The sequence below is a fragment of the Styela clava genome, chromosome 4, assembly GCF_964204865.1.
Source record: "Styela clava chromosome 4, kaStyClav1.hap1.2, whole genome shotgun sequence".
Classification (NCBI taxonomy): domain Eukaryota; kingdom Metazoa; phylum Chordata; class Ascidiacea; order Stolidobranchia; family Styelidae; genus Styela; species Styela clava.
The window spans coordinates 475173-544056 of NC_135253.1; the positions used below are offsets into that span (position 1 = coordinate 475173).

Sequence of the window (68884 nt, forward strand, 5' to 3'; positions counted from 1 at the left end):
AAATTTCTTATGTTTAATGATTGAATTATATGAACCGAACCCCCATAAAATGACTACTCCTCAAGTATAAGCACAATGTGTATCCTGGTTCGTTGATACAAAATCATATGTTCCGCAAAACTACAGTAAGTATGGAAGAGACCCATCATTACGTCCTTCAATTCGTTTATGGTAATTTAATTAAACAAACACAATGTGAGAATTTGGGAATCAGAAACCCCCCATGCGGATAGATAAGTTCAGCAAAAGTGAATGTTTGGCGTGGAATCATGTGCAATCGAATAGTTGGGCCATTTTTCTTCAACGAGGCATCAATTACTTCGAATGTTTACCTCAACGTACTGACCGAATATGCGGCACGACAACTGATTGACTTTCAACCAACCATCATATTCCAGCAAGATGGCGCACCATCTTTTTCCGACCGATGGATTGGAAGGGATGGGCCGATTCCATGGCCACCAAGTTCACCGGACATGACTACTCTGGATTTTTTTTTAGGTTTACGTACAATATATTGTGTGTCGAACAAAAGTATGGGACATGACTAGGCTTACCATACGTCCCGCTTTAGGCGGGACAGTCCCGCTTTTCAGCGTTCTGTCCCGCCGTCCCGATAAGTCAGCCAAAAGTCCCGCTTTTCCAGCATAATACACAAACATGTTCTCGTTACTGTTGTTTATGTGTAGCGCAGCGCTAGCCTACCTACTGAAGGTGAATGCGTTCGTTTCCCGCTGATTCCCATTGATGGCAGACGTATCGCATGTAAAACCAATACTAATTCGTCTAAATTCGAATTATTTGTACCGGTATCGTTAACGTCAATTCCTTCCTATTTTTCGAACTGAACGCGATATTTGGAAGAGAATATGCGCATGAAATTTCGATAACAATATGGCCAATAAAGACAGCCGCGACAGCTTTAAATGTAGGAATGTAGGCCTATGTAGTAAAATCGGAAAATGTGAAGTTACAAAATCACAGCTAAGGGGTCGTTGTCTTCCGAGGCGTCCCGATTTGAAGTCACAAAAATATGGTAACCCTAGACATGACTAACCTTAAACAAAGAATATTCGATGCTATTGCAACCATTGATGAGGCTATGCTACAACGAACATGACAGGAAAATGAGTACCGTTTAGATGTGCTTCGTGCAACTAATGGTGCACATATAGAAGCGTATTGAATAGAACAATGGTATTTTTAAGTAAACGTTTAGAAGCGTATTGACTGTGCCAATAAAAACTTTACGAAACACTGATTAACATAGAACAACCATCATTGCGATATCTCATCGTTTCACTTTGTAAGATTTTTTTTCAAATTGCATTCAAATTTTTTTTTTTCAAATTGACTTTATGGACACCCTGGCTGAAATTAGTGTAGAAATACAGCGCCACCGCCGTATGCAGGTAGGTTGAATGGACTGCTGCAATTTATTTTGTGTATGATCCACTTCTGTAGCAATCTGGATATTCAGCCACCGGGAATATATCAATTCTTGGACCTCCTGAAGTATGCGCACCAAGATGGCACGACCTGAACTAAGGTTGTGTACCAGGTTAGGGTTCAGGTTATGCGACATCTTAGTGCGCATACATTACGTACTTAGTACCCAATTCTAATTGTTTGGAATAATTGATCATAACGATATTCATTCGCTGCGATATCGATATTCTTGAATGTAATCAATTAGCGGCGTTGGCCAGGTATAAGACCCCTTGGTGGAGCATGAAATTTTCAAGCAACCTACGGATTTCAGCCAATGACCTAACCCGGATTAGTTTTTGACAAGTAATACAACACGCTCTGCTCGTCTAGATGTGTTCCATCATTCCTTAATGTTGATCAGGTTCGTTCAGTTCTCCTTTGGTCGCTGTTTAATAACGAAATCCTTGCACTGGAACCGCAGGCCCGACCCGACAGGGGCCCGTATGGGTATTAAACCCGACCCGACTCGAGCCCGCCTATTTAACTAGATTTGCAGGCCCGACCCAAGCCGGGTATGGTGAGGTATAGGAAAAATATTTTCGGGTGTCAAAGGTCGGGGGAAGGTCCATTACAGCTTCTTCTCTGTTTCATTCAAATTATTTCTTTTATAACAAGTATTCCTATGTTTAGTATCCACGCATAGTTTAAGTATTTATTTCAAACAAAGTCAGCGATAGAAAAGCCCGACCCGACCCGAACGTGATGATTGACATTTCAGGCCCGACCCGAACGTAATGATTGGCATTTCAGGCCCGACCCGACCCGAACGTAATGATTAATATTTCAGGCTCGACTCGACTCGGGCTTCAGATCTTAGCACTACTTCATGCTGTAATCAGTATCACTGATTATGTCTAGCGACAAATGGACTGCATCCGTCTGCCTGCATTAGTTTCTGGTTGTCACAAGTATTAGATGGTGGTCCGGTAAGATTGGTTAAATTCAGTGACTCAACCTAAATATGTTGCATTTTCTTGTGTTTAGGATAAGATGTGTTTTAGTGTTTTAGCCATAATTTTGGTTATAATAATTAAATGTCACACAACATGACGCTATTTTTCCTAAAAAGTGACGAGACGAGTGTGTCCTTTTTGAAGAAGTTTTCAAATCGCTTGCCAACGCAATCCAGATCGGGAGAAGTTAAATGAAATGCTTGAAGCATGCATTTTCCAACATCAATATATATATCATTCAGGCAGAGCTACAAAACATTTTCTTTCCTTTTAATACTTACTGTTAATACATAACTGCCAAATAGGATAGCATAGCCATATAGTTTACAATAAAGCATCAATTATCTCGTTGTCTGGTTGGTCGCAGGTGTTGACCAAAGGAAAAAAGTGTAGTATACTTTACTATATATACATATACAAATATAAACTGCGGTGTAAATAAAAGTATGTTGTTATGACATCCGAGTTATATTTCGAAATATGATGCGTACGATAAAATAGTAATCTTGTATAATATGTATTTCTTCCTAGAATATAGATATGAAGTCCAGTCCCTTCTGAATTTATTTCATACCGCCTCACCTATGCTCATGAGGCAGTCGCCAGTCACATGATGAGAAGTAGTTATACTTTTCGTTCCATAGAACTTGCGAACAAACAACAAGCTTGTTGGGCAAGACGGACGTTCTAGCAACATTAATGCTGCAATTTGCCACCGAATCTTAAACAAACTTACATCCCATGCAGCCATCTTGAAATACAAAACGTTTACAGGCACCCATGGTAGATGAAATAATGCCATGGTATGGACATAATTATGGCTTTTGGAAGCGCGGGAGAGTAGACTGGTTTTGGTGTTAAGGACTAACTTAAAAAAACGTACTGTATTATTACTTTTATATTTGAATTTCAAGATGTGATAGCAGTTTTTAACTGATCAGAAACGACTGACCATAATAAAACGTCGTGGCGCACTGTCAACGAGTTATCAAGTAAAACGAGTTATCAAACCAGTTATCGGCACAATGAATTTGATGGCAATAATACATGCTGTAACAATTTGAAAACTTAATAACATGCTATTTATATTTGACGACAATTAAAAAATACCTCAACATAATGAGACTTATAGGTTCATTGAAGTAAAGTTAGTGACTATTAGAAGATAACAATATGGATGGCAATCCATTGTACTATTTCTTTTCACGTTGATACTTAATAACTATTTTTTCGTGATAGCTGGTCTTTTTTGCTTCATATGATCCCAGTGTTTTGATACAAACAAATCCTGAGACTTCAGTGTTTTTGATATTAGGTCACCAACAACAATACCAGCCAGTTGACCGACCCCAGCATCTCTTCCAACGGGAACAATCATCATAAATTTACCGGGCTTATAAGGAGTCTTCTTCCAACCTTGGGTTTCGGCAAAAAGATTTTTGACCAGAAGATATCCATGAGCTTCAGCGGTTATCAGCATTTTTTCTTCCTCTATATTCGTAATATCTCCTGCCGCGTAAATATTTTCCATTCCCTCAACTTTGAAAAATTCGTCAACTTTTATTTGGCCTTTGTCACTTATGGCATCCCCTAATGCTTCTTTGAATAAATCTGTTGACAACTTACTTCCATTACATTTGAATACCAGATCCACTTTCATTTCTTTACCGTTTTCCGTTTTGAGAACTTGATCTTTCACACATTTATTAATATGCAAATCATCGAGATTGGATACTCGTTCTTCTAAAATCATTTCGATTCCTTTCCGTTTGATAAGAGCTTGCAGCTTCGACTGTGCACTCGAGTTTAGTCGTTTAGAGCAAAGAGTATTATTTGAATGAATTAGAATTACCTTTTTGTCCGGAAAATCTGTTTTTATTTCACCAGATAGCTCCACACCAACTGCTCCGCCACCAACGCACACCACAGTATCAGCTTCTAAAATTTCTTTGTTGATATCCCTGTACAATTGCAAACCTTCTTCTTTTGACATCTTTGGATATTCTGGCATCGATTTTGCTGGGAATGCACCAGCACCGCCAGTGGCCAATATTAAATGTGTGTAAGAAATTTCCTGTCCGTCGTCGATAGTGACCGTGTTGGAATCCTTGTTAATTTTGACCACCTTACCCCGAATGAAAGAATCACCGAAGGTTTCTTTGTAAGGAATAAATATATGATTTGCATAACTCGGTTCTACACATGAACGCAGTGAACCAATATTATAAAACAGGCTGTCCTTTGGGTCGATTAACTTCACTTTTCCTGTATGAAGAAGGTCAATTGCTATGGTTATACCTGCCGAACCTCCACCAACAACCACCACTTTGGCATCTTCCTGGAGTTGTTTCGAATCTCCTGATCCCATTGTACTTTCTAAAGATTGATAGATATGTGTATTTTCTAATGCTACAAAGACGGACAAATTGATTTTTATTAGTTTTTATATGTTGCAACATATTTGGGATATTTTGTACAAAGCCCCCTCCACAAAGGCAAAAATGTGAAAATAACAAATTAGTAATTATCAAGTTGGGGTTAGGAATGGTTTGAAAACTTAAATTTACAGCGCCATCTGCATTCCCAACCCAAACTGGATAATTACTGATTTTCTTATTTTGAGCGTTGGTGAGGGTGTTTTTTGTATGGGCTTTGTACAAAAAATCCCATATTTTGTATATATTTCCACGTAATTCCAATTTCATGAATTTAATCACTGCCTTCGAATCCACCAAAACCTCTCTCATGCATAATTGAATTCACATCGATTCTGATGTTTTGTATATTCATATATATTCCTTATTCATATACCAAAAGTTCATGTTGCTAAGCTCGTTACAAATAATCATGACATATACCATCACTACTGCTTTTTCTGAAAACTAATAAGGCTTTCACCTTTATTCATAGGTATTGTTCATTTCCTATTAAGTAGCCGCCTACTTGCGATCGTGCTTGGGGCAAATACGAGAAATATGATTTAGTTATATTGTAATTAGGAGACGAAGAAATAAAAATCTTAATGGGAACATTCTTCAAAGCAATGATTTAAAAAATCTTGCCGGGTAAATGAAATTGTCACAGCTTGCAATCTTTTCCCTCGGGAAAGCATGTGATGCGTAAAATATTGGATAATGGGTTCTAAATATTTCATCCTATATTTATGACTAACGAACCTTTCACCATCGATACTTCAATGCTGGCAACCTGGCACTATTTCAAAGTGAGGGAACTCGCTCAAGAGCATGGTCCACTAAAAGCACTAATATGAGGAGCGCAACAATGAACAATAAATTACGAGAAATCAACTGCGCTGTATGCATACAACAAGCTGTTTTGCAAAATGTATCCTTTCAATCGATTGGAGGTTTCCTTAAGTCAATCATACCAGTCCCCTCATACTGATACAATTAGACGTTTTACTAATGTACCTCGACGCAAGTGTTTAAACTCGGTTTAAAAATAAAAAATCTTCTCCCGCCTTCTAAGCTAAATCTGAGATTAACCATATATAATTATATACAATTATGCTACTTCTGTTGTTACTTATCGGTTTACAATAACAAACAGTCATCATTGTTGGCACGACTTATATCTATAGCCACGACCGCATTTATCATGTACAAATTATCTCAATGCAACATCGTCGAACCACGCCCCGAGCAAGCAGTTACTATTATATTGCCTGAAAATTATGCGTTTATACAAACAAATCTTCTGAGGCCACAGGCGATATCGAGTTGTGTATAAAATCAACAACCCTAGCGAATTCGCCTACCAATTTGTTGCTGGTAAAGCAGCGTATGTGACCCATTTTATAATCTCAGTTTATAATCTTACTTGCTTCGCTTACGAATGCTTCGCTTGAATATTTCTTGACACGTAGAAGCAATCCATGAATATCTACATCACGACCGTGTTCGATAGCACTAGTTCAGTAAACAAAGCATTACAATAATCGCAACCGGCGTTTGCCCAGACCAAAGCAGCGATTGATCAGCAGCAGGCTTCGCTGAAATGAATTACTTCAGAGGTAAACACACCGATACCTTATGTCCTCATGTCGCAATTATCTGCTGGTAATGCTTGAAAATGCCTTGAATATTGCATTGAATTGTGACTCAGCAAATCATTCTGAGGGAATTGCATGCGTGCAGATACAAATGTTCTGTACTGGCCTAATACTAATGAAGTCGAATCCAGCAAGATTTGTTTATACTTTTATATATACTGCATTCAATGCATTGATACGCCATGGCGTATCTACGTAAAATGGCTTCTATGGCAATGTTTAAAAATATGACCCCTTGACTAACAATTTTTAATGGCCGTTGTTGAAATGAGATACGTTATTATTTGAGTGTAGAATACGAGTTTCAATTGTTTCCTATATGGAATTATTCTAGTGTAACATTTTACGATTAAAACTTTTTGCGCTCTGACCCAAACGGCGACCATGGAACGAGCCATGGTTGTAATACCCTGGATACGCCAATGACTGCACTATGCTGCAAATATTGGTTCTTGTTGGTTATTACTTATGGGCCAAATGGCCACAAATGTTTCTTTTCTTATATTTCACATGAGGAGTTTGTGGCTAACCGCGTAAGTACTGGAAACAAACACGCAAGATCTTGGTAATTTGATTCACCATTGGCTATATCAGAGATGGCGAACCATTGACCTGATGGTCACAAAGTATTTTCCCTGCTATTTAGTGACCCGCCAAGTTACGAATTATTGCATTTTAGTGACAAAAAATTATAATGGAGGCCTTGATTTCAGTTGGGTTAAAAACAGCCACGCTCGCACGAAGATACAGGTGTTGCAGCCTTTATGATATAACAATATGATTGAAACTTTTCTTGTTATACCGGTTCCCTATAGTATAGGTGCATGGTCCAGTGAAGGTCGCAGAATGTGTATGATGGTGTACTGAATACTATGTTGCAGTACTGTATATTCTATTTCCGAATACAATGGCGTTTGGAAAGCAACACATGAACTCAAATTATCGAGTACATAGATCTGAAATAGCAATGAAGCAGGATGGTAGTGACTTTCGTAAAATAAAATTCACTAAGAGTAATATTACCCCACAAACTTCTCTGTAGCCATATGCGGTATATTTAGCATTATAAACGTTTCAAGTAATTCATATGCACGCAGATCGGTGCATTCGTACATGAATTTTGTAAAATTGAGTACCAGAAATCTCCACAGTTTTGATAAAAATACACATGTGTGAAGCTCAAAATCACACAATACGAACCTATAATATAATAAGCGTTGGATCAACGAAAAGGTGCATCGTCAAATTTCTCATTGATGCAAATATATATCGTTTAAATATTTATGACACGCGGTCTTCTTTACCTTATTAAAAATTTATTTTCTGACCAGTTCCTTAAAAAAGAAGTCCATGTCCAAAAGAAGTTATGTTAGTCCATTTAATTCGCATATATATATATAAACATTGATCGTTAGTAAAAAACATCCTTGTTGAAATCTGTATTTCAATTTCAACTTCAACAACACTTTATGAAAGTTATAGCATAAGCTGCGGAGTTTTCATTTAATATACATGGAAACAGAAGGCTAAAATGATAAATTCAGTGAAGTTTGTTTAATTAAGTGCTTATTGTAATTATCCATAATGTGTTTGTCAATGTAATTGTAACATGTGATGAACTGTAAAAAAAATTTAGTGGTCTGGAATCTTTTTGGAATGTTTCGTATAAATATTCAAACAATTACGTGGTTTCAGATTAAATATCGAAATTTGCCAATATATTTATTGAGTACCATTCACAATGGAAAACGGTCGACAATTCTTGACATTTTACACTTTGGTGGTATGCTTCATTCGCCGATTTATGGTATATTAGAAGTCAATAGTCCGGCTGACAAACGAAACAGTTCAAATATTTGTAAGCTTATGTAAGTTTGTTCACTCAACAACGTCAAATGAAAGTGAAAATACGCTAAAATCTGCAGGTCGATTCGCTGATGAATCGAGAATATCTACACAATGGACTTGGGCATTGTCATGAGAATGGTTTGCTTGCGGGAAATTAATTATACTTGACGGCTCTCAAAAATATAATTTACCACAGTAATTTATGCCGTATGAGCGAACAAGATAACCAACACTGTACGCAAACAAATGAAAGATAATCCGCCTAACCAGTGTCGGCAAACTTTAAGTACTTCCGGGTCGAGTATACGCTTTTCGGGTAGCGTGCAGGCCACGTTCATTTCCACCTATAAACGATCGCCACATTACACTTCAAATTATGGCGCACTCGCGACTTCTATTCATGTGTTAAACGTCTCTCGAAATGAAACGTGTACGGGTATATGACGGTTTCTCATTTATAATCAAAATCGATACATTGTTTTCATTTCGTTGTCATCAACGTGGAAGATGTTGCCGTTTTGTGTGGTTACCAAAACGTTAAAATCAAATGGTAACTTGTAGCAATATGTGCTTGCTGATATATACAAATACACATTTTGCATTGTCAAACAGATGAGTATAAGTAGATTTCTGAACATATTCTTTATAACTGAACCATTGTTCATGAATTAAAATGAGCGAAGTTTGAATTGATTGGTTGAGTTTTTCAACGACGTAGCTTTCCATGCATCTGATGACGTAATATAGTCATACATGATTAATAAATTGCCCCTTTCCTTGCAGTTGTAAGTTAAGGTTGTTCATTTAGGACAAGAAATCAGTGAGAAATGCTTAATCTGTTGAGCAATCTGAAGCACCAAGTTTATCAATAGCGAAACTTGCATTTTTTGTTTCAAGAATGTCCCGATTTCGTTTCGAAAATCATAAAACCGTTCGAAGGACACAAAAAAATTTGCTCGCAGACCGCATCTAGCCCTCGGGCCGCAGTCTGCCATCCACCGGTCTAAATCAAAATAGCAAACTTTGCGAACTAAAATGAACCATTTTTTATAAATAAAAGAAAAGTTTAATTTTTTCAAGATTTACACCACGCGATATTCGTGATGTTTAGCAATACTGTCAAACCGTGTCCAACGAGTTTGCCTGACAGATCTTTCTTCCCGTGCATTTACGTTGCTTCAAATAAATTATTATGTCCAAAGTCTCCAACTTATTAACATCACGATCTCACAAATCCACATAATATATAGGTCACACCGGCTAATTATAAACCGATTTTGTCATAAAAAAGTACATCAAATGATTTTTAAAAAGAATTTTTTTTTTGCGCAAACACATTCATCACTTTGGACTGCCCAATAAGGGTTTCACGACACTATCTCATTTTGTCCATTAAAAGAAGATCGTTTGACCCAGAAGACATTTTTAATTTTTTTCTTCGATATTTTTTTGAATCTGAGAAAGAAAGTTCACAGCAGTTGCAAAATCAGCTGTTCAGACAACTAGTATTCATTCAATTATTCTAGAATAATGTAATCAATATGGAAATTGATGACTGAATAGTACTCCTTGTTAAGTTAAGATAGCTTGCCACCTTCCTTAGATGAAAACGCAAAACAAATTAATTATCAAGGACTTTGCGGTATTTATGTGATGCAATTAAGCTCTTTCAATATATCAATCAAAATGTCCAAAAGAAACAAATATAGCTGAGGTATATAATTCTAAGATAATAAGCTTGTCGTTTTTAAGTGGTCTGATGTCATTCTTGATCAATCGAAGACTATTCGGAAACATTCCACTTCATCTCAAATCAGACTTCGAGAAAGACGAAATACGGTCCCGAACCGGTCTTTTATTTAATCTGCTCTTACAACATCTGTTCGAAACAATAATCGTGGAATAAATCCCATATTTCATCTAGTTTTCCCATACCACATACTGAATCCTATAAATTTTTTGTTAAACAAAAAAGTGGAGCGAAGAAAAGTGCTTCTGTTGTGGCGGAAATTCCCATTACCCATCTATGGTGACTGTCAGCAATGTGGTGAGTGTTCCCGAAAAAGTGTTTTCTATTTTAACGTCGCAACATGGTTTCATTTCTGGTTTTATAGGACCAATTGGCTTTATAATGATGGCACGAACCTTTGATTATTTCTCACAGTATCCGGCATATGAGTGAAAATGGTTGATTAATATTTTTTTGTAAGTAAAAAAACATACTCAAAAATGTCAAACGCATTTCTAATAGTAGTTAAATATAATTTTGTCGCTAAAACAGTACCGGGGTCGTTGTGCCACCAATAAATCATTCATTCTGTAACGAGTTTGTGAAATCATCGGACAATCAAATATCAAATTTTTCAGAAAAAAGCACATAAGTAGAGTTGCGACGTGCTCAAATTCATATTAAAGTTTCAGAAGTAGTAGGCCCCCACACCTACCAATTTTTCACGCTTCACCTAAGAATGAGACCCTAACTTTCTAGGCTTTGGCACATTACTCTCTAGCTGTTGGCGCTTTTTTGAATAATTGGAAATTCTGGTTACGACAATGCACAATTACATAACATTTTCCATGTAGTATGGTAGATTTTTAGGTTTTTGACACTTGCAAAATTTATCGAAAGCGAACTTTTACGCGATCAAATAATAAGAGGATAGTTTGGCACACGTGAAGTTGTTTCATTTAGTCTGGTTGCTTTTCCGGTTCACTAAGTCGGTTACGTTTTGTAATTTGTTGATTTCGTTTTTATGCTGATTCGCCTTAGTTTGTGCATAGTCGAGAACGAGGTGATTAGATAGAGCCCAGGTATATGAAATAAGTATACCCAGAAAATTTATGACGATTTTGTCTACCTAATTATATTAAAATTAATTAGAATACATTACGTTATAAATTATGATTCTTTTATATTTTTGAATTTTAATGATCCTTTATTTAGTGATATAGCAACTGTAGATTTGAATGCAATTATTCATTTATTATCAATAGTTCGATATAAAATTTGGATTATGAGAAATTCTATCATATTTCGAAATTAAACACCTGATATTGCCCTTCTTTAAAATCAGATAAAAATGGCCCTTAGGTAAAGAAAAAATATAGAAAATTCGAAAGTAGACAAACCCTTTGAGAGAGAATTACCAAATTTATGTGAAGCATTAAAAAAAATGAAGCATTAATTTAAATAGTAAATTAGGTTAATAAGAGTTTTTTTTGCATTTGCTAATTTCCTTTTTTTCTCTTTTTTTATTGCATTATGTCATTGTAATTATTAAAATAGCATTATCATGGATAGTTATCACTGCTGAAACAAACTGGAAAAACTATGAAACTCAATTTAACAAATGGATTATGAATGCAAAATGAAGTATGGACTTTTTTTTATTTTGTACATTTATTTATTTTTTGCATATTTAATAAAATCCTTCATTGAGTGAACCAATTAAAAAAAATAAGAGTGGGATGTTAATTTGGTTTGATGAAACATACTATCTTTACTTACATGTAGGACATTATTTACCATTAAAACATTTTCCTTCGCTTGTAGCCTCATTGAATGATTGTATAATTATATTTAGGTCAGGTTTTGCGGCGATAACAGTGGAAGCATTTTTATATTATTCTCTATAGAGAAGACGAATGGGTTGCTTCATCAGGCAAGTTGGCTTGGGAATTCTTGATTTGTGTGACTTGTTGAAAAATTGAATATAGCTTAGGCCGGGTTTATTGCAGCTGAGTGATGCTTGTAATCAATCTGTATTGAGTATAAAAATGTCGCATCATAGCGATTTTTTGTGAGGGCATTCATGATAGTGATGAATAATCCTATTTGTCTAGTCACTCCCTGTTATAAAGACATATATATATTCTTTTGGGGTCTTTCATTGTTCACGTCTATGTTTGAAAATACTTCTAAGATCAAAATAGTTTTTGAGTTGACAGTTTAATTTCAATCGTTGCGTAATCGCAGACTTAACTGAAGATTAGCCGTTGAGCAAGAAGGTGAAATCCAGTAAAAACATCAATCACATAATATATCGCGTAAGCAGTGACTTCTCTTCACCTCGGGAAGTTGGTAGTGACAACAATTCAAAATTTCAATTGTGATTGCTATTCATATAACCGGAAATTGATGGCAAATATGTTAGTACGCAATTCTGTTCAAGTACAGTATACCTGTAAGAGTGAATTTGCATATTATATATCCAGGGGAGGTCGCGACTGGGGCGCTATTCGCGAGGGGAAACGTAAGCGAAGGTTTCGAGTAAAGTAGAATGCGATAACTTTTTTGGTACTCCCGTAGTATATATGTGTACCGGGTTAGGATTAGGCCATAATTTTATTCTGATTTCCCTTATTTTAGTTTTATTACGGGTTCGGGGACTGTCTGTGTTAGCCAAGTGAATATACCCCTGCCCATAGGTTTCATTCCTCTTACACAATTTGATGTAAAGTCGGCGAACGAAATTATTTACTTCCATATTGGTACACACACTTCTGGTGCGCCCTTTTTTATATCAAGCAAAAGAAAAAAATGCTTAATCATCAATGCAATATTGCTACAAATAGTTTTAATTTTGAGGGAGGGATTCTGAATGCAAAGTTTACCATTGCTCTGAAACCACTCGAAAAATTTAGGTTTTCTCTTTTTATAACCGACGCAGTTAATCTTTAATCGTGACATACTTAGTTATCAATGTTTTGATTTTTTGCACGATGTAATTCAGCGGTTTTACAGTTATAATATATCATAATATTGCATTTCGTGTCAGGCCTCGCTCTATCCAAAGCTTATGAAATGTACATAGACACTAAAAAAAACTGATTATCAACCAATTCGTTACCCTCCATATCAAGGGGGTAAAACATTTTCAAACTACAGCGACTGAAGAACAATTTTGTTTTCTCAAACCCTATGATCAGGGAGAGAAATCACTTATTAACCTTTTTTTATTTATTACACTGATGATTTATTATTTGCAAAATCTATGCAATAATATCGGTGATGTTTTTTTCCTATTCAGTGATTAGAACCAGGCAGAAAAGTTGATTTCTAGTCGGTACCTCAAGTCCGTATTGCTGAAAGAAGCCAGCTATTTTTAAGACAATAATCAAATGATTTTGTACTGATTAAAACTAACATGTACGCAGATGATGACCGCCAGGTATCATAGACCTTGGCAAGTAACCAACTTTAGTATTGTTGTGCATTAACCTACTGTGTCATAGTTACATTTACTTGGTACGCGCAGCATACCGAATAGTGACTAGCCAAAACGAGGACGTTGTAAGTTGTATAATGTATACGATGCAAGCAGTGGTGGGATTCAAATTTTTTTTCAGCCGGTTCCATCACAAAAGTGATATTTTTCAGCCAATTCTGTTACAAAAAGTCCTTGACAGTAACCAGTAATGCTATGATAGGTAATGTTCGTAATCTCATAAAATTCGGTCAGACGGTTCTATAGAACCGGTGCGAACCGGCTGAATCCCACCACTGGATGCAAGGTTTTCGCCAGAATAATTGTTGATTTACCGCATTACTGGGAGAATATGTTGAAGTTAGGCTACATTTCATTCATGGCACGTGCTTACTCTTGTATTTTTATATGGCGATATTACATAATCTTCATCGACGGTATAGCCTAGGGAAGGTACATATACAAATAGCACCCTCGAACACTTTGTTTGGTGGGAGGGTGACCACTACATTTGGCGGCTGGGATAACCCCCTCTGAAGAATGAAAGCAATCAAGAATAAACTAGAGTTATATCTGTTAAATCACAAATCGCCGTTTGTATATCGCTTGAAGCGAAATCAGCAATACAGATTTCCAAAATTATTCCACTGTCACAGTTTATCTCGCTAGACGATAGGAATGCATTAGAGCAGCGGTTCCCAAGCTATGGGTCGCAAAAGGAATCTTAGTGGGTCGTGAAAAGATGTAGAAAGCTTTGATTAATTATACTAGGTATTATAGGATCGATGGCGACTCGAATACGTAAATTTTCAAAAAAACAAAAGAAAATAAATTGAATTCATGTTCTAATCTGCGAAAGTTTCCTTTTTACGATCTTCTCAAAGGAACAAAAATCTGCTGCACAAAGAATGACCATATGGCTTTTTTACGCACAGCAGTTTTGTACACTGTACAGCACTTCTTACCGTGTTTCCCCGAAATTTAGATTTTATTAATTTATTGTAGTTAAATGTGTCGCCAAGCTGTGGTAACAAAAAGTTTGGGAACCACTGCATTGGAGATTGAAATTATTTTCGACTTTGAAAGGCATTGATATTAATGATCAAGTATTCGCGGTTATGTCGACACAAGGGAGGCCAGAATTCCATTATACATTGGTACCAGAACTGAGAAGGAAACTAACAACGAGAGTGTCAAAATTTCAAATATATAATACTTTTTTCTTAAAAGCAAATCTTTATGGAAATCACACATATTTCGACAATTGAAGCCGAAAACCAACAAAACTGGTAAGAAATTTTTTTGTCGTTTTCGACAATAATCACAAGCCTGTAATTTTCATAATATACAATATACATTACCAAATTTGTGACAAAGTAGTAGTAGATGCAGTTATCCATAGCTGCAAAGAAATAGGACTCACTTGCGTCGAGTTGGACTGTCGACCCAACAAAGGCAAGCAATACAGCCGACAATAATATAGCGTTGATATCTGGCCTGCGAAAGTTGTTTATCTGGATAATTCAATACCATCGGGACCGTATATGTATATTTTCTGTATATATATATATTAAATATATAATCTGCAGTTTTTATCCCGTGTTTAGAATTGTATGTGCGCGTGTGTTCATGCGTATGGCAGTAGTTCGCATGCAAGCGGCGAATAATGTTCAGGTCACTGATCTGCTAATTGGTCTTTTTAGAATTGTGAAATGTGACACGATTATATCTTTCTCTATATAGATGCAACAAATATTGGATCTTCTGCAGAAAGCTTCTGCCACTGATGCAAAAATGTGAGATTTGGATTTATGTTTGGCAGGGCTTCTACAAAAGATCCCAAATTTTTAGGTGAAATTATGTATCACCAGTAAAAAAGGTTGCAGCATAAGACAACCGCGGTCACAAAATAATATTGGATTATGGTTTGTATAAAGTGTTGCCTTGTTCTTCTTTTGATGAGTGTTTTCATATCTTAAATCGATATCAAAGTTATTGTCCAATTATGTATCGTGTGTGTTTATTTTATTGTGTGCTTCAACTGTTTTGGTGGACGAGCGCGAACTTGTATGTTTTCAACTTTGTTCCAAGTTATGCTAGTCTTACAGGTATCTCTGCATTTTGTTTGTATTTGTTGTCGTTTTGTTCTGGGAATTTCACCAAATAGAATTGAGTGAGGAGTCACGTATCACTACCATTGTAACATGCAAAGGCTCATATCGATATAGATTATGTTTTAATTTGTTCAGCCCCAGAAAAGTAAATTGAGATAATAAAATATGGTTAATTCAGAATATCGAATCCGGGTGAAAGAATACCAACATATTCGAATCCGATGGGGTCTGATACCAGAATTCTCGGGAGTTCTTATCAATTGGTTGCGTCTGCTCTAGAAGCATACGAATACGTGGTGGACATCAAACATGGTGTTTACAGTAGGTATGGTATGAAATTCAAAATAAGAGTCGAAAGCCGGCGATGAAGGCTTTATTTTAAATATGGATGTGGCCTAAGCATGGTCTCCAATGCTCAAGAAATTTCATTGAAGCTAGGATTTTTTCAAAGGGAGAAGCCGATGAGGCAGCACAAACACATCACAACACAACGCCCACGACTGGGTTATGCAACAAGCCCTCCCCCAAACTAAATTTGAATCTACTAACCAACGCGGCGTGATATGCTGTAGTATTGGCAGTAGTATTATAGTAGCAAAGCGGACTGTGCAAGGAGTCAGCCCTATAACTCCATTCGAGTTTGCAATGACGTCTTAAACACCGGGGTAGTGCACTTAGCCTGTAATATGAATGTCTCCACGTTAGTATCACGCTGATCTGTGACGAAAAAATTCCAGGAAACACATAAATTATTATTGAAGACGTGGTTGAATATGACGACTTTACGCACATATGTTATTTCCCAGGATACGCTCACAAAAGGCTATTTCTGTTTCTTGAATCAACAATTTATATGATATATAAATATACGATTGATAAATATACATCACCTGATGTATGATTGATAAGTATACATCACCTGACAAACATAACAAGCTATTACGTTCATGAGTGCAAGAACAAGAAAACTTAATTTAACCTCGTTTATAGTGATTTGAGCTCAAATAATATATTGACAAAACGCTTCGATGAATTTTTAGCACCTTGTAATTTATGCAAACAATTAGACTATAACTGGATTGTTTCAGACGCGCAAAATAATTACCTCATATAGTCAAAATAATTCACTTAATGTAGTTTATGATTCGGTATTGCACAGGACATCTCACCCATTTGCCTGGCGCGTATATCCCTGTTCTGAATATGGTGTGCCTTTTTTGACGGTTCACGGGCTCCCAAAATATTTCTTCTGGACCCGTTGGCGGTAAATGAAACCAAGATTGGAAACCCCTGTTTTAGGCATAGATCAATAGTGATAAATATAATTATGCTAGAAAACTTCTGGTTTGTCTTAGTTTCAGCCCCATTTAACGAATAATTTTCATCAAATATCGTTTTAAACGGTATATTGTGTCCCATATCTCAATATCAAAGTACATGAACACATCTATCACTGTTTCCTACAACATCAATAGGTGAGGAATTGTAATGGCATTTTGCTATGAGTTATTTGAAAATCAACAGTTATATTTATCTACCTCGCGATAAAAATTTCAGGGTTGTTTTTTGATGTTTGAAAATATATTATTGATCTACCCGGATTCGTTAGCACATCGCACAATTTTGACAACCACACAAAACGACTAATTTTAGATAGATTGTATACGATTTTCCTCCGTGCTAAAATCAAATATTCATACATTGATCGAGTAATGATTGTATGACGGAATTTTTAATATCATATTAAAGTAAAATATGAATTCTTGAGATATCAAATTGCTTCCAAAATAGGTATATATAGGGAGCAGTATAATAAATACGGCTGGTCAACCATGGCATGGCAATAAAAGTTAGGTTATAATCAAATTTCAACTATACTATGAACTTTGTTTCCCAATTTATATAATATCGAGTATGGCATTAAGTAAATTTTACCTTATTTGTGACAATGCTGCATACAGTTCAAACTTGACACACGGTAACTGAGGTAATTCAGTTATAGAATCGTCATTATTGGGGACGTGGCAGAATTACATGCAAACTCATCCTCAATATGTAGTTTCTCACACTCATGACGCAAGTTACAGTATAGCGTCGTTGAACTAAATATAAAAAGTAGTTAGATGGAACTGCAAACACAATCGGCAATTTTCTCTTTGTCATATTTTAGATTTTTGTATAAGATTTTCAAAATATACAAAACTGTCGCGTATGGAAATTTTGCGTCTCTCAAGCAAACGCCTATTCTCTCAGATTCGTCAAGATCTGAGATTTCCGAACTCGTTGACAATAAACCAATATTCTTGAATACAGATTAGAATTCTGTGAGAAGGAAAAGGATATCCAAACTATATATATGTCTTCACCTGATTTGAATAAAACAATTTGTAGAGCTTAAAAAGTAACAATTTGTATTCTGAATCCAGTCAACAGTGTCAATAAGCGTGGCTTCATAGGAATCATTAAATCATTACACCTAATTGAAAGATCACGAACTTCAACTAACAGCAACTGAACAGTGAACAAATTCCGCATACCATGCTTGTCCGGGACACGACGCCCCGTTAGTATAAGCGGCCCCTTAATGTCTATATTAGAGATGTACAGATATCACTTGTTCAAGTATAGCCTACCCATTTTATAGTAGTGAGAGTCTCAATCAAATCTTATCTGTTTGAGATGTACCGCTACCATAATGTACTGTTAATTTACCATTGATAATGTGAGACAATTAAAAAGCAGCTCATTGGTATTTTTGCAGAACAAGTCGTTTTCGAGCTTGCTAAAAAGTAATCGCTTGCTAAAAAGTAATCGCACAAAAATGGAATTAGCATTCCACTATTCATATAAAACCCAAGCTCATACACAGAAAGTGGACTTCGAGGTTAATGACAACTACCCACCCATGGCTGAGACTTCATAACGAACAATTAACGTTCATACAAAAATTGAAGAATTGAATGCAATGACCAAATAGTACGGGTGCAAATTCGGGAAATATTCTGGCGACAATCACTCTCTTTGCTATAAACTAAACATTAACTGTAAACAGTTTCACGATGCAGTAAATGACGCGTGTATGGTAAAAAATCTTACCATATCCATCTACTAATTTTTATTTTAAAACATCTTTAAAAATATTTAAGGGCCAAACATATTGAAAATTTCGATCAATTATGCCGATACTTATGAAAATTACAAAAAAGGCCAATATCGACACATCTCTAGTCTACAGACGTCACGAATCCAACAGATGAAAGATTCCCAGGCTTATCTGAAATTTAGTCTATTTTGGAACCAACGTAGCAAACACGAACATTATACATTTTAGCATATATAGACCGAGTTTTCGAACTTGAGTATTGTGTTACTTACGAGAACCACAAGAGAGAATCACAAGATGAAATACCTTTTGATTGTACTCCTCGCCGCAGCAGTGTCTGGTAAGCTACTTATGTTGAACTGCTCTGATCACAGAGTTGATAATTAGTAATGATATAATTAGTGCTAGTAATTCATGACAAGTTTAACAACGCAGTCACAATAATGGCTATATTGCCAAATAATGATGGCTCTTTGTGTTTTGCTTTATATTTTTCAATAGTATTTTGTCGAATCTCTCAGGTGCTATTTTATTGAAATGACACCTGAGCTACACATGCTGGAATACAGCAACGCATATAGCTAAATATTTCGCAAATTGGCTTTTTCATGATTTATAAAGAATGTTTGATAGGATTTTGAAGAATATTTATAGCTTTAAGTAAAATATATTTAATTCATTTTTGTTGTTGTTTACTTTAATTTTAGCACGCCCACACGATCGTATCGTCGGGGGAACAAACGCCCCAAGTGGAGCTTACCCATGGCAGGTATTTCATTCACTTATATGTTCGTTCATTGACGCCATATAGCAGAAAAGAGAATGAAGTTCATAAAACGCTTCGAAAAATATGTTGAATTAATATATTTTTCGGGAACATTACATGAAAATATTCTAAAATAATTTGAAGCCAAAAATACAAGCTATAATCATCAATGATTGGCAAGTTACGTTGGTATTTTTATCTCTGACGCATTTTTTCTTCAGGTTTCTCTTCGCAGACCAATCGGAGGTTCCCATTTTTGTGGAGGATCCCTTATCTCCATGGACTGGGTTATGACTGCTGCTCACTGCGTGTATGTTGTTAATTAGTACAGTTTAATTGATCATATTTTATTGACATTTTTTCACAACTGATTGAACATTTCTCGAGACGTCATCAGATAGTGTTCAGCACAAAAATTAAGGTTGTTTCACGTAGTTAATTTCACGTGTCATAAATTCTTTGAAAAATTATTGACAAAACGACAAAAATATGACTAGCCGCAATCGGATATATATGTTCTTGCAGCAAATTTAATATGGCGATTTCCAATAATACGATTTTAATACGGATATATATACATAAATGAAGAGGAAGAACTTCAAATGCCCTCGTACTTAAAAGACGTTTCAATACAAGCTTAATACAGCAAATTTTTACAACTACTACAAGGTACACATATATAAAATGCCATTGTAAGAATGCTTTTTGTTTTACAGTCTCAACGGCGTTAATGTTGCAATCGGTAGCACAACTATTTCTAACCCCTTGGAAATAATTTCTGGAACATTCACAGCCAACCCCAACTACAACTCCAACACCATTAGCAATGACTTCGCCGTAATCAAACTGGCTTTCTCTGCCACACCTGGCGCAACCGTGAGTATAGAAAACACAATCAAAACCATTGAAACATGTTTCTTGAAATCACACTTTATTTAGTGTAAAAATTTGTTTAAATCTATTCATTTCAATTGGTTATAGCATTCATTATATTTTTGAAGTTGATGTTCATCACTTTGCCGAAGCTGAAAAATTATTTTCTTGTGTGGATCAATAAAATCAATTTTTGTCGTGATGACTTGATTTTTTTTTTTTAATAAATAACGAACTTATTCCTTGTTATATCCAATTCAATATTTTACTTGTTGATTGGATGTTCATGTAGCGCAGGCAAGGGTAAAATATGAATCATAATATGTCAATAATCAGTAAATTATGCGATTTCATTTTCAGGTTGCTGCAATTGCCATGGCCAGTTCTGGACAAACTTTTACTGGAACTGCTGTCACCAGCGGATGGGGATACATCAATGGAGGAAGCAGTAAGTCACTTTGACTTGCGAATAAATAAATTATTTGTGCAAAAAAATTGGATCATCCTGCTTTCAGGTTTATAAATATACATTGCTGCATATAATTAAGGGCAGACAACTTTTTGTCTAAAAGTGCAGTTTACACTTTTTTTTATAAACATTTTGTTGCTTAATTAAGATCTTAATTTCTTTTAGACCCCAACACTATCCCGAACAACTTGCAGCACACTGAATTGCCTCTGGTTGACAGCGCCACTTGCAACAGCATGTGGACCGTACTGCCCAACCAACAACGTATTGATGACTCAATGCAGTGCGCCGGGGGAGATGGTGCAACTTCTTGCATGGTCAGTATAAAATTAATTCTCTGTCGTTTATACACGCTAGATAGAAATATAAAATAAATGATGCTTTCTCAATCTAATCATTACAAAGTAAGAGTTTTTGTAAAGTAGTGTGCTGCACGTTAAATATAACATTTCCTACACGAACAATACTTATAATAACATTTTTTGAACAAATGGCTTATTATATTTGCAGGGTGACTCTGGTGGCCCACTCGTCCAACAAGTGAACGGAGTATGGACCCTCGTCGGGGCAGTATCCTGGGGAAGCAGCTCATGCAGCACAACCCAACCAGCTGTTTACGCCAGAATCGCTTACGGCAGAAGCTGGATCAACCAGGTCACAGGATTGTAAATCAACCGATCTACTTCCTTATGTCGCCTGATTAATTCAATTAATATAATTTATTCTAATTTTTGATGAATATGGTTCAAAATATACATTAATCTTAATGAATACAAGATGACTATATTTAATAGTGCGGATGGGGAATAGTAGCCTACAATGCAATATTGAATTAACAATAATATATATTGCTTTAATATATCTGTGTTTATACTTAACGGCGTATGCGCTATTTTTGGAAGTTGAGAATTCTTCACATATAAAAACAAAGTGGAATAAAATATCTATTTCAATCTATGGAACATAAGCCATATATGTCACGATCATAATCCCCCACCCAAAGGTGAACACTTCTAAGCGAATCTACGTGAATCTGCAAACCGTCAAGGAATATCACTAAGACTATTTATAAAACTATTCGCCTTGAAGTCCAAAAAACTACATCTTAATAAGTTTCGGCCATTTTGAATATGCATTTACTACCATTACGAACATTCGTCTACTTTGATAAGGTACTGTGGCCACTACCTGTGTAAAGAAGCTTTTTGAGGGTTTCTTTTGCTGTTTTCGACATCACCACCCTATGTATTTGTCTAGTCCAGCCATCCGAAATAAATCCGGGTTTGTGATTCCTTTCTAACGATTCCAACGGGACCATCATTTAATTCTCGCGACAAATTTGATCCTAATAAGTTTTAGTAATTACTCTTTAACCTCACCTTATCAAACGACAGTTCCACGTTCATGAAAAAAAAATTGTGGCTTGATATTACATTTCTTTGACTTGGATAATGACCATCCACTGTATTTTCGTGAGTCAGTCCCGACAAGCTTGGTTTTCCAACCGATTCGTCATTGGCAAACAACAAATCGCAATACTATTCCCTAAATTTGCCATCGGCTTTGCATCCTTGAGAGTATCGGGGTATCATGTGTTACATTGTTTTTCTCGTTGATTTGAATTCATTAATTTTAAAATGCTAGAAACAAAGCACATGTTATCCATGTTTTGAGGAAAAAAATATTAGCGGGCGATTCAGATTCAAATTGGCGGTTGACGGCAATCAACTGCGAATCTTCTTACGCACCTGCAACAATAAGACTTTTTGACTGCTCAACTAATTGCAAGTGCCCTTTTCCAAAACGGAAAATTCATGAGACATCACCGTGCCCAGACTATAAGCATCACAATCAAGTCAGCAGAACAAACTTATTTACCTAACGCACAATTTTTCCTAACCATGATCATATACATACATTACGCTTCTTTGTGTTAGCTAAAAATTTTCTCAATTATATTCGCAACAACGAATGCATAGAACAATGTATATATTTTTTAGCATATTTATGTATTATTTTAGCGGATATAAGATAAATATGTGTGAACGTTTTTAGAAAGATCTAAAAGCTGACCTTGCATCTAGTTCCATTTATATGTCTAACCACATGATATAAAGAACGGCCCAATGGAGGTATTTTCCATTTAAGTCACTTATATATAAATTACCAGTCACCATGAAGGATGGGTGGTTGATTGCGGTAGGCTACCACTACCTTGTTCTCCCCAACATTTGCGGTCCATGCCTTACCCTCCGCCCTAACTGTTATGGAACACTGCTGTAGTGTCTGATTATTACGTTATTAGCTGTTTTACTTCAGAAAATTGCTGAAAATTCCAGAAAATACCGACCTAGATTTTCGATACTTCTCTCCCAATTCCACTGATATTGCAATTTGAAATGGTGTTTGAAGATCTAATTCACTTCATTTTTCATCGTTAACTTTCTCTAGTGACCTTATAGCGTAAAAAGGAAAATCAAATAGGAATAAAACGTCATTTCTCAATGAATTGAATTTAAATACATCCGATCACTTTCTCACTCTTGCTTCATATTCACACTTCCTGCGAAGAAGTTTAGATCCATTCTGGGAAATGCGACTAGTATTCGATAGGTTTTAGTAGGTAAGTTAGGGAATAAAGTTGATAATTTATTATTATTCATAATAATAAATCGCTTATATCAGTCAGAATAGGCCCTGAACAAAAAGCGTATTCAAAAAATTGATGTTAGGTAACTATACCTCACATCTCCCGTTGCACCTTTCAGCTTCATCTACAACGGAATTTTGAAACTAATCGTAAGAGTTTTACATAAAAGCAAATATAATTGACAAATTTTATACCCATTCCATCAGGCCAGCGTTTCTTAACCTGGGTTCGACGAAGGTTCTCTGAAAGAATTGTATATATATATATCATAGAACCTTCCTATTACCCAGCCTACTAATTACGCAAAATTACCTAAAGTTCATCTCAGATGTACAAACTTACACGTTTAAACAACTCATAATGCTGTGTGTAGCTTCGCACATGTGTACGTTTTAGTGGACCTGTAAATGAATGTTACACCTTAAATTTCATCACTACTCGTCGAACTCATATCATCATAGATGTCTTACGTTTGGATGAATTTTTGGTGCTCCCGAAGTATGTGCATCAAGATGGTGCACAACCTGAAAATCGTATTTGTACCAGGTTAGAGTAAGCAGGCTGTGCGCCATCTGGTGCACATAATTCTGGAGCGCACTTTTTCTATTATAGCGCATTAAGTGCTTTCTGATTATGGACACAAAATATCTTAGGTTATTATGAATTGAGGTTTTAAGCTAAATATTTCCGTGACAGAAACCTTATTCATAGTCTACTTATAAATTGTAACTCCAGTTAACGGACAAGTCGAAGATTGGGAGGAAGGGTAGATAAATATTATGAAATCCTCGAGTGTTTGAGTTTTACTAAGTAATAAATTTGTGGCAAAAAAAACATTTTATTGCATAGCTTTGCTTAAAATTATCGACATTAGTTCTGGACATCCTCAATATAGCGTTGAGTTAGGCTATATGATATCTCTATTTTTGTAAAACAATGGAAAAAAGCTTTTTATCCATATTTCAATTCAGCTTGAAACGTTTGGGAAACGAGTGACTTAAGCTGCCAACGTTTTTGAGGCGGCATAATTATCATCTTTCGGATTTCCAAAGTTGCAATTTTTGCATTATATATATATATTAGTTTTTCGCCTTCCACCCTCATAACCCAACAACAAAAAGCCTATACTACGCCTTGCCACCGACACCATTGTGACACAACAATGACTATTTCCACACACGGAGTATCTTAGGTTACGCCACGATTATTCTTTTCTATAAACTTGCGCAAAAATTAGTTTTCCCTCTATAAAGTTCTAATTGAGATTCAACTGTTCAGTACGATGGGGTACGATGGCAACTGTTCAATACAATTCGAGAAAGAATTGAATATCATATATTAAAGTTTTTAAATATTATGGTCTTCATTTAAATGTTTCAATTGTAGAATTGTATAATAGGCGGAGGTGAATATTTCCTAATTTGAATTTGAAAATAATTCGTAAAATTTGTCGTAACAAACCCAGTTAGGGCGGAGGGTAAGGCATGGACCGCACCCATCCTTCATGGTGACTGGTAATTTATATATAAATAACTTACGGTAAATAGAAGAGCTGTTTTTAATATCATGTGGTTAGAAATATAAACGAAACTAGATGCAAGGTCAGCTTTTATCCTTTCTAAAAACGTTTATACGTTTGATATGTCTGCAAGTTGTGTCGGTGCCAAAAGAAGATCTAAAACGACATGTTATCGATGTTCGGTAGTGCTTCAACTACCAACATAATTGTTGATATAAAAACTTTGATTAATGATAAATAATACTCAAATGTCTTGGGATTAATGTGGCCCGCGAACAACACGGAATTAATATTGTGGCCCCCGACGCCAACAACCTTGTACCTAACTCTTTATTGTCATGTCAAGGTATGACAATATACGGTCATCCGCCGTATTCATTTTACTGCTGCCTATTAGGCTTGCACGTAATTTACGGATTTACGGAATTACGTAATTATTTTGAGTTACGGAAGGGAAGTTACGAATTCCGTAAAGTCGTAATTATTGCATTGAAACGAGCTTTCTTCAAAGCAGTCAATTTCGTCGATTGCGAAAAATGAAAGCTCAACAAGTAGAAGTTAGAGTTCCGGTATTCGCAGCCGTTTTTCTCTCTCTTGTTACGTAGGTGAAGGAGGGCATGACGCGTTGCCATTCACTAACCTATTATCAACTTCTCTGGCATGGCCAATGTAAATTATTAACGTAGTTAAGGGGGAAGAACTGAGTAGGGCCGTTTGACGCCAACACACCTGGTTTTAACTTCTCCCGTAACTTAACCGTAGATAAGAGATAGAATTGCGTTGAGACCGATTGACGCTAACACACCTGGTTTTAACTTCTCCCGTAACTTAACCGTAGATTAGGGATAGAATTGCGTTAAGACCGTTTGACGCCAACACACCTGGTTTTAACTTCTCCCATAACTTAACCGTAGATAAGGGATAGAATTGCGTTAAGACCGATTGACGCCAACACACCTGGTTTCAACTTCTCTCGCATCTTATCTAGCATGGCCATGGCCAATGTACATAATAACCGTAGATAGGGGGAAGAATTGTGTTAAGACCGATGGACGCTAACACGCCCGGTTTCAACTTCTTCGGGTGAAATGACTAATGAACGCAGGAGATCAATCTACCAAACATGGCCTATCAAACATTTGTATCCATTTTACTTTTATTTATTATTTACTTGTTCCAGTTTTCCGTTACTTATGGTATATATGTTCCGTTTCTATTTCATTTTATTTTATAGTCACGCGTTTAAATAGTGGGACTTCCCCCCCAAGTGTGGATTAGCAATGCTTAATCATTCTTTAATGTTAATATCAACACTTGATATATGAACATGGAATATCATACTGTTTTTGGCTGTTTTATTTCATACTTAGGGTATAAACAGGAAAATATCCATAACCTTTCAACACGACGATTTTGTGAAATTTAACGAAGAGCTTTCGCGACGAATTGGAACCAAATAAGCCAAAAGAGCGATTGATCACTCGCGTCAATACCTCGCCGTGATAATTAATGTCGCGCTTATCAAATAGCAATATGACGACAAAAGAGAGATTGCGTAATGAACCAACGCAACTTCGTCTTCTCGGCATCGGTAAAGCGATTGAGACGGCAGAGAAACAGCAAAACGACGGATTCCTCGCGGACCGCAAAAAAATTTAACTGCTATCATATATAATCAAATATGAGCCAGTGTGTTTATTCTGTGCGAGATCCATTTTCTATTACAAAATCTTGATGTTCTGTTAACGGTTTTATCGTTATATATCAGTCCGGACTTGGCCTTGCGCATGATGTTTTTCACAATTCCTCTCAATATTTCGGCCATGTATGATTAACTGTCTTACCAAATGCGGCAACTTATTTTGATTTATCGTCTACTTGAATACCACCGGCACTCGACCAAACTTGTGTCAATCTTGGCCGATAGGATCGCCGACTTGAGTTAGCAAATTAATGTCGTGAGTGTAAAATAAATGTCACAAAATGCATTGTTTTGCGATATAACTTTTGTATTTTCGGAGAAGGCATATCATATAAGTTCGATATTTAAAATATACTCAAATAAATAATATTTAATCTAAATTTATCGCAAATAATGTTTTAAACATTCAGTCCGCGAAATGATTAAATGTAAAATGAAGCATGGTAATCGGAATATCGTCAATAAGCGACATCAATAATTATTATTATAAAATGCTAACAAGGCAGTAATGTCGGATAATGCAGAAGACGCTGCAAAAACAAGTCTTCGTCGCGAGGAAATCGAAAGTATAATCAAATGAGTGAATACGCTCGTCGTTGGTTAATAAATTAGAAACCCTTAATTTTTATTCAGTATTAAGGTGGTTTTAAAAAACTATCGTTTCCATAAATAACCGTATACCAGTGTCGGTAATGATAAAATAAAATTGATCGCATAAAAATGGGACGGTTAATTTGCGAAGGTGATAAAGGAAATCAAAGCTAACACAAAAGATAAAAATCAGAATAAAATTAATTTGAATTCACTCCTTGATATTTGTCTTTAACATCTGCCGATGGCGTGTAGTACTGCCAAGAATATGAAAACCCAACTTCAATGTCCCATTCGGAAAAGAAGTGGATTCAATTGGTTGTTATGATAGGTTTAAATGCGTGGAAAAATATCACAATTACGGGGTCATTACGTAATTGATTTTGCCGTAATTACGGAATTGATTTTTGTCAATTACGTGCAAGCCTACTGCCTATAGCTATTTTGGAGGCAATTTGATATCTTAAGAATTCCCATTTTACTTTAATAAGATATTTAAAATTTCCTCATGCAATCATTACTCGATCAATGTATAAATATTTGATTTTAGCACGGAAGAAAAACGTATACATTCTATCTGAATTTAGTCGTTTTGTCTGGTGTTCAAAATTGTGCTATGTGCCAACGAATCCGGGTAGATCAATAATATATTTTTAAACACCAAAAAAGCGACTCTGAAATTTTTATCAGGAGGTAGATAAATATAACTGTTGATTTTCAGATAACATCTATAGCAAAATGCTATTGCAATTACTCACCTATTGAAGTTGTAGGAAACAGCTATAGAAGTGTTGATGTACTTTGATATTGAGATATGAGACACAATATACCGGATAAACGGATAGATGTGCCAGGCAAATGGATTAGATATTCTGCGCAACAAAGAAGATAAAAGATTATTGAATGTGGCATTACTATAAACGAGGTTTAATTAAGTTCTCTTTTGTTCTTGTACTCATTTACGTAATAGCTTATCATGTTTGTCAAGTGATGTATATTTATCAAACAGTATATATAACATAAATTGTTGATTCAAGAAACAAAAGCCTTTCGTGAGCGTATCCTGGAAAATGACATATGCGAGTAAAGTCGTCATAATCAAACACGTCTTCAATAATAATTTATGTAACTCCCGAAACTTTTTCATCACTTGACACAGACCAAATCTTGATACTGACGTGGAGACATATATATTACAGGCTAAGTGCACTAACCCGGTATTTAAGACGTCATTACAAATTCGATTGGAGTTATAGGCCGACTCCTTGCACAGTAAGCTTTGCTACTAGAATACTATTGCCAGTACTACAGCATATGACGCCGCGTTGGTTAGCAGATTCGAAATTAGTTTGGGGGAGGGTCTGTCGCCTACCCAGTCGCGGGTTCATATTCAAGATAAAGCATTCGTCGCCATTCATTTTTGCATCAGTGGCGGGGGTGAAAAGAATTATTAATAACGGTGTCACATTTCACTAATCTAAAAAAAAATTAACAGATCAGAACATTCGCATTCACCCGAACTCCTGCAATACGCAAGTACACACGCGCACATACAATTGTAAATATTTGCTAAAAAGTGTAGACTCGAAAAACATACATATACGGTCTCGATGGAATTGAATTATCCAGATAAACAACTTTCGCAGACCAGATATCAACGCTATATTGGTGTCGGCTGTGTTGCTTGCCTCTGTTGGGTCGACAGTCCAACTCAACGCAAGTGAGTCTTATATCTTTGCAGTTGTGTATATCTACTCCTACTTTGTTTGTCAATTCATATCATGAAAATTACAGGCTTGTGATCATTTTCAAAAATGACAAACAAATTCATTACCAGTTTTGTAGGTTTTCTGCTTCAATTGTAGAAAAATATTTGATTTCAAGAAAGTATTATCTGAAATTTTGACCATCCTGTAAGTTTCCAATTAAGTTCTGGTACCAATGTATAATCAAATTCTAGAATTCTAGCTAATTTGTATTGACATAAAAGCGACTACTTTATTATCAATGCCTTTCAAGGTCAAAAATAGTTTCAATCCAGTTTTCCACCTCGCTTCTAATGTATTCGAATCGACTTGCGAGATGAATTGCAGTGACAGTGGATTTCCTTTCGAAATCTGTATTGCTGCCACACACGGTGAATTTTTTGTTCAACAGATATATATATATATATATATCTAGTTTATTTTTGATTACTTTCATTCTTGAGAGGTGGATATCCGCGCCGCCAAATGTAGTGGTTACCATGTCAGCAAGCGACCAAACAAGGTGTTCGATTGTTCAATTTGTATATGTACCTTCCCTACTCTATACCGCCAATAAAGATTATGTAATATCGCCATATAAAAATACAACAGTAAACACGTGCCATGCATGAAATGCAACTTCAACAGATTCTCCCAGTAATGTGGTAAATCATCAATTGCTCTGGCGAAAACCTTGCATAGTATACATTACAACGTTCTTATTTTGGCTAGTTACTAATGGGTATGCAGCGCGTACCAAGTAAATGTAACTATGACACAACAATACTAAAGTTGGTTACCTGACAAGTTCAATGATACCTGGCGGTCATCATCTGCGTACATGTTAGGTTTTAACATTACATAACCATTCTATTATTATCTTAAAAATAACTGGCTCCTCTGAGTAATACGGACTTATAGTTCTTAAAAATAGCTGGCTTCTTTCAGCAATACGGACTTGTAGTACGAACTAAAAATTAACTTTTCTGCCTGGATCTACTCACTGAATAGAAAAAACAAGGGAGCGATGCTCAAATATATGGACACGTAGAGTCACATAATTTTGATGACGTCATAGCGAAAAAAAAGTAATAGCCTTCTGGAGAAAATTTTTATCTTTAACCACTGAAAATTTCAAAGCAATTGGTCCAGTATTCGAAGAGAAAAGCGACTTTTTAAAAACGTGTCAAAGAACAAGAACAACATAATATTGAAACGATCGTTATGTCCACTACGTGTCCAAAAACGGTTCCATTATCTTTGAACCCACGTACATTTGCACCCGTACATTTAAACCCGTAATTTGAACCCAGAACAATTGCGCCTGCATACTATTGCACCTATGGACATTTGCACCTACGGACATTTGAACCCATACATTCCCACCCATGAATAATAGCACCCGCATAGAGATTGAACCCGCGGACATTTGAACCCATGTACATTTGCACTCGCGTTCATTTGAACCCATGTACATTTAAACCCACGAACATTTACATTCCGGACATTTGCACCCGCGAAATTGAAACCCGTGGACATTTGCACCCGCGTACATTTAGACCCATGTACATTTGCACCCACGGACATTTCAAACCGCATACATTTGCACCCGCATACTTTTGCACCCGCGTACTTTTACACCCACGTACAATTGCACCCACAGACATTTGCACCCATGAACATCTATACTCATGGGCATTTGCATTTACGGATATTAGCGTATTTACATACACACCCTTATTCTTCCATACTGTTATAGGGTTGACAGATACACTTAGGATTCTTTCTGTCAACAATCATTATAACCATGGAATTCTCGATTATACACTCGAATGCTTTATTAATATCGCTATTCCTAAGTTTCCCAAAGTTTGCAGTAGGTCAACATTTGCAATGAATTTATCTCGGTTTACAGTAATCAATCCCATACCTTGTATTGTAAATATGTCCAAAAGACAGTTAAAATTGTTCCTAACAGTAAATCTTACCTCGGCAACTTCATCATTTCGAGAATTTCTAACGTTTATCTAGGTTTTTTCGCATATATTTCTCACATATTGTATTGATATCTACATCACCATAAATTTCAAATCTGACATTGAAATTGTTATTTCATCAGAGCAGTAATTCATGAATAGTTGACATTTATACTCTGGAGACACTGTTGGCCTTCTTCAAACGTTTCTTCATTTTCGTCTTCTTTCTTCATTTGTCGCACATATCTTATTTTTACACTTCATTCGGAAAAGATTTCTCCCATTAAACAAGTGGCATATTTTTCCGTAAGCAGGGCAAAAAGATATCCCGAAATTGTCTTCGTCCAGGTTTGGCAAATCTTTACGGGTATGAGGTATATGTGATCAGTCACTCGCAGCAGAATTTCTTGTAATTTGCCACTTACTGAAAATTATTATTCAGAAAAGCATACAGCCATCTTTTATAGTAGAACTTCAAGATCATTTCCATCTTTCGTCTCTGTGTATAGGAATTGTTCTGCTGCTTCAACTATTTGAGCGCCTTCTGTTCTTCCTTTGTCGTGCTATTAGCTCCGCCGGTTATCATGAAAATATCTACTTGCCTTTCGTTTCTTGAACGATTCTACTAAATTTCCAGCACGCAGAACAAGAGTTGAGGTAAGCGTATTATATATATATCGACGGAACGCTAATAGAGTATCTAATACAATTCTAATATATTGAATGTAAAATTAGAATCAATTGAAGACGATTAGACTTGGTTGATATAAGACGTGAAAGAAGGCAATATAAATTAATGTATTATAAATACATGTATTTGTGGGAGTCTATCATTGTTCTAATATGTTTCTAATACGGCCTCATTTGGGAAGTTTTGAAATTTTATTTCTTAATGATAATTTCCAGTACATCAAATTTGTCATGTGTCCGTTTTTCACAGATTCCGCAGATTTCCATATTTTTTCTGGGTTAATACACAAAGAAACTCTTGTCTCGAATGCATATATAAAATGTCGCTCGCAGATAATTTATATGGTCAACGTTATTTTTGGTTTCGATGTAGCGGATTCGTTTAATAATCTGACTAAATCGGAACTCATTCAATTTTTACATGTTTACGCTACTAATGATGATTCTGATGTCTCAAAATATAAAGAACAGATAGAATTAAGATCGGGCTTATTAATGCTTACACTGACCAAACAAGGCACTGGACTGGCCTTATTTTACCAATTTCATGATAGAACTTTGTTTCTCAAAAAGCCAAATTTGCATGTTTTGAGCAATATACTGTATAATCTTTGAAAATTATGAATAAATTCGGTCTGACTATATTGTCTATAGACGTCACAAAGACACAAACACTTGTGCAAAAGCTTGTAACCAATATAGCAAACACGAACAGCATACATCTTAGCATTTTGATCTTGAGTACAGTATTGTGTTACTTACGTGAACCACAAAAAAGAATCACAAGATAAAATACCTTCTGAGTGCACTCCTGTACGCCGAAGCAGTGTCTGGAAAGATATTTATGATATTGAACTCTCAAGATCGCAGAGATAACCATCGTGTTAATAACACTGTGTAACTAAACAATAAAAACTTTTCTCACCTGTGCGGCGTGCGGCCAAAAAATTCAGATCTTTTACTCTATTTCGTCTGGAAACAGTAAAATTCGCAGATTCGTCACGATCACCAAGCAACGAAAATGTCATCATGACGGACTTCCTTTCGTCTATCAAAACCAGTCCAGCGAACCGGTTCGGTCAAAGTGGTCTCGGAGACTACTTAGCGCCCTCGATTACATGTCCAAACCAACAAGCTGAGGACAGTTTTAGAGTTGCCGGATTAAATCAAATAAGTCATGATTTGCAAACACTGCATATATTTTATTTTCAATAAATTCATAAATTCAATACAAATGTTAATTTAAGTATCAAAATTAAATGCACGTTCTTGATTTAAGTACTTTGAAGCAGTGGCGTAGCAAGACTCTCGTGCACCACCCCCCCCCCCCCCCGCAAAAATATTCCGTGGAAATGACCAAAAAACTCTCGGACATAAGCTAAAACAACGCTTTTTTTATTTCGTCAAAAAGCACAACATGTCGCTATTAAAAGGCAATGGTAACCTAAATTTGCCGTTTATCTTGATTACTTGGTTATTTTTTCATACGTGCTTCCTCTTCTGCCCTTTGCGTTTCTGTGCGCCCCTGAGAGGTTTTGCTTTCGACATCATTCTGACAGCCTTCGTAATTTTGCCGGTGCTATCAAACCACAAGACGCCGAAAATCGACGACCCCCTGGCATTGTTACGTAACAAAACGATTTGAACAGAACTAACATCAACGTTATAAAATGTGTATTAATGGTTTTGCAATGCAACTTTTGGTTTTGCGACTCAAATTTCTAAATTCTAACCGTTTGGGCCCCTTTTCGCTGTGGACCCTCCAGCGACCGCGGGGGTTGCGGGGGTGGATGCTACGCCACTGCTTTGATGTTATTTGCAGAATATGATGAGGGGTTGCTTTCCTGTTGAAATTTGCCCACAATCTAAGAACAAAACGACACATTTATTGGGGGCATAAAAGATAGACGATTTAGATCATTTTGGCCGACCATCCAGCGTTCAACGCTGCAGACTACTGGCACCTTACGCCACACGATCCATTCAAAAATCACAGTAGGCCTACAGTTACCAGTAGTCTACTGGCAACTAAATTAACACAATTACATTTTACCAACCAAACACTTGTGTGAAGTGGGCTCATCATATGTAAACAGAAGCACTTTCAATATTTAATATCGCTCTACTACTGCGACGTTACCGACACTGAAGCTTTGTATTTGTGGTTGGTTCTCTCGGCAGTTATGCCGTTGGAAACCAGACTGCTCTTCGTGCTTTGGGTGTGACCGGAGGTGGTGCTGCGGCGGTCTCCCGTAACTGCGTTAGGAATGTCATTCGAGGATCCCATCGCGTCTGGAGGGCCTGGTGCGGACTTCCTGACAGTGCCGGCTAATCTTACTGCACCCTTTTTTCTGACACTGTTTTATTATATTCTTCCCTTTGTTTTGTATTTATGTGATTGCGAGCTTGCGTGTGTGTTTCGTTGTCCCATTAACCCTTTTGATTCCCACTAGTAGTTTCTCGAGGTAGTTTGAGCCCTTGAGCCATTTACTCGGATTATCTTGTTTGTATTGCACCTTTTCCCCACCACTTGCCTCCACAAACTCACGCTCGGCGATGGGCTTTGTCCAACTTAGATGCCATATATATATATTAGTGTATACCGCTTGCCTTAGTTATCCCAATTTTAATTTGCAGTTATTGCGCACTTTTCCACGGTTTATTGGTTCGTTCGTTTTCTTCTTTTTTATCTGATAATTTTTCAAACTTTTCCATATTAGTGATTCAGAATTTCACCCCGGTTGATAGGAAAAGGCGAGCGGTAATTACAATTCAGTTAGATTTTTCCATGTTTAGAACCCATTGCCGAGTTTGCCAGCCCCTCGCCACTACTTTATATTGTTATTGGACACGTAGTGGACATAACGATCGTTTCAATATTATGTTGTTGTTGTTGTTCTTGTTCTTTGACACGTTTTTAAAAAGTCGCTTTTCTCTTCGAATACTGGACCAATTGCTTTGAAATTTTCAGTGGTTAAAGATTAATTTTTTTGCTAGAAGGCTATTACTTTTATTTATTTCAAAATTTTGCGTGAATTCTATGAAATTTGATATTTCGTCTAAAATTTTGCTGTATTATTTTTTATCCATGGGAACACGGATTTTAGTCAGTGTCGTGACTGGCTGTACGTTTTGATTCTGCAAAATTCTTGCTACTGGAAAACTTTTTTGAGGGTACCGGTAGCGTCAAAGGTACCGGTAAGGACTGATTCGCTCTGGTCTAACGTGTCCATATATTTGTGCGTAGCTCTCTTGTTGGACACGTAGTGGACATAACGATCGTTTCAATATTATGTTGTTGTTGTTGTTGTTCTTGTTCTTTGACACGTTTTTAAAAAGTCGCTTTTCTCTTCGAACACTGGACCAATTGCTTTGAAATTTTCAGTGGTTAAAGATAAAAATTTTCTCCAGAAAGCTATTACTTTTTTTTTCGCTATGACGTCATCAAAATTATGTGACTCTACGTGTCCATATATTTGAGCATAGCTCTCTTGTTATTTTTGCTTACGAATTTCTTTCCTATATTCTTTGAGTGGGGCTGGCTCAGTTAGATAAGCCGTACTCATTCTTTATATTGACTTGTTATTGGACACGTTTAGTGGCCATAACGATCGTTTCAATATTATGTTGTTGTTGTTGTTCTTGTTCTTTGACACGATTTTAAAAAGTCGCTTTTCTCTTCGAATACTGGACCAATTGCTTTGAAATTTTCAGTGGTTGAAGATAAAATTTTTCTCCAGAAGGCTATTACTTTTTTTTTCCGCTATGACGTCATCAAAATTATTGCCATTGGGTGGCGCTACGTGTCCATATATTTGAGCATAGCTCTCTTGTTCTTTACATGTTCAATTTAATTTTTATGTTAAGATTAAATTCTTATTTGTATTTATTTATAAATACCGTTTTTGCCCCCCTGCGCGGGGGAGGCCAGGGTTACTGGCAAATGTACATGTTATTGAATAAAAGTGCATGAAAACAAAAAATATGCTGGTACCGGTATGTACAGTAAGGGAACCGGTACCAGTTAAGATGCGGTATGGCGCGATTCCAAAAGAATTCTCAATGCAAACTGAAGTCGTACTGCGCTCAGTTTATACCAATAAATTTTTGGACTAATTCTCTGTTTCAAAACAACAACCTATCATGCCAATATGCCGCACCGGGATGCCACCAGTACCGGTATTTCAAATTGGTGTTCAGCAGCGACACAATAGATGCGGAAGATGTTTAAATTAAACTTGCCCTATCTAGCTGAATTTTTATTAGTTTAAAAAAGCAACTCACTTACCAGAGATGAAAAAGAAAACAACTTCCGTACCTCCTTTGATCACGCTGATTCACGATTTCTCGAGTAACACGGCGAAGCAACTAAGCAAGACCGGTTAGCTCACTTCCAGACCTCCTAAATAGGAGGTCTGATGTTCTGGATCGATAGCACGGATTTTTGAATCGCAGGCGAACCACTGAAGCGTGAATATGTGGTCTGCTAGATCGGTTCCAGCGGACATGTAATTAGGCCTAATGTATCCGTCACAAGTTATATTTGGAGTCACAGGAATGGGACTTTCTATATAGCTAAATATTGATGTCAATGTTACATTTGAAATTTGCCCTTTAAGCACTGTCGCGCGTAATCGGAATGTAAACGTCAGTTATCAATGACAGTACAGCGACGGTGACTACATATCAACAATATATCGAAATCTAAAAAAATAACATTTTTCTATTAAATTTTAAGTCTTTTTAGTCGCTAAAAAGTTTTTTAAAATGGGTTTTAAATATCTATACATTTGAGGGAAAATATGTTTTATTCCATTTTTGTTACTTACATTTGGCACGCCTACATGGCCGTGTCACCGAGGGATACGACGCCGCAAAAGCAGGTTAGGGATGTCAAGTATTCAACTGTAATTATATATTAGTTCATTAACTCCATAGAGCACAGAAGAAAATAAACCACTTCGTTAAAACCCATCATAATTTCCAGAAGCATTACACAGCAGTAATAAAATAAGTTGGTATTTTATCTAAACGTACTCCTCTTCAGGTGCCTCTTTGTAGACCTATCGGAAATTCTCATTTCTACGGAGATTCGCATGACAGCTGCTCACTGTACGATTATTGTTTAAAATTGGAACGTCATTGATCATTTTATTGATATTCTCCGACAACTAACTGAACATTTGACGACACGTCATCAGAATTGTTAGGCACAAAAATTAAGGTTGTTTTACGTAGTTAATTTCACATGTCACAAATTCTTAGAAAAATTATTGTCCCGACATTGGTATTTTTGCAGAACAAGTCGTTTTCGAGCTTGCTAAAAAGTAATCGCTTGCTAAAAAGTAATCGCACAAAAATGGAATTAGCATTCCACTATTCATATAATACCCAAGCTCATACACAGAAAGTGGACTTCGAGGTTAATGACAACTACCCACCCATGGCTGAGACTTCATAACGAACAATTAACGTTCATACAAAAATTGAAGAATTGAATGCAATGACCAAATAGTGCGGGTGCAAATTCGGGAAATATTCTGGCGACAATCACTCTCTTTGCTATAAACTAAACATTAACTGTAAACAGTTTCACGATGCAGTAAATGACGCGTGTATGGTGAAAAAAATCTTACCATATCCATCTACTAATTTTTATTTTAAAAAATCTTTAAAAATATTTAAGGGCCAAACATATTGAAAATTTCGATCAATTATGCCGATACTTATGAAAATTACAAAAAAGGCCAATATTGCCGATAATGATATCGACACATCTCTAGTCTACAGACGTCACGAATCCAACAGATGAAAGATTCCCAGGCTTATCTGAAATTTAGTCTATTTTGGAACCAACGTAGCAAACACGAACATTATACATTTTAGCATATATAGACCGAGTTTTCGAACTTGAGTATTGTGTTACTTACGAGAACCACAAGAAAGAATCACAAGATGAAATACCTTTTGATTGTACTCCTCGCCGCAGCAGTGTCTGGTAAGCTACTTATGTTGAACTGCTCTGATCACGGAGTTGATAATTAGTAATGATATAATTAGTGCTAGTAATTCATGACAAGTTTAACAACGCAGTCACAATAATGGCTATATTGCCAAATAGTGATGGTTCTTTGTGTTTTGCTTTATATTTTTCAATAGTATTTTGTCGAAACTCTCAGGTGATATTTTATTGAAATGACACCTGAGCTACACATGCTGGAATACAGCAACGCATATAGCTAAATATTTCGCAAATTGGCTTTTTCATGATTTATAAAGAATGTTTGATAGGATTTTGAAGAATATTTATAGCTTTAAGTAAAATATATTTAATTCATTTTTGTTGTTGTTTACTTTAATTTTAGCACGCCCACACGATCGTATCGTTGGGGGATCAAACGCCCCAAGTGGAGCTTACCCATGGCAGGTATTTCACTCACTTATATGTTCGTTCATTGACGCCATAAAGCAGAAAAGAGAATGAAGTTCATAAAACGCTTCAAAAAATATGTTAAATTGATATATTTTTCGGGAACATTATATGAAAATATTCTAAAATAATTTGAAGCTAAAAATACAAGCTATAATCATCAATGATTGGCAAGTTACGTTGGTAATTTTATCTCTGACGCATTTTTCTTTCAGGTTTCTCTTCGCAGACCAATCGGAGGTTCCCATTTTTGTGGAGGATCCCTTATCTCCATGGACTGGGTTATGACTGCTGCTCACTGCGTGTATGTTGTTAATTAGTACAGTTTAATTGATCATATTTTATTGACATTTTTTCACAACTGATTGAACATTTCTCGGAACGTCATCAGATAGTGTTCAGCACGAAAATTAAGGTTGTTTCACGTAGTTAATTTCACGTGTCATAAATTCTTTGAAAAATTATTGACAAAACGACAAAAATATGACTAGCTGCAATTGGATATATATGTTCTTGCAGCAAATTTAATATGGCGATTTCCAATAATACGATTTTAATACGGATATATATACATAAATGAAGAGGAAGAACTTCAAAAGCCCTCGTACTTAAAAAACGTTTCAATACAAGCTTAATACAGCAATTTTTACAGCTACTACAAGGTACCCAGATAAAATGTCTTTGTAAGAGTGACTTTCGTTTTACAGTCTCAACAACGTTAATGTTGCAATCGGTAGCACAACTATTTCCAACCCCTTGGAAACAATTTCTGGAACATTCACAGCCAACCCCAACTACAACTCCAACACCATCAGCAATGACTTCGCCGTAATCAAACTGGCTTTCTCTGCCACACCTGGCGCAACCGTGAGTATAGTAAACACAATCAAAACCATTGAAACATGTTTCTTGAAATCACACTTTATTTAGTGTAAAAATTTGTTAAAATCTATTCATTTCAATTGATTATAGCATTCATTATATTTTTGAAGTTGATGTTCATCACTTTGCCGAAGCTGAAAATTGATTTTCTTGTGTGGATCAATAAAATCAATTTTTGTCGTGATGACTTGATTTTTTTTTCAATAAATAACGAACTTATTCCTTGTTATATCCAATTCAATATTTTACTTGTTGATTGGATGTTCATGTAGCGCAGGCAAGGGTAAAATATGAATCATAATATGTCAATAATCAGTAAATTATGCGATTTCATTTCCAGGTTGCTGCAATTGCCATGGCCAGTTCTGGACAAACTTTTACTGGAACTGCTGTCACCAGCGGATGGGGATACATCAATGGAGGAAGCAGTAAGTCACTTTGACTTGCGAATAAATAAATTATTTGTGCAAAAAAATTGGATCATCCTGCTTTCAGGTTTATAAATATACATTGCTGCATATAATTAAGGGCAGACAACTTTTTGTTTAAAAGTGCAGTTTACACTTTTTTTTATAAACATTTTGTTGCTTAATTAAGATCTTAATTTCTTTAGACCCCAACACCATCCCAAACGACTTGCAATACGCTGCAGTGCCTCTGGTTGACAGCGCCACTTGCAACAGCGCGTGGACCGTACTGCCCAACCAACAACGTATTGATGAGTCAATGCAGTGCGCCGGGGGAGATGGTGCAACTTCTTGCATGGTCAGTATAAAATTAATTCTCTGTCGTTTATACACGCTAGATAGAAATAGAAAATAAATGATGCTTTTTCAATCTAACCATTACAAAGTAAGAGCTTTTGTAAAGTAGTGTGCCGCACGTTAAGTATAACATTTCCTACACGAACAATACTCTGACATTTTTTGAACAAATGGCTTATTATATTTGCAGGGTGACTCTGGTGGCCCACTCGTCCAACAAGTGAACGGAGTATGGACCCTCGTCGGCGCAGTATCCTGGGGAAGCAGCTCATGCAGCACAACCCAACCAGCTGTTTACGCCAGAATCGCTCACGGCAGAAGCTGGATCAACCAGGTCACAGGATTGTAAATCTACCGATCTACTTCCTTATGTCGCCTGATTAATTCGATTAATATAATTTATTCTAATTTCTGATGAATATGGTTCAAAATATACATTAAGCTTAATGAATACAAGATGACTATATTTAATAGTGTGGATGGGGAATAGTAGCCTACAATGCAATATTGAATTAACAATAATATTGCTTTAGTATATCTGTGTTTATACTTAACGACGTATGCGCTATTTTTGGAAGTTGAGAATTCTTCACATATAAAAACAAAGTGAAATAAAATATCTATTTCAATCTATGGAACATAAGTCATATATGTCACGATCATAATCCCCCGCCCAAGGGTGAACACTCCTAAGCGAATCTACGTGAATCTGCAAACCGTCAAGGGATAACACTAAGACTATTTATAAAACTATTCGACTTGAAGTCCAAAAAACTACATCTTAATAATTTTCGGCCATTTTGAATATGCATTTACTACCATTACGAACATTCGTCTACTTTGACAGGAACCCAAGGTACGTGTGGCCACTACCTGTGTAAAGGAGCTTTTTGAGAGTTTCTTTTGCTGTTTTCGACATCACCACCCTACGTATTTGTCTAGGCCAGCCATCCGAAATAAATCCGGGTTTGTGATTCCTTTGTAACGATTCCAACGGGACCATCATTTAATTCTCGCGACAAATTCGATCTTATCAAGTTTTAGTAATTACTCTTTAACCTCACCTTATCAAACGACAGTTCCACGTTTATAAAAACAGTGTGGCTTGATATCACATTTCTTTGACTTGGATAATGACCATCTACTGTAGATTCGTGAGTCATATACTATCCCGACAAGCTTGGTTTTACAACCGATTCGTCATTGACAAACAACAAATCGCAATACTATTCCCTAAATTTGCCATCGGCTTTGCATCCTTGAGAGTATCGGGGTATCATGTGTTACATTGTTTTTCTTGTTGATTTGAATTCGTTAATTTTAAAATGCTAGAAACAAAGCACATGTTATCCATGTTTTGAGAAAAAAAATATTAGGGGGCGATTCAGATTCAAATTGGCGGTTGACGGCAATCAACTGCGAATCTTCTTACGCACCTGCAACAATAAAACTTTTTGATTGCTCAACTAATTGCAAGTGCCCTTTTCCAAGACGGAAAATTCATGAGACATCACCGTGCCCAGACTATAAGCATCACAATCAAGTCAGCAGAACAAACTTATTTATTTACCTAACGCACAATTTTTCCTAACCATGATGATCATATACATACATTACGCTTCTTTGTGTTAGCTAAGAATTTTCTCAATTATATTCGCAACAACGAATGCATAGAACAATGTATAAATTTTTGAGCATATTTATGTATTATTTTAGCGGATATAAGAAAAATATGTGTGAACGTTTTTAGAAAGATATAAAAGCTGACCTTGCATCTAGTTCCATTTATATGTCTAACCACATGATATAAAGAACGGCCCAATGGATGTATTTTCTATTTAAGTCATTTAAATATAAATTACCAGTCACCACAAAGGATGGGTGGTTGATTGCGGTAGGCTACCACTACCTTGTTCTCCCCAACATTTGCGGTCCATGCCTTACCCTCCGCCCTAACTGTTATGGAACATGATTATTACGTTATGAGCTGTTTTACTTTAGAAAATTGCTGGCGAATAGGCAAATAAAAAATACCGACCTAGATTTTCGATACTTCTCTCCCAATTCCATTGATATTGCAATTTGAAATGGTGTTTGAAGATCTAATTCACTTCATTTTTCATCGTTAACTTTCTCTAGTGACCTTATAGCGTAAAAAGGAAAATCAAGTAGGACTAAAACGTCATTTCTCAATGAATTGAATTTAAATACATCCGATCACTTTCTAAGTCTTGCTGCATATCACACTCTCTGCGAAGAAGTTTAGATCCATTCTAGGAAATGCGACAAGTATTCGATAGGTTTTAGTAGGTAAGTTAAGGAATAAAGTTGAAAGCAAATATAATTGACAAATTTTATACCCATTCCATCAGACCAGCGTTTCTTAACCTGGGTTCGACGAAGGTTCTCTGAAAGAATTATATATATATATATATCATAGAACCTTCCTATTACCCAGCCTACTAATTACGCAAACTTAAGTTCATCTCAGATGTACAAACTTACACGTTTAAACAACTTATAATGCTGTGTGGAGCTTCGCACATGTGTACGTTTTAGTGGACCTGTAAATGAATGTTACACCTTAAATTTCATCACTACTCGTCGAACTCATATCGTCATAGATGTCTTACGTTTGGATGGATTTTTGGTGCTCCCGAAGTATGTGCATCAAGATGGCGCACAACCTGAAAATCGTATTTGTACCAGTTCAGAGTTAGCAGGCTGTGCGCCATCTGGTGCACATAATTCTGGAGCGCCCTTTTTCTATTATAGCGCACTTAAGTGCTTTCTGATTATGGACACAAAATATCTTAGGTTATTATGAATTGAGGTTTTAAGCTAAATATTTCCGTGACAGAAACGTTATTCATAGTCTACCTATAAATTGTAACTCCAGTTAACGGACAAATCGAAGATTGGGAGGAAGGGAGGAAGATAAATATTATGAAATCCTCTAGTGTTTGAGCTTTACTAAGTAATAAATTTGTGGCAAAAAAACATTTTATTGCATAGCTTTGCTTAAAATTATCGACATTATTTCTGGACATCCTCAATATGGCGTTGAGTTAGGCTATATGATATCTCTATTTTTGTAAAACAATGGAAAAAAGCTTTTTATCCACATTTCAATTCAGCTTGAAACGTTTGGGAAACGAGTGACTTAAGCTGCCAACGTTTTTGAGGCGGCATAATTATCATCTTTCGGATTTCCAAAGTTGCAATTTTTGCATTATATATATATATTAGTTTTTCGCCTTCCACCCTCATAACCCAACAACAAAAAGCCTATACTACGCCTTGCCACCGACACCATTGTGACACAACAATGACTATTTCCACACACACACACACACACACACACACACACACACACACACACACACACGGAGTATCTTAGGTCACGCCACGATTATTTTTTTCTATAAACTTGCGCAAAAATTAGTTTCCCCTCTATAAAGTTCTAATTGAGATTCAACTGTTCAGTACGATGGGGTACGATGGCAACTGTTCAATACAATTCGAGAAAGGATTGAATATCATATATTAATGTTTTTAAATATTATCGTCTTCATTTAAGTGTTTCAATTGTAGAATTGTATAATAGGCGGAGGTGAATAATTCCTAATTTGAATTTGAAAATAATTCGTAAAATTTGTCTTAACAAACCCAGTTAGGGCGGAGGGTAAGGCATGGACCGCACCCATCCTTCATGGTGACTGGTAATTTATATATAAATAACTTACGGTAAATAGAAAAGACATCCATTGAGCTGTTTTTAATATCATGTGGTTAGAAATATAAACGAAACTAGATGCAAGGACAGCTTTTATCCTTTCTAAAAACGTTTATACGTTTGATATGTCTGCAAGTTGTGTCGGTGCCAAAAGTAGATAATCTAAAACGACATGTTATCGATGTTCGGTAGTGCTTCAACTACCAACATAATTGTTGATATAAAAACTTTGATTAATGATAAATAATACTCAAATGTCTTGGGATTAATGTGGCCCGCGAACAACAAGGAATTAATATTGTGGCCCCCGACGCCAACAACCTTGTACCTAACTCTTTATTGTCATGTCAAGGTGTGACAATATCCGGTCATCCGCCGTATTCATTTTACTGCTGCCTATAGCTATTTTGGAGGCAATTTGATATCTTAAGAATTCCCATTTTACTTTAATAAGATATTTAAAATTTCCTCATACAATCATTACTCGATCAATGTATAAATATTTGATTTTAGCACGGGAGAAAAACGTATACATCCTATCTAAATTTAGTCGTTTTGTGTGATGCTCAAAATTGTACTATGTGCTAACGAATCAGGGTAGATCAATAATATATTTTTAAACACCAAAAAAGCGACTCTGAAATTTTTATCACAAATGCTATTACAATTACTCACCTATTGAAGTTGTAGGAAACAGCCATAGAAGTAAAAACGATATTTGATGCAAATTATCCGGTAAATGGGGCCATATCCAGAACACGGATAAATGTGCCAGGCAAATGGACGAGATGTTCTGCGCAACAAAGAATCAAGTTTCATGATAAAAGATTATTGGATGTGGAATTACTATAAACGAGGTTAAATTAAGTTCTTTTTTGTTCTTGTACTCATTCACGTAATAGCTTATCATGTTTGTCAAGTGATGTATATTTATCAAACAGTACATAAAACATATATTGTTGATTCAAGAAACAAAAGCTTTTCGTGAGCGTATCCTGGGAAATGACATATGCGAGTAAAGTCGTCATATTCAAACACGTCTTCAATAATAATTTATGTAATTCCCGAAACTTTTTCATCACTTGACACAGACCAAACCTTGATACTGACGTGGAGAAATATATATTACAGGCTAAGTGCAATAACCCGGTATTTAAGACGTCATTACAAATTCGAATGGAGTTATAGGCCGACTCCTTGCACAGTAAGCTTTGCTACTAGAATACTATTGCCAATATTACAGCATATACCGCCGCGTTGGTTAGCAGATTCGAAATTAGTTTGGGGGAGGGCCTGTCGCCTACCCACAGGGTTCATTGCGGGTTCATATTCAAGATAAAGCATTCGTCGCCATTCATTTTTGCATCAGTGGCGGGGGTGAAAAGAATTATTAATAACGGTGTCACATTTCACTAATCTAAAAAAACAATTAACAGAACAGAACATTCGCATTCACCTGAACTCCTGCAATACGCAAGTACACACGCGCACATACAATTGTAAACATTTGCTAAAAAGTGTAGACTCGAAAAACATACATATACGGTCTCGATGGAATTGAATTATCCAGATAAACAACTCTCGCAGACCAGATATCAACGCTATATTGGTGTCGGCTGTGTTGCTTGCCTCTGTTGGGCCGACAGTCCAACTCAACGCAAGTGAGTCTTATATCTTTGCAGTTGTGTATATCTACTCCTACTTTGTTTGTCAATTCATATCATGAAAATTACAGGCTTGTGATCATTTTCAAAAATGACAAACAAATTCATTACCAGTTTTGTAGGTTTTCTGCTTCAATTGTAGAAAAATATTTGATTTCAAGAAAGTATTATCTGAAATTTTGACCATCCTGTAAGTTTCCAATTAAGTTCTGGTACCAATGTATAATCAAATTCTAGAATTCTAGCTAATTTGTATTGACATAAAAGCGACTACCCTATTATCAATGCCTTTCAAGGTCAAAAATAGTTTCAATCCAGTTTTCCACCTCGCTTCTAATGTATTCGAATCGACTTGCGAGATGAATTGCAGTGACAGTGGATTTCCTTTCGAAATCTGTATTGCTGCTACACACGGTGAATTTTTTGTTCAACAGATATATATATATATATATATCTAGTTTATTTTTGATTACTTTCATTCTTGAGAGGTGGATATCCGCGCCGCCAAATGTAGTGGTTACCATGTCAGCAAGCGACCAAACAAGGTGTTCGATTGTTCAATTTGTATATGTAACTTCCCTACTCTATACCGCCAATAAAGATTATGTAATATCGCCATATAAAAATACAACAATAAACACGTGCCATGCATGAAATGCAACTTCAACAGATTCTCCCAGTAATGTGGTAAATCCTCTAAATTAACACAATTACATTTTACCAACCAAACACTTGTGTGAAGTGGGCTCATCATATGTAAACAGAAGCACTTTCAATATTTAATATCGCCCTACTACTGCGACGTTACCGACACTGAAGCTTTGTATTTGCGGTTGGTTCTCTCGGCAGTTATGCCGTTGGAAACCAGACTGCTCTTCGTGCTTTGGGTGTAACCAATGGTGGTGTTTTAATTTGCAGTTATTGCGCACTTTTCCACGGTTTATTGGTTCGTTCGTTTCCTTCTTTTTTATCTGATAATTTTTCAAACTTTTCCATATTAATGATTCAGAATTTCACCCCGGTTGATAGGAAAAGGCGAGCGGTAATTATAATTCAGTTAGATTTTTCCATGTTTAGAACCCATTGCCGAGTTTGCCAGCCCCTCGCCACTACTTTATATTGTTATTTTTGCTTACGAATTTCTTTCCTATATTCTTTGAGTGGGGCTGGCTCAGTTAGATAAGCCGTACTCATTCTTTATATTGACTTGTTATTCTTTACATGTTCAATTTAATTTTTGTTAAGATTAAATTCTTATTTGTATTTATTTATAAATACCGTTTTTGCCCCCCTGCGCGGGGGAGGCCAGGGTTACTGGCAAATGTACATGTTATTGAATAAAAGTGCATAAAAACAAAAAATATGCTGGTACCGGTATGTACAGTAAGGGTACCGGTACCAGTTAAGATGCGGTATGGCGCGATTCCAAAAGAATTCTCAATGCAAACTGAAGTCGTACTGCGCTCAGTTTATACCAATAAATTTTTGGAACCTATCATGCCAATATGCCGCACCGGGATCCCACCAGTACCGGTATTTCAAATTGGTGTTCAGCAGCGACACAATAGATGCGGAAGATGTTTAAATTAAACTTGCCCTATCTAGCTGAATTTTTATTAGTTTAAAAAAGCAACTCATTTACCAGAGATGAAAAAGAAAACAACTTCCGTACCTCCTTTGATCACGGTGATTCACGATTTCTCGAGTAACACGGCGAAGCAATATCTATAGCAATTTCTATATAGCTGAATATTGATGTCAATGTTACATTTAAAATTTGCCCTTTAAACACTGTCGCGCGTAATCGGATTGTAAACCAATGACAGTACAGCGACGGTGACTACATATCAACAATATATCGAAATCTAAAAATTAACATTTTTCTATTAAATTTTAAGTCTTTTTAGCCGCTAAAAATTTTTTTAAAATGGGTTTTAAATATCTATACATTTGAGGGAAAATATGTTTTATTCCATTTTTGTTACATACATTTGGCACGCCTACATGGCCGTGTCACCGAGGGATACGACGCCGCAAAAGCAGGTTACCGATGTCAAGTATTCAACTGTAATTATATATTAGTTCATTAACTCCATAGAGCACGGAAGAAAATAAACCACTTCGTTAAAACCCATCATAATTTCCAGAAGCATTACACAGCAGTAATAAAATAAGTTGGTATTTTATCTAAACGTACTCCTCTTTAGGTGCCTCTTTGTAGACCTATCGGAAATTCTCATTTCTACGGAGATTCGCATGACAGCTGCTCACTGTACGATTATTGTTTAAAATTGGAACGTCATTGATCATTTTATTGATATTCCCCGACAACTAACTGAACATTTGACGACACGTCATCAGAATTGTTAGGCACAAAAATTAAGGTTGTTTTACGTAGTTAATTTCACATGTCACAAATTCTTAGAAAAATTATTGTCCCGACAAAATTATGACTTGGCCTTGGCAATTGGATGTGTTCTTGCAGCAAATTTAATATGGCGAATAAAACATCTGGGTTAAATATAAAGCAGTGGGATATCCCAGATAGAGTACAAAAAATAAAAAAGGAACCCCACAGTATTCAATGGTGCTGTAGATACTGTCTTAAAATAGCAGCCTGCACTTCTGACAGTTATCAAGATTAGAAGTTATTAATGTATTTGAATTTAGTACAATTTCAAGTAAAGTGGTGATATTAAATATGATCTGATAGACACCTCGCACCATTTTGTCAACGAATTGAGTGAGTTGATGAACCAATATTTCTTTTATCCCACTGTAACCGAACCGACTATAATAACTGAGAACAGCGAAACAATTCTCGATCATATATGGACAAACATATACGATCGAAAACCTGTCAGTCCTATTCTAACCGATGCAATCTCTGATCATCTACAATGCAGTGCATGCCGTTAGAACAAAACACACTTAACACACTTAAACAGCACGAGGAAAACAGTTTATCTCGATCATTTAATCCGGCCAATATGTCTTATAACTTATCGATCTTAAGATCGGTAAGTATGTTGATAGGTAATTGTCTGTTTGTTTGTTTGTTTGTCTGTCTGTCTGTTAGATACACGCGATATCTCACGAATAACGAATCGAATAATAAAATATTCGAATGGCATTTTACTATTCGGATATCCGGTACCACGTGACCTGCGCCGCTTTGCTTGGACACCGAACTCGCGAACTCGCAGATTTGCGATGTTTATCTATCTAATACTGAAATAACACGAACACCATAGAAAAGCATGAGAAACTCAATTATCGTTTCAATAAATGTCTGCATCTCGGTTACCGACTTTAGGATATCGACGCCGAAACGATCGCGGTGATAAAACAATCAGCGATTATGATGAAGTTAACCAGAAAAATAACGCTGTATTGCCGACTTTTCAATGTTTCTATTAATTTTTAAAGAGATTTCATTCGTTAAAAATATTGTTCGATGTTCGAATCGAAAAAATATTCGATTTTACCCACCCTAGAGTAACAACATTTAATTTGGCTTTGATTTCTAATAAGTTTGCCAAGGCGGGTCGTCGTGGAGGATGCAAGGTGCAGTATCTGCTTGAGATGTTAGCCAAGTGATCGGCAGATATTTTGGGACTATTTTCGATTACTGAAACAAAATTAAAACTCTCCAGAAAGAATAATAAGTTATTTGATTTATACATGATATTCGAAAATGCGACAAAAACTGAAAAAATTCATTAGAGTGAGCTAATGATTACAGCCATGTCTAAAATGTCTTAAGTGAAAAGTGTCCGAGTGGCTGCGAAGACGCTCACTGTTGCATAGCTATTGCATCTTGTAGATTAGTCAACGCTACGCAAATAAACACGGGGTAATTCGACTAAGTAATAGACTTCAGCATTTTAAATTCAAGTAAATGATTAGTTTTCAATGCGAAATTTTCTTTGAAAGTAATTAATTTTGAAAGCATTAACTAGAGCCACAGAAAGGGTTGTTGAGAGCCGCAAGCTACTGATTTTTATTTCAAACATCTTGAAAAATATCGAAGGGCGGAATATATCGAAATTGTCGACAATTATGCCGAAACTTATTAAAATGGCCAATGTCGCCGATAATGATATCGATACAGACGTCAAGAAAACAGTCTACAGACATCACGAATCCAACAGATGAAAGATTCCCAGGCTTATCTGAAATTTAGTCTATTTTGGAACCAACATAGCAGACACAAACATTATACATTTTAGCATATATAGACCGAGTTTTCGAACTTGAGTATTGTGTTACTTACGAGAACCACACGAAAAAATCACAAGATGAAATACCTTTTGATTGTACTCCTCGCCGCAGCAGTGTCTGGTAAGCTACTTATGATATTGAACTGCTATTGAACGGAGTTGATAATTAGTAATTATATAATTAGTGTTAGTAATTCATGACAAGTTCAACAACGCAGTCGCAATAATGGCTATATTGCCAAATAGTGATGGTTCTTTGTGTTTTGCTTTATATTTTTCAATAGTATTTTGTCGAAACTCTCAGGTGATATTTTATTGAAATGACACCTGAGCTACACATGCTGGAATACAGCAACGCATATAGCTAAATATTTCGCACAATTTTTCATGATTTATAAAGAATGTTTGATAGGATTTTAAATAATATTTATATCTTTGAGTAAAATATATTTAATTCATTTTTGTTGTTGTTTACTTTAATTGTAGCACGCCCACACGATCGTATCGTCGGGGGATCAAACGCCCCAAGTGGAGCTTACCCATGGCAGGTATTTCACTCACTTATATGTTCGTTCATTGACGCCATAAAGCAGAAAGGAGAATCAAGATCATAAAACGCTTCAAAGAATATGTTAAATCAATATATTTTTCGGAAACATTACATGAAAATATTATAAAATTAATTAAATTAAAATTAATTATTATAATTAAAAGCTGAAAATACAAGCTATAATCATCAATGATTGGCAAGTTACGTTGGTATTTTTTTTTATTTATTATCTCTGACTCATTTTTCTTTTAGGTTTCTCTTCGCAGACCAATCGGAGGTTCCCATTTTTGTGGAGGATCCCTTATCTCCATGGACTGGGTTATGACAGCTGCTCACTGCGTGTATGTTGTTCATTAATACAGCTTTATTAATCATTTTTTATTGACATTCCTTCACAACGAATTGAACATTTCTCGAGACGTCATCAGATATTGTTCAGCACAAAAATTAAGGTTTTTTCACGTAGTTAATTTCACATGTCATAAATTCTTCGAAAAATTATTGTAACGACAAAAATATGACTAGCCGCAATTGGATATGTTCTTGCAGCAAATTCAATATGACGATTTAAACATTTCCAAAGATACGATTTTAATACGGATATATATACATAAATGAAGAGGAGAAACTTCAAAAGCCCACGTACTTAAAAGACGTTTCAATACAAGCTTAATACAACAAGTTTTTACAACTACTACAAGGTACACATATAAAATGCCATTGTAAGAAGGCCTTTCGTTTTACAGTCTCAACAACGTTAATGTTGCAATCGGTAGCACAACTATTTCCAACCCCTTGGAAACAATTTCTGGAACATTCACAGCCAACCCCAACTACAACTCCAACACCATCAGCAATGACTTCGCCGTAATCAAACTGGCTTTCTCTGCCACACCTAGCGCAACCGTGAGTATAGAAAAACACAATCGGAATCAAAAATGTTTCTTGAAATCACACTTTATTTAGTCCAAGAATTCGTTAAAATCTATTCACTTTATTTGATCATAGCATTCATTATATTTTTGTAGTTAAAGTTTATCACTTTTCCGAAGCTGAAAAATGGATTTCTTGTGTGGATCAATAAAATCAATTTTTGTCGTGATGATTTGAGTTTTTATTGGAATAAATGACAAACTCGTTCCTTGTTACATCCAATTCAATATTTTTCTTGTTGATTGAATGTTTATGCAGCGCAGGCAGGGGGAAAATATGAGTCATAATATGTCAATAATCAGTGAATTATGCAATTTCATTTCAAGGTTGCTGCTATTGCCATGGCCAGTTCTGGACAAACTTTCAGTGGAACTGCTGTCACCAGCGGATGGGGATACATCAATGGAGGAAGCAGTAAGTCACTTTGACGTGCGAATAGATAAATTAGGTGTGCAAAAAATTGGATCATCCTGCTTTCAGGTTTATAAATATACATTGCTCCAGGGCAGACAACTTTTCGTTTAAAAGTGCAGTTTACATTTTTTTTATAAACATGTTGTTGCTTAATTAGGATCTTAATTTCTTTTAGACCCCAACACTATCCCAAACAACTTGCAGCACACCGAATTGCCTCTGGTTGACAGCGCCACTTGCAACAGCGCGTGGACCGTACTGCCCAACCAACAACGTATTGATGACTCAATGCAGTGCGCTGGGGGAGATGGTGCAACTTCTTGCATGGTTAGTAGAAAATTAATTCTGTTTCGTTTATACACGCTAAGAAGAAATAGAAAATAAATGATGCTTTTTTAATCTAACATTACAAAGTAAGAGTTTTTGTAAAGTAGTGCGCTGCACGTTAAGTATAACATTTCCTACACGAACAATATTCTAACATTTTTTGAACAAATGGCTTATTATATTTGCAGGGTGACTCTGGTGGCCCACTCGTCCAACAAGTGAACGGAGTATGGACCCTCGTCGGCGCAGTATCATGGGGAAGCAGCTCATGCAGCACAACCCAACCAGCTGTTTACGCCAGAATCGCTTACGGCAGAAGCTGGATCAACCAGGTCACAGGATTGTAAATCAACCGATCTTCTTCCCTTCTGTCGCCTGATTAATTCGATTAATATAATTTATTCTAATTTCTGATGACTATATTTCAAAATATACATTAATGTTCATGAATACAAGATGACTATGTTGCGGGTGGGGAATAGTACAATGCAATATTGAATCAACAGTATAATTACGCCTACTTTAAACAATGTGTAGTTATACGACGTCTGCGCTCTTTTTGGGATGTGATAAATTTTCACATATGAAAACAAAGTGAAATAAAATATCGACGTAAAACTATGAAACACATGTATATATATATATATCACCTCCTAAGCAGATCTGCGTGAATATTCAACCGCAATATCACTGGGAGTATTTATAAAACTAACCGCATTGAAGTGCAGAAACATGAGAGCAACGCACAAAAATTTCACAAAAAGTCATGTCTTTCGTTCTCCGGTTTCCCGCAAGGGTCATATCATAGAATCCAGAAGATTTAAAGATTTCTGAGAACTCGGATAGTACACTTGGCCGAAGTGTACGACATCTTAATAAATTTTGGCCATTTTGAATCTGCATTTACTACCCTTACGAAAATTCGTCTACTTTGATAAAAATCCAAGGTACGTGTGGCCACTTCATGTATAAAGCAGCTTTTGAGGGCTTCTTTTGCTGTTTTTGACATCACTAATTGCTCCATCATATTACCCTATGTCTTTGTCTAATCCTGCCAACCGAAGTGAATCTGGGCTTGTGATTCCTTTTCAACGATTTCAACGTGACCATCACGTAATTACAGTGCTCTTTTACGTCAACATGTCAAACGACAGTGACAGTTCCACGTTTATAAAAACAGTACGACTTGATATTGCATTTCTATGACTTCGATAAATATAAATAAACATAAATATACTATAGGCGTGGTTTTCCAACCCATTATCACTGGCAAACCACAAATCGTAATACTGTTTAATCAGCGCTGGATCAACCATTAAACAATATAAGCACGTGCTTTAGTGCACAAGCAAGAAAGGGCACCACAGACGTTTTATAGCAGAATTTTATATAGTTTATCGGTGTTTATTAAAATATTACGAGTTCACCAGACGACTCGAAGTTCAAAATGTTCGCTTTTTGTCGTCTTCGAGTATAATATTAACCTTCTTTATTAAAAATAAACACTGAAATTCATTTATTGGACACGAAATGGGCCTATGGGTCGTTTTCTTAAATTTTTTTTTCTTTTCTTTCTAGTATTCTCCTTGTTGCTGCATTTTTGTTTTAAAAAAATAAAAATTCTCTTCAACTAATTGGACCAATGAACTATTTGCACCATGTCGCGGTTCCGCGGTCGCATTTCAACGATCTAGTGGTCAGTGGAGTCGGGAGTTTTTTGATAAGGTAGACCAGGGTGGTCCAAAGCCGTCATGCTGATACATTCCGCGCGCTCACAGAACAATTTTAGCGTATATTTGTATCTGATAGCAGAACTTTAATGAGTTTTTATTCAGCTATTCCAACTGGGGTTGGGATCCCGAGATTTAAACCCTTTTTTTCTAAGGTTCTGTTCTATTATTTCAGTAAAAACATTCCTCTGTTTTCAAGTGTGGACCATGTGACAGTAGTGACGAAACGCAGAGCCGACCTAACGCCGCGTAACCCAGTATTTTTTAGCACTCTTGTGCCAGTGGGACACGATATTTTGAAAACACCGACGTTTGGGGACATGTGCTGTGACACCTGAGACAAGTGGGACACGACATTTTGGAGACCCCGGGCGGAAACGTATTTCCTTGCCCACCACGCAGTGTCTGGTTTGCTTTCAAGTAATATCTGTCACGAAAAAATATAATTTGAAACGACATTAAACGCGAGATGGCGGAAAATACAACGGTAATCCTCGGGAGTTATTTTAAAATAACTGAAGGCTTTATATATCTTCTTTTAAAAACGCCACCCATGCAACATAATAATAGTCTGATGAAAACGGTAAACTCTCGTTGTGTATTGTATTTAAAGTATGTAATCTCGCGATATGTCGATCACTTTTGGGTTTTCTCCGACTTGCGCCCCGCGAGACCTCCTCAAAAGTTTTTGCGGCTTTATCGCAGCGCTTAGTTCATTTTCAGTGGGAAATATCTCTGAGCAGACGAATTAAAGCATACTGCAGAATCACAAATTTGGTATAAACTTTCGATCGTACCGTTTTTTACGGATCGTATGGCGCATTGGACTATAAGACGATAAAGCATGAACACTACCTGATACATACTTCGGTTGATTGCATTTTGAGAGAAAAAAGCATTCAATGTGCGCGTTATGGTCCGTAAAACACGATAATAATATATACTACATCTCCTTGTAAAAAACGTTTTCTGATGTTCAAAAACCTTTCATTTGGGTATCATATTTGTGAAGCCTACTAGTATCAATGTTGTTCCCACAACACGCAATGCATTTCGACTCAGTTTTGCTCTTTTCACTTTGAGATTATATTGCTGAAGACACATACGAAGATTTTCATTAGTACATTGCTTATAAATGAGGGATCTGAGATGATGGTCTGAGTAGTTCTTTCATATATGCCGGTTCGGGACAATATTTATTGTTTTTTTTTAATAGTTTTCTACCATTGCGACAGCCTTGCTTATAAGTGAATGAATGTATATTCTAGTCTGTAAAAGGTTGATTATTAATAAACCAAATAGATCTTACCTTCCGCCATTATCGATTCGAGTCTTCCGCAAAGCTGTTGCTTTTCCCATCTTCGGTCACAGTCGTTACACTGGGTTTGTTAAAGAACACTGCTGTATAGTGTCTGATTTTTACATTATAAATTGTTTCACTTCAGAAAAATGCTGTTCCAGCGTTATGAGCAAATAAAAAATACCGACCTATACTTTCGACCCTTCTCTCCCAATTTCATTGACATTGTAATTTGATATGCCATTTGAAGATCTAATTCCACTTCAGTTTTCAACGTTAATTTTCTCTAGTGGCATCATCGAGTAGGATATACAAAAAAAAATCAAATGGGAATAAAACATCATCGCTCATAAATTTTAAATCAGTCCAACCACTTTCTTAGTACTGCTGCATATTTACGAATTCCTCCAAAAAAAAGTCCAGATTAATTCTAGGAAATGCGATAAGTATTCGATAAATTTTAGTATAGGTAAGTTAGGTATTAAAGGTAATTGATATATAATATTTCTTCGACAGCAATAATATTCATAATAATAATAAACCGATTCAATTACTCGGAATAGTCTCTGAACAAAAGGTTTATTCAATAAATTGATGTTAAGTAACCATCTCGCATTTTCCGTTGCACATTTCAGCTTCAACTACTGTACTGTGTAACGAAATTTTGAAACTGGCCGTAGAAAAGCAAATGTAACTGACAAATTTTACAACCATTCAATTGGGGGAACAGATGTTCTTGACAAACATTGGAATGTATTAACAATGTTGAGTGATCATCATCTTCAAAATGCAATTTCTCACAATGATGACGCCTGTCGCAATAAGTATGGATTCTTTAGGTAATAATATTACCTTGGTTATATGCTAAGTTTTACATCTAAGCTATTAGCAAAAGGCTTCAACTATACGCTTACACTCTTTTATTAATCCAGCATAACACCAACGTAGATGCTCAAGGCAACAGAAAAAACTAGCGAGTGACGAAACTACAACACGTTAGCACTACATGGGGTTTTATCGAGTCCACGATACGACGCAGGCCCTGATAATCGACTTTCTCGATCGTGATAACTCCTCTGAGCCAGATGGACGACGTATTGGCCCGTGTGGTGATCTGTGGGGCCAACTGCGCCCTATGGGTCGCCGTATCGGTCTTTGCTGGGTTGTCTCCTCGGAGGGGAACTTCACGATCACCACTAACAATCTCCTGATCGAGAGCGGCAAGAAGATAACTCGGGTATTGCACCACGTGTACAACACCAGTAGGTTGAGGAGGTGGGGCAGGCTTCGGGACCAGGGGAAGACAGTTTCCTGTCATTCCCGGTTCGGTTGCTCTAACCACTTCCTCTCCACGTCTGTCTCTCTCGCTCAGTTTCAGATTTCGTGGGTTTTGAAAGCTCGATTCGTAGACGGTTTACAGCATATGCGGAACCACGGGTGACTTGTAATAAGTGTGGTTACGCACACGAGACTCTTCCTCATGTGCTGAATCACTGTCGTCCAGTCATGAATATCATTAAGGAGCGGCACGATTCGGTGCAGGAAGAGATCTTGGCTCATCTACCCCCAGCCAGGTTTTCTAGGTGCGATGTCGTCGTAGTTTGTCGAGAGCACACCGCTAGAACAGCTGAGATGCTGCGATTTGATTCTCGAGCAAATCGGGACGAATTGGGTCGTAGTACTTGATGTGGTATGCCTATTCGACCTCGGCGAGGCCGCTATAGATGACGCGGCCCGTCGGAAGCACTCAAAGTATGAGAAGTTATGTCGCTCCACTGCTCTTGCCCAGTGGCGGGTTAATAAATAAAACTGTTTAATATACTCATAGAAACGGGAGAAACAACAAAATCTTAGGTAAGGTTTAAAACATACCGTTTCATATTTTGAAATTTAGGCTAAAACACGATGTCATACCACCCATAATACGCGAAAGACATGCATTAACGTTTTTGTTTTGATAGCGTTTGTATCGCCTGATCAATATTATCTAATATGTATTTTTATCCTAAATCGACCGATTTAGGATACCCACCGGCTGAGCGGTCGTGCATAAGTAACCGATTTGACAGCTTTCGTTTAAATTGCAACAAAACTCACTCCAACAATGTCGAATACCGCCCCCTATCGAATGACTGTATTTTGACAAAGTTAGCGTTCGTTGAAGACTCGCTTTCAGCCGCTCGGAAACGAAATGTCCTTTTTATTAAAATGTGATTTTTTATCCCCAAAACTAATACAGCCCGATTAAATATGATAAACATATTTAGAGATGCAAAGACTTTTAGGGATGAATTCGTTATTTCAAGTAAAATTTATAAAAAGACTGAAAATTGCTTATTTCGAAATTCTCCAAATTCATAAATTAGATCGATAAAGGGCCCGTTGTAATTATACAACAGATGCCAACCAAAAATATAATTGGATCGATGACACCAGATGCTAATTAGTATTCCAACCCGAATCGATAACCCTAATGGAATCGATATCACCATACGCGCATACGTATATAAGGTTTCAATTGGATATTTGGGGAAGGTATTAAAAGGTCTTGTATTAGGAGTCAAGTCGTCTGGATCGGTGTCGTCTCGTCTCTCGATGTTCTAATGTTGTCTTCATCGTTTGTTCTTCTTGTATATTTACAACATGAAACTACATCGACAACCTCCAACAACATGTTCTTATAATATGCTACAATTTTTTAATTGGCTAAAATGGTGATCCCGAACAAAGAATAGCAAATCTTCTGATGTGGAGTCGAAATCGCTAAAGGTGACCCAACAAAACAACAACAACGTTAAAGATGGCACAACAATAAAGGTATCACAGCATGAGGGAACAAAGGCACGAAATCGGAAAAGAATCAGACGAAGGATAAAGACCAAGTCCACACAATGAACTTTTGTTTAAATTCAAAAATACAAGGTGAAAAATTGTATCAGGCTAAATTAAACTGATGGTATAATACAACGAACGATAACTTTTAAAAAAGTACGAATGAAGCGCACGCTTTTATATATTCATAAAGATCACAGCGAAAAATGATCGAGCAAGACAATCGAATGAAAATATTATTGATCAATTTGTTTTACTTTGGTATATGTACATAAGATTTTTCTCCTAACTGGGACATTTATCGTACTACTTCCTTTCTCAATGTATAGTCCTTCTTTAACTTCTTTGGCGATATTAATTAGGATCTCAATTTCTATGAATTGCTTGAAAACAGAGTTTGAGTGTTTACTCAAATTGCAACTAATCTTATGGCCAATTGATTATGCAAGCAAGGTGAATATTCAATTTCAAAATTCTTGTGATTTATAATAATTGAAAATTGACGGATGTAAACTATTTCGATTAGATAGATTTCATCAACACTAAACTATTTTGAAAAAAGATGATTCAAACGAGTCACTCTTGTAAGCGTTTATAACATCGTCATAAGAACGGTGCATAAATGAGCTCATCAATATATTCGTTAAACACGAGTATATGACAATTTTTTTTACAAAAAAAAGCGCTATTTTTTCTTTTTTTTTTCAAAGCCCGAAGCTGGCATTATCAACATATCGCAACAAGCGAACTTACAAAGCGCTATTTATTCAAACATATGAGCTATCAGTAATTCAGTGTGACGAAGTATATTGGATTGAAAGATCAGTTTTATCTGTCGAAATCAAATTTAAAAAACAATAAATCGCCTTTTCTTTTCTAATCTATACTCTTACTGTCATCCTACTTCCCTCTCATTATTAAATCTTCTCGTCCCATATTTTTAAATTTCATTATGTATATCTTTCGATTGTGTTTTTTTGTCATATTCAATGTGTTTTTGAAATTTACGTATTTTAGGTGACAATTACGCCCAAAACCCCGATTTCCAATCTAAAGGGCGTAGATATATTTAGGGATAAATTCGTTATTTCAAGTAAAATTTATAAAAAAGACTGAAAATTGCTTATTTCGAAATTCTCCAAATTCATAAATTAGATCGATAAAGGGCCCGTTGTAATTATACAACAGATGCCAACCAAAAATATAATTGGATCGATGACACCAGATGCTATTAGTATTCCAACCCGAATCAATAACCCTAATGGAATCGATATCACCATACGCGCATACGTATATAAGGTTTCAATTGGATATTTGGGGAAGGTATTAAAAGGTCTTGTATTAGGAGTCAAGTCGTCTGGATCGGTGTCGTCTCGTCTCTCGATGTTCTAATGTTGTCTTCATCGTTTGTTCTTCTTGTATATTTACAACATGAAACTACATCAACAACGTTCAACAACATGTTCTTATATGCTACATGTTCTTACTTGGCTAAAGACTTACTACAGAAACAGCTAGGAGCGCAATAGAACGCAATGGATGTTGCCCCGACCCTTGGTCTCAGAAAAATTCTTCCCATACTTTACTATTACAAAAATTTTGTCAGAAATTCCCGCGTGCAAATCAGAATTCCCCGGCGTGCAATTATAGCTCACGACGTGCAAAACAACTGCGCCCGCGTGCAACTTACTTTGACTTTAGTAAAACTACCTGTATTGGATAAAAAATACATTGAATCAGGGCAAAAAGGGACGTATGACATTTGACCCCCAAGCATTATTTTTATAGAGGACTTGCACGGGTCACGTGACTTTGTTTACTGGACGGCAAAAAAACAAAAAGGTCCAGCTGGCTCCTGTCAGTTGCAAGTCGGATTATACTTTTCCGTTTTGTTTAGCTGTTGAAAAGGATTATTTCGTATTGTTCCGTTGGCTGTACGTATAGTATAGACAACGAAATGGATCTTCAGTTATATTCCACTGTTTTCAAAAGATCTGGAACGTCGTGCAATGTGAATATCATCTATTCTATTGGCAGGACTGCTTGGTGTCAAGTCCAAAAGTCATCTCGCTTATGTTTCACTGTTTGCGGACAGCACTTCGTTGATGGTGAGTGATAATGGGCCGTTTGCCTGCTAACTAGGGAAACAATACCTTATGCCAATTCCTTACACAAGCCTCAAGTCTGCAAGTAGGCCTATGCCTACCAATAACAGTAGTTTGTCATCTGCTTTCCATTGAAATGAGGAAGCTTAGGAGTATTTAAAGAAATTGATAACGACACATTACACTCACCATCAACGAAGTGCTGTCCACAAACAGTGAAACACAAGCGAGATGACTTCTGGACTTGACACCAAGCAGTCCTGCCAATAGATGATATTCACATTGCGCGACGTTCCGGATCTTTTGAAAACCGTGGCATATAACTGAAGATACATTTTGTTGTCTATACTCTATAGTCTATACTATACGTACAGCCAACTGAACAATACAAAATACCCATTTTCAACAGCCAAACAAAACGGAAACGTATAATCCGACTTGCAACTGACAGGATCCAGCTGAACGTTTTTGTTTTTTTGCCGTCCGGTAAACAAAGTCACGTGACCCGTGCAAGTCCTCTATACTTTGTCATTAATTTTGCGATTGTTTTTACGTTAAATTATTGGGTGAAAAATACGTTAAATCAAAGCAAAATTGACGTTTGATCCCCAAACATTATTCACACGTCACAAGGTGTCGCTATGTTTTATTCTGACACATAAAAAACGAATCTTTAACTATTCTTAAAAATTTCAAAGCAATTGGTCTAGTAATTAAAAATAAAAGGGACTCTTTAAAAAACGTGTCAAAGAACAAGAACAACAACAACATAATATTGAAGCGATCGTTATGTTCACTGACATGTTCAAAAATACGTCGAATTAGAGCAAAATGAACGTTTAACCGTTGACCCCAAACATTATTTCTATACTTTGTCATTATTTGAGAGTGTTTGTGCGGCTTTAGATACCGTTACTGTTCAGTACCACTACATCCGCGTAAAATTATTGAATAATAACTATGCTGAATCAGAGCTGTAACTGACCAGCGTCGTCAAGGAGTCTGGCGATCTTTTCGCCTATAACTATTATCACGGGATATCATTGAACACGATGCGCCATACCAATACCGCCAAGCAATTATGAAATATGGTTTTTTTTGGGTCGCTGTTTTCAATCAAGCTTGCAAGCTAGTATGTAGTCAATAATTATGGAGCTGCAATTTGTTTGCATCTTTATATTACTGGATTATTGATTTAAAAACCCTTTAAATCGATTTTCATTGGTGAGTAATTGCAAATTTTCGGCGTGCAAAACTGAATTCGCTCGCGTGCATTTATGCGGAGCGCTAGCGCTCTCGGGCGTGCACTTGCTACTGAATCCAGTCTGAGATGCCATGAGATCAATAACTTGTATAATATTGATACATGTAGCTCATAAAGGATGATACAACAAGAGTATTCGTTTTTTAAGTTATACAGTTATAAGGTAAGATTCGATGAGTTTTCTTCATTGTTTACAAGTAGGCCCAAAAACACTACCAGACTACCGTTATGCTAGATAAAAACTGTGCTCACAAACAATTACAGAGTAGGTATATCACTTTCTGTTTACAGATATTCACAATTTGAACACTTGCAGCTGGAGAAGACTTTCATGCTTGAGCTCTTACCACCTAATCACCACAGTTGTTGTACACTGATTGAAATACCAAGCCAATTACTGAAGAATATCTTAAAAAACTTCTGCGGGGTACATACTGGGACAGTAAAGGGGTTTGTTTGATCAGACTACTGTAAGGTATATCAAGTTGACAATTACAGACTTCTGTACTAGCATTTCCCTGCCGTGTTTCTAATAGAATTGTTTGAACAAGAAGTTTGTGATGTCAAAGAAGCTCTTACAAATGTTGTAAATGAATGAACCGTAACCAATCCAGTAAAACCTCTAGGAAATACTGAATTATTAGCTAGCAACCTTTCAATTATCTACTCTTGCCTGGAACCTTGGAGACAGCCAAAATATAATTAGTAACAGAGGAAAAACTACTATTACTGTATTGTGTTCTTGTATTTATGCATATTTTTAACAAATTATATCTCACCCACAGATTGTAAATATTTATGTTGGTATATTTTTTTGAAAAACTGATCTGCTCAATTGACTTGAGCGTGACTATGAGATCGAGGAAAAATTAACTTGTAGTATTATTGTGTATGATCATTTCTACTATTTAGCACAAGTAAATATAGCTTATTAATATATTAAAAAGTATTATCAATCTTCTTTTATATTTTTTGCAATTACTATGTAATGAGTACTACCGTAAATATATACTACTACTACAAGTGGGTGATGGGAATATGCATCCAGGTCAGGTGGACAAAATCTATGCGCAAGACGACATGCAGTTACATTCACAATCATATAGTCATAGCGTCCAGACTCCATTTGAATCTTCAGGTCATTGCTGTGAATGCTTAATATTAGGCGACGTGGAAGTGTACATTTTGAGGAGTAGCATTTTTAATCTGCCTTCCAGTCCCAAATCAACCATGGAAAATGGATGACTTGCAAAATGTCTATCTTCACACCAGGGGTGGCCAAGTTCCCATCATTCAGATACAATTTATCTACAGAACGGTGGTTTGTATTTCAACCAAATGATCCATGTACATGCCGTGGTCCGCCATATGATTGAGCCGTTTTATCGGCTTTTCTCTCCTCGGGATAAATATGTAAATCCTTCCCTCCTTTTAATTATACAGCAACTATGATGACTGTTGTATGAGCTCGAGCATGGAGGGGTTCTGCTGTAATTATCGGTATTCAAATCGTGAACATCTGAAAAAATGTGATATAGCCTACTTTTACAACATAAGTCTTCCATTATCAATGATCACAGCTATAACCAATTTTACCTTATAACTTTTGCAGAAGTAAATAGGATGACTTTCCTTCACTTTGGCATTCTTTTTGAGCTGCTACCATCGGCCTGCTGTATTGTATTCATAAGCAACCATCCCTTCTATTTTCGACACGTTATTTTACTCAAATGACATAATGCCTCAGAATCAACGACTAACATACCGCTCAGAATGGACTTTTCCCCGAGCATCGACTACCTTGTTTACTTCGTGACATTGGCCAATCAGCAAGATGCAAAAAAGTGACGTAACAATGCTCCCTTTTTGCATCCGCTCAGACACTTTTCTCACTCAGACAGATTTTTAAGCGTGGTCGTAAACATTACCTCGTTTTCGCGTTTTTGAACTCTATTTGTTAGTTTTCAGTTGTGTTTAGGAAACGTAAATATAAGTCGGATAATTCAATGATCACTCTGTCTTTCCAGGAGTTTTAATTTAATTGCAGTAATAAAAAATCAGTGTAGAAATAGCTGTGATAGACTAGGCTAAAATTCTCTACGTTACTTTTAAAACACAGATTGTTGTATGCGATGAATCATAATGATGGTTTGAATCACATACCCCATTTTACAAGCGCAAACTCGCAAAAGCACTCTTAGAATAGCCCGAAAATTTTGCAATGGTAAAGTATGGGAAGAATTTTTCGGGGGTCAAAGGTCGGGGAAAGGTCCATACATTTTGTTTTTTCAAATAGTATCTTTTAGTTCCCGCTACGAAACACCGTGACGTCTCAGTAATCATAAGAAACATTGCAAGTCAGACTTAATCGCGTCGGCGTTCAGAGCATAGATTTTTTGCATTGTCTCTGTCCAGAGCAGGAAATCGCAGTCGTCACCTCTTTTTGCATCAAATCGCAACAGGTCAAAGGTTATGTATGGATTTCAAGAATGACACAATAATGGACCTTTCCCCGACCTTTGACCCCCGAAAAATTCTTCCTATACTTTACCATTGCAAAATTTTTCGGGGCTATTTTAAGAGTGCTTTTGCGAGTTGGCGCCTGTGAAATGAGGTATATGTTTCAAACTATCATTATGATTCATGGCATACAACAATCTGTTTTTTAAAAGTACCGTTAAAGAATTTTAGCCTAGTCTATCACAGCTATTTCTACACTAATTTTTATTACTGCAATTAAATTAAAACCACCAGGAAGACGGGGTGACCATTAAATTATTTGATTTACATTTAATTTTACAAAACACAACTGAAAACTAACGAATAGAGTTCAAAAATGCGAAAACGAGATAATGTTTACGACCACGCTTAAAAATCTGTCTGAGTGAGAAAAGTGTCTGAGCGGATGCGAAAAGGAGCATTGTTACATCACTTTTTGCAATTTGCTGATTGGCCAATGTCACGAAGTAAACAAGGAAGTCGATGCTCGGGGAAAGGTCCGTACTGCAATAATATTACGGAGTCCATGATAAATTTCCGCGGTCAAATTTTATCCCGTGACAGTTACGCCTGTAGCTGCAGCAAGGTGTCTAAACACCTGGTTAGTACCGGTAGTTGTCCACTTCACAGCAATGAATCCACGAATTACAAGACTGTTCACCCTTATCGGAATGGTTGGTGGAGTGAATGTTGAAACAATCAATCGAGGATGCAAACTGCTATTTGGTCCTGGGAGAAGCGTGGGTATGAGTACAATTTATTAGACTGCTTTCTGAAAAAGTGTTTCAAATGTGCCTGTTTTTCAGTGAATATCTTGTTTTCGACACGTAACAAAACATTCATCTTGAGAAATGGTAGAAAAAGCTATATTACTCTTCTTGAAAGACAATATTCATTCAGAGGTTCCCATAGATTCTCCACTTCATCTGATGGAAGTTTTGACGAAAACGAAGTAATATGTTGGAAATGCGGGTAAGTGTAACAGTTTCAATTTTTCACTTCGTATTTCAGCATCGAATACTTTTAAATTTTTTCTAGCTGCTGGACTATGTAGGCCTATACTATAAACACTCATATGAATCAATCACAGAAATATATGCACAGAAACCAGTTATTAACCCCTCCTGAACATCTCAGGTCCTGAATGCCACATGCTATATCTGTATATGGTGCTGTATTGAATGTTAGCCTACTGTAAAGGGTAAAACCAAACTTGAAGATAATTCATTGAGCAGCCATTCTGGCGAAGAAACTTTGACATTGACATAATAAGGGTTAATTCAAGTAATTTGTTGGTATAAATAATTTTATTTTGATTTAGGGCCTAATTGAGTCTATTCAAAATTTAATATTGAATTAAATTATTTTGTTTCAGGAGACCAATAACTTCAAGATTTAAATTTATTTGCAATCATTGTAAAATTATTCTCCCACCTACATTTCTTACATTTTTTGAAATATTCAACATGGATGAAAAATTTGATATTTCAACTTTGAAACTTCAGAAAGATTTTAAAGACATGCAAGTAAGCAGCCATAAGTTTTATGTTTACCATTTTCAGAGTTCTGAATCTGCAATGGATATTTTGCCTCCTGTTTTTGGTCTGATATGAACAGATTTCAATTTTTATTATGACGTAGTGGTTGCTAGTGGCTGTATTTGTTGCCTATTATTGTATTATGTTTCATGATTTTTTGTATCGGCATGTTTACTGATGTGTCCATATCTAGATTTTCCACTGGTTTCCGAGATCATGCAAATATAACAAGTATTTTTTATGTCAATTTGCCAAAATGTTTGTGTTTTAGCGTGTTTTTCATCCAGACAAATATTCATTACAAGGTGCGAGGGAGAAAGATCTCTCCGCTCAAATATCTTCACTTTTAAATGTTGCATATAAAACTCTGCTGGACCCGTTATCGAGAGGAGTTTATATGCTTAAACAGAGAGGTAAGGAAAGAGAATATAAAGCAAGAGCATAAATTAAACACTGTTATTGTGACAGTTGAAAGTGTTTTGCAAGTAAGGAGACGTCAACCTAATGTCCACATGCTTATCATTGAAATAAATCTTTTTCTCAGAGCGCATGTGAAAATTCCAAGCCCATTGGCACCCAGGATATATGGCTTCTTCTTTAACTAATTACTTTTATCACAGCTTTATTTAGTAACCTCTGATTATTTGTGTGTCGTTTTCAGATGAGTAATTTATTTCATTTTGGCTCCACCTGATCTTATCGACATTTTTTTAAATTCATTCATAATGCAGAAGAAATGAAAGAAAATGTTTTCTTGCCTGATTCAAATTACGTTATTTTTTTTCATACAACTTCTCATAAATATTACCCACTGCGGCACTCATGAAGTATGCGTACCAAGATGGCGAACATTGGAACATAGTATGTGTACCAGGTTAGGGTTGAGCCATAATTTCAGGTACAAATACTACAGGAGTCACTTGGCTAGTCGCCGCCAGAACACGTAATTGAACTAAAATAAGGAAAATTGGAATAAAAAAACTTCAGAAGCAATTACTGTACTTCACTGCTATATACAAATACACACTGCCTAAGATATATTTTTTTATTAGCAATAGACAATTTCTATACAGTAGCCTATTTTATGGTGCACCTGTGCAATAGTCCTAATTAACCAGTGATACCTGTTACGACATGACAAATTGGTTAATGTTATTAGAGTTATTTTAAATTAATACAGTTTTGGACTTGTGTGAGGAAGTGCATGATTTGATTTGATTTTTTCTTTCGCAGTCATGTAACACCTATTGTGGAGTCAAAATAAGCTCACTAATTTAGCACACCTTTGTTGTACCTTTAAAAAAATGTTGGATGTTTCAAGTGGTTGGACCCACTGATTTATTATAAAACTTGTGAAATTTAACCCATTATTGACTACGATTTGACAGTTTATTGACATGTTTCAGGATATTTTTGATCAAGTTAGTATCCATTCGCATAACTTGTCCAAAACTCACAGTGGCCTATTTTGTATGAACCTCCTGTTTGCGGAGATATCAAATGTTTTGTGATGTGCTGTAGATGAGCCTCTGGATTTATTTCTTGTTTTTTATTCATTTGTTCAGGCATTACTATTGATGAAGAAACTCAACTTAGCAATCCTGAATTTTTGATGGAAATCATGGAACTAAATGAACAGGTGAGAAGATTTTAACACAATGGATTTATCTAATTGCACTGCGGCTACTAAGTGGAACCAGCACGAATCAGCAGTTATAAGCAGCATATTTTATATGAGTGCTGCCTGGTTATTATCGCCCTTCATTTACAACAAGGACATCTGATTTTCATTTTCTTTAGGCTCCAGATCAGTGGTTTTCAACTGTTTCACCATAGCACCCTAGGAAAGGAGTTCTCAAACTTTTGGTGTTAGGAGGCTGACTATTATTTACACAGCCCCACAATAAATTTATGAAAATAAAAACATTGTTATTTACCGATAAATGTCCCTGAATAAACTAAAATCACTTTATTTGATGACTGCTTTGTGTTTAAAAAATAGTCAGTATTTGAATAAGTAAATGAAATGCTCGCGGAGTTCTTTAGGATTCTTTCATGCAGCCCTGGGGCTTTGAGAACCTGTGCCTAGGGTTCTACCGGTACAGTCCAGGGGTTCCACAAGTTTCTATACAAATACGAGAGTCTCGTATAATTATACCTATATTGTTTTAATATAAGGTTTGCCACTATATTTAAACTTGCTAAACTTAAAGATCATTTTGTTTTGTCAGTATTAGTTTTGCTTTTGTATGTATTTTAAGTTTGAGCCATTCAAAAAATGAAAAACAATTAAGAGCGATTGGGAAGTATTATAGGGGTTCCGCTTCACCAGAAAGGTTGAAAATCACTGCCCTTGATATTGACTAAAAGCAGAACTAAAGCAGCTTATTTATTATATGATACCTTAACTTTAATTCTCTACCAACTAGATTTCCTCATCAGAAAATGAAGAGAATTTGAGAAAGATACAGGATGAAGTTGTTGAAACGTACAATGAATTGATTAATGAAATTTCAATCGCCTTCAACTCAAATAAGTTAGTTGATGCAAAAGAATATATTATAAAACTGAGATATTATAACAATGTTTCTGAAAAATTGAAACATTTGATTCCTCCATCTTAGTGGAAAGAGATGCGATACATAAAGTGACGCGTTGACATGAAGTGACGCTGTGGTCACCTACACGAGTAAACCTTTAGTTGAATATCAGAAATAAGCGGGAATTTCAAAATCAAAGGTATAAGAATAATATATTTCATGTACTTTGGTTTTATTGATATGATTAATTTTGAGGTATATGACACAAAAAGGGAATTATTCATCGCAATACTCGTTGAACCAGGCAAATATTTATGTAATTCATATCCCGTAATTTACTTTAACTTCGAGCTTGTTGTTTCTGTTACAGTATTGACTTCAATTACCTCTAGTCTCGTATTGTACATCTTTTCTGCTGTTATGATGGTGTAACATAGATGTGAACAATTCATTCAAAGCTTTTGATTGTTCTATCGGTACCCTTATTGCTTTCTACCTATTCACCATTACTAAATTCAAATTATCATAGAAATATATTGATTCCACTACCTCAGTATCACCAAATACATATAAAATGTGAACTAAATTTTCTGAATGTATTGCGTTGAATTTGATGGTTTTTAAGGGATAAGGTCAGATGATGATTTCAAGTTGCTTCTCATTTTGAGCCTTCATCTACAAGTTCGAAGCTACTGTCATAACGAATGATTTTTTGTATACCGGGTGTTTCATAGTGGTGTATAAAACCTGTACAGTCAGTAAATGTGGGAATTGTCCAGGTATTTCATTTGAAGGCTATAGAATTTTCATATTTATCCCATGTGAATGGAAAGTCTCTGGGAGCCCTAGTCCCACCACAAGACAACTGAAAATCGTAACTCGAACCGTCTTGCGGCCGAAAAAGTTCGTGGGGCGAAAAATCTTGTTAACAAGTTTTATTATTTCAATTGCTAGGACAAGATGGTGGGGTAAGCCTTAACCGAACAGCAGTTATGTGAAATATCCCACGCGGGATGTCGCGCATGTTAGTCGACGATGCAATGTCAAAGCGCCAACCGCCTATCTACCTCGTTGTGTAGGATTTGGCTTACCATAGGTCCCGGTTTAGCCAATCTGTTTCGTTTGTGAAATATAAGAACCATAAATATTCTTTTTCTTATTAAACTTCACTAGTTCAGAAAGAGTGGGAGGACTCCTGCATTGTTATGTAATAAATATTGAAAGTAGGCTACACGTTTTCCAATGAGTTGGATATTACTACGCCTCGGTACGGGAACCAAGGTTCGTCGAATTGGCATTGTTCTGGTGTTTTGTTTCATGTATATAAATGATAGGCCTGTCTAAGATTAAAAACATACCTCCCAACCTGAGTAGCATCCCGTGA

At 36.2% G+C, this 68884-nt stretch overlaps 5 protein-coding genes across 7 annotated transcripts; 4 read left to right on the top strand and 1 right to left on the bottom strand.

Annotated features, from left to right (window-relative positions):
* Positions 1 to 3327: 3327 nt before the first annotated feature.
* Positions 3328 to 6401, bottom strand: LOC120326165 (ferroptosis suppressor protein 1-like). 2 transcript variants are annotated; one of them, XM_039392410.2, is made up of 2 exons: positions 6285 to 6401; positions 3328 to 4820 (listed from the first exon to the last, which is right to left on the bottom strand). In XM_039392410.2, exon 2 carries the CDS (start codon positions 4810 to 4812, stop codon positions 3667 to 3669), a length of 1146 nt encoding a protein of 381 aa, XP_039248344.1. In that variant the 5' UTR covers positions 4813 to 4820; positions 6285 to 6401; the 3' UTR covers positions 3328 to 3666. The 2 variants fall into 2 exon arrangements, with proteins under 2 accessions (XP_039248344.1, XP_039248343.1); XM_039392409.2 differs by lacking the exon at positions 6285 to 6401 and adding an exon at positions 5621 to 5645.
* Positions 6402 to 19006: 12605 nt separating this feature from the next.
* LOC120325756 (chymotrypsinogen A-like) lies at positions 19007 to 21565 on the top strand. The gene is made up of 7 exons (XM_078111471.1): positions 19007 to 19128; positions 19496 to 19557; positions 19776 to 19864; positions 20271 to 20430; positions 20788 to 20875; positions 21062 to 21213; positions 21407 to 21565. Exons 1-7 carry the CDS (start codon positions 19086 to 19088, stop codon positions 21563 to 21565), a joined length of 753 nt encoding a protein of 250 aa, XP_077967597.1. The 5' UTR covers positions 19007 to 19085.
* Positions 21566 to 37645: 16080 nt separating this feature from the next.
* Positions 37646 to 40290, top strand: LOC120325759 (chymotrypsinogen A-like). Its single transcript, XM_039391920.2, has 7 exons — positions 37646 to 37767; positions 38135 to 38196; positions 38415 to 38503; positions 38907 to 39066; positions 39422 to 39509; positions 39695 to 39846; positions 40036 to 40290. The coding sequence occupies exons 1-7, from the start codon at positions 37725 to 37727 to the stop codon at positions 40192 to 40194; spliced, it is 753 nt and encodes a 250-aa protein (XP_039247854.2). The 5' UTR covers positions 37646 to 37724; the 3' UTR covers positions 40195 to 40290.
* A 9177-nt stretch (positions 40291 to 49467) lies between these two features.
* LOC120326176 (chymotrypsinogen A-like) lies at positions 49468 to 52078 on the top strand. The gene is made up of 7 exons (XM_039392427.2): positions 49468 to 49589; positions 49955 to 50016; positions 50271 to 50359; positions 50765 to 50924; positions 51278 to 51365; positions 51541 to 51692; positions 51881 to 52078. Exons 1-7 carry the CDS (start codon positions 49547 to 49549, stop codon positions 52037 to 52039), a joined length of 753 nt encoding a protein of 250 aa, XP_039248361.1. The 5' UTR covers positions 49468 to 49546; the 3' UTR covers positions 52040 to 52078.
* Positions 52079 to 63516: 11438 nt separating this feature from the next.
* On the top strand, positions 63517 to 68086 carry LOC120326173 (iron-sulfur cluster co-chaperone protein HscB-like). Of its 2 annotated transcripts, none has more exons than XM_039392421.2 (6): positions 63517 to 64162; positions 64229 to 64394; positions 64798 to 64948; positions 65232 to 65373; positions 66526 to 66599; positions 67390 to 68086. In XM_039392421.2, the coding sequence occupies exons 1-6, from the start codon at positions 64132 to 64134 to the stop codon at positions 67582 to 67584; spliced, it is 759 nt and encodes a 252-aa protein (XP_039248355.1). In that variant the 5' UTR covers positions 63517 to 64131; the 3' UTR covers positions 67585 to 68086. The 2 variants fall into 2 exon arrangements, with proteins under 2 accessions (XP_039248355.1, XP_039248354.1); XM_039392420.2 differs by having other exon boundaries at positions 63520 to 64166.
* The last annotated feature ends 798 nt before the right edge of the window (positions 68087 to 68884 follow it).

Excerpts from the sequence above, each read along its gene's own strand:
- LOC120325756 (XM_078111471.1), top strand. The coding sequence starts at position 19,086 with ATGAAATACCTTTTGATTGTACTCCTCGCCGCAGCAGTGTCTG. Across the intron at positions 19,865-20,270 it reads ATGACTGCTGCTCACTGCGT|TCTCAACGGCGTTAATGTTG; the intron begins GTATGTTGTTAA and ends TTTGTTTTACAG. Across the intron at positions 21,214-21,406 it reads ATGGTGCAACTTCTTGCATG|GGTGACTCTGGTGGCCCACT; the intron begins GTCAGTATAAAA and ends TTATATTTGCAG.
- LOC120325759 (XM_039391920.2), top strand. The coding sequence starts at position 37,725 with ATGAAATACCTTTTGATTGTACTCCTCGCCGCAGCAGTGTCTG. Across the intron at positions 38,197-38,414 it reads GTGGAGCTTACCCATGGCAG|GTTTCTCTTCGCAGACCAAT; the intron begins GTATTTCACTCA and ends TTTTTCTTTCAG. Across the intron at positions 39,510-39,694 it reads ATACATCAATGGAGGAAGCA|ACCCCAACACCATCCCAAAC; the intron begins GTAAGTCACTTT and ends TAATTTCTTTAG.
- LOC120326176 (XM_039392427.2), top strand. The coding sequence starts at position 49,547 with ATGAAATACCTTTTGATTGTACTCCTCGCCGCAGCAGTGTCTG. Across the intron at positions 49,590-49,954 it reads CCTCGCCGCAGCAGTGTCTG|CACGCCCACACGATCGTATC; the intron begins GTAAGCTACTTA and ends CTTTAATTGTAG. Across the intron at positions 50,017-50,270 it reads GTGGAGCTTACCCATGGCAG|GTTTCTCTTCGCAGACCAAT; the intron begins GTATTTCACTCA and ends TTTTTCTTTTAG.
- LOC120326173 (XM_039392420.2), top strand. The coding sequence starts at position 64,055 with ATGAATCCACGAATTACAAGACTGTTCACCCTTATCGGAATGGTTGGT. Across the intron at positions 65,374-66,525 it reads TTATATGCTTAAACAGAGAG|GCATTACTATTGATGAAGAA; the intron begins GTAAGGAAAGAG and ends TCATTTGTTCAG. Across the intron at positions 66,600-67,389 it reads TCATGGAACTAAATGAACAG|ATTTCCTCATCAGAAAATGA; the intron begins GTGAGAAGATTT and ends TCTACCAACTAG.